This window comes from Aegilops tauschii, chromosome 5 (assembly GCF_002575655.3).
Source record: "Aegilops tauschii subsp. strangulata cultivar AL8/78 chromosome 5, Aet v6.0, whole genome shotgun sequence".
Lineage (NCBI taxonomy): Eukaryota > Viridiplantae > Streptophyta > Magnoliopsida > Poales > Poaceae > Aegilops > Aegilops tauschii.
The window spans coordinates 206667760-206739848 of record NC_053039.3 but is presented as its reverse complement, the minus strand read 5'-3'; the positions used below and the strand labels follow the sequence as shown (position 1 = coordinate 206739848).

Below are 72089 nucleotides of genomic sequence, written 5' to 3'. Positions count from 1 at the left end.
GACACCTGTAGAGCACCTTTATAATCACCCAGTTACGTTGTGACGTTTGGTAGCACACAAAGTGTTCCTCCGGTAAACGGGAGTTGCATAATCTCATAGTCATAGGAACATGTATAAGTCATGAAGAAAGCAATAGCAACATACTAAACGATCGGGTGCTAAGCTAACGGAATGGGTCAAGTCAATCACGTCATTCTCCTAATGAGGTGATCCCGTTAATCAAATGACAACTCATGTCTATGGCTAGGAAACATAACCATCTTTGATTAACGAGCTAGTCAAGTAGAGGCATACTAGTGACACTCTGTTTGTCTATGTATTCACACATGTATTATGTTTCCGGTTAATACAATTCTAGCATGAATAATAAACATTTATCATGATATAAGAAAATATATAATACTCTATTATTGCCTCTAGGGCATATTTCCTTCAGTTACTGTTGCTAATCTACCGTTAGGTCAAACCGTTTCAAAATTCAAAGTCAAAATCAAGCAAACAATAAAAGTTTACAAATATTAAAACTAAAATGTTCTTCATGTGCCAAATAATCCATACCTAATATTGGTAGTGAACCAACATTTTCGCAAATGTCTAAGTGCCCTAAACCACTTTAAAACAGTGGCTAAAACTATAGTTTAAATGCCTTTTTAGTTTATGAAGCTTGCAAACTATTTCAAAAGCCTCACAATCTTTTTGTGGCAGTGCCCAATAATTCTTTGAAATTGTTTTGGCCAGTGGCATAATTTTGCAAAGTCATTATTGGCTAAACAGAAAATGCAAAAGCTGCTGAAAATAAAAAGAAAAACAAAGAAAAGGAAAAAAGGAAAGGCAGAGACAGAGAAAGCCCCTGCCCCACTTGGGCATCGGCCCACCCGAGCCAGCTAGCCCAGCAGGCCGGCCCACTCCCCCCTCACCGGTCGCTCCCTCCCCTTCCTGTTCCTCTGCACCGTGTCGCTACAGGGGCGAGGTCGACCCCGACCTCCTCGCCGGCCTCGCCGGGAGAGGATAAGGGCAAAGCCACGGACTCCCCTCGTCTCCCCACCCCACATGCCCCCTCGCCCTCCCCCGAAACCCTAGCGCGCCCACAATCCCCCTCTTGTCCCATTCCTCGCCTCTGTTCGAGATGCCCGAGCGCCCCCGTCGCCGTCGATCGCCGTAGCCGTGGCCACCGTCGTCCGTTCGTCGCCCCGGCAAGTCCTACAGCTCCGCCGTGGTCCTCTGCTTCCACTACACCGCCGGATCGAGCCCCGGAGCCCCTCGCATCGCCGCACTCTTCTTCTTCTCCGGCTCGGCCACCGCATCGTCCTCGTCCTTGATCTACGCCACCGATCCTCCCCGAGCCCTCTGCCCAGACCCCACGCTCCCCCGGTGAGCTCCTGCGCCGAACGCGCCGTCCCCTGCCCTCTCTAGCCGCCCGTAGCCACTACCCCGACGAAGCCCGAACCACCGCCGCCTCGTTTGGTCGCCAGCGCGTCTCCGATGACCTTTTGGTCACGGGATAGTGCCCAACGTGCTCACCGCGCTGCTTTGAGAACGCCCAGCCCTTCCGTTCAAGCTGCTACACGTCGTAGCGCCATCTCCGTCGAGCACCCGTACGCGCCGCCGCCTCTGCTCGTCGCCGGCGCCGATTCCGGCCAAGTTCGGCTGCGCTACCGCCACCACTCGACGCGCGACACCGTCAGCGTTCGAACGCAAGTAAAACCGCGCAAAATGGTGCCCCGTAGCGAATTTCCGAGCGTCTCCGGCGAACTCGCCGCCGCGGAGAGCTCGCCGGCGCAACTCCGGCGCCGGCCGCCGACGTGGCTGGCCTGGGGCCACCCCAGAGCCACTGCCAGTGGGCCCCGTGGGTCCCCGTTGACTGGGTTGACCCAGTCAACTGCTGACCAGGCAGCCCAGTGCCACTGACACGTGGGCCCCACCGTCTATATTAATTAATTAAAATGTTTTAATAATTAAAACCTAATTAGTTACTAATTAGAGACTGACATGTGGGGCCCAGTAACTATTTAACCTCAAATTAGTTTAATTTAAACTCTGTTAATTAACAGTGGCTGACATGTGGGCGCCACCTGTCTGGTTTGACTGGTCAGCTGACCTGCTGACGTCAGCATTGCACCATGCTGATGTCATAATTCCCTTTTCTGTTAATTTAAATAATTCCAGAAAATGGTTTAATCTTTGAAAATTCATATAAAATAATCCGTAACTCGGAGGAAAATGTTTTCTACATGAAAGTTGCTCAGAACGACGAGACGAATCCGAATACGCAGCCCGTTCGTTCACCACACGTCCCTAGCATAGTGAACCTGCAACATTTCACCTCCGGTCCATCTGTCCGAAAACGTGAAATATCAGGAATACTTTCCCGGATGTTCCCCCCTTCGCCGATAACACCTACTACCGCGTTAGGGCACACCTAGCACCACTCGTTGTCATGTCACGCATCGTCATGCTTATGTTTGCATTGTATTTACTGTTTCTTCCCCCTCTTCTCTCCGGTAGACTAAGAGACCGACGCTGCTGCTGCCCAGTTCGACTACGGAGTTGACGACCCCTCCTACTTGCTAGAGCAACCAGGCAAGCCCCCCCCCTTGATCACCAGATATCGCCTATTCTTCTCTATACTGCTTGCATTAGAGTAGTGTAGCATGTTACTGCTTTCCGTTAACCCTATCCTGATGCATAACCTGTCATTGTTGCTACAGTTGTTACCCTTACCTGCTATCCTACTGCTTAGTATAGGATGCTAGTGTTCCATCAGTGGCCCTACACTCTTGTCCATCTGCCATGCTATACTACTGGGCCGTGATCACTTCGGAAGGTGATCACGGGTATGTACTATATACTTTATATACATGACACATGTGGTGACTAAAGTCGGGTCCGCTCATTGAGTACCCGTAAGTGATTCTGATGAGGGGGCTGAAAGGACAGGTGGCTCCATCCCAGTAGAGGTGGGCCTGGGTTCCTGACGGCCCCCGACTGTTACTTTGTGGCGGAGCGACAGGGCAGGTTGAGACCGCCTAGGTGAGAGGTGGGCCTGGCCCTGGACGGCGTCCGCGGTTACTTCAAAATAACACACTTAACGAGTTCTTGGTATTTGATCTGAGTCTGGCCATTTGGTCTATGCGCACTAACCAACTACGCGGGAACAGTTATGGGCACTCGACGTCGTGGTATCAGCCGAAGCCTTCGTGACGTCAGCGACTGAGTGGCGCGCGCCGGATTGGACTGGAACGCCACTAGGCTAGGTCTGCTTCCGGCCGCGTTCGCAATGTGTAGGTGTGCAATGGGCGATGGGCCCAGACCCCTGCGCCATAGGATTTTGACCGGTGTGTTGACCTCTCTGTTGTGCCTAGGTGGGGCTGCGACGTGTTTATCTTACAAGGCGGGGCATGACCCAGAAAAGTGTGTCCGGCCAAATGGGATCGAGCGTGTTGGGTTATGTGGTGCACCCCTGCAGGGAAGTTTATCTATTCGAATAGCCGTGTCCCTCGGTAAAAGGACGACCCGGAGTTGTACCTTGACCTTATGACAACTAGAACCGGATACTTAATAAAATACACCCTTCCAAGTGCCAGATACAACCCGGCGATCGCTCTCTAACAGGGCGACGAGGAGGGGATCGCCGGGTAGGATTATGCTATGCGATGCTACTTGGAGGACTACAATCTACTCTCTTCTACATGCTGCAAGATGGAGGCTGCCAGAAGCGTAGTCTTCGACAGGATTAGCTATCCCCCTCTTATTCTGGCATTCTGCAGTTCAGTCCACTGATATGGCCCTTTACACATATACCCATGCATATGTAGTGTAGCTCCTTGCTTGCGAGTACTTTGGATGAGTACTCATGATTGCTTCTCTCCCTCTTTTCCCCCTTTCCTTTCTACCTGGTTGTCGCAACCAGATGCTGGAGTCCAGGAGCCAGACGCCACCGTCGACGACGACTCCTACGACACTAGAGGAGCCTACTACTACGTGCAGCCCGCTGACGACGACCAGGAGTAGTTAGGAGGATCCCAGGCAGGAGGCCTGCGCCTCTTTCGATCTGTATCCCAGTTTGTGCTAGCCTTCTTAAGGCAAACTTGTTTAACTTATGTCTGTGCTCAGATATTATTGCTTCCGCTGACTCGTCTATGATCGAGCACTTGTATTCGAGCCCTCGAGGCCCCTGGCTTGTATTATGATGCTTGTATGACTTATTTATGTTTTAGAGTTGTGTTGTGATATCTTCCCGTGAGTCCCTGATCTTGATCGTACACATCTGCGTGCATGATTAGTGTACGGTCAAATCGAAGGCGTCACAGGCTTGACATGGCAATATGGGAGGCATGATATAGCAAGTGGTAGGTAGCGCAGCATGGCAATAGAACGAACAACTAGCAAAGCAAAGATAGAAGTGATTTCGAGGGTATGATCATCTTGCCTGCAAGGTTCTCAGAGTTGTCAAAAGCTTGATCCTCGTAAGCGTTCTGAACAGGTTCCTCGTTCACGAACTCGTCTCCCGGCTCTACCCACAGTAAGAACACAAGCAATGGAACCACAATCAATCACGGTGCAATGCACAAGCAACATGATGCAATACATGCATGATATGCGAGATGTGATATGCGATGCATATGCGTGCTCCGAAAGAAAAAGGATGAACAAGGCATCAACTTGGCAAACCAAGTATTCCACTGGAAAGATGAGATGATTTCGGTCGAAATCGATATAAAGATCACCGGAAACGGATGCACGGTTTGCAAATGGCAAGCAAAACAAGAATGACACAATTCTGCGATTAACAGCATGATAGCACTTAGAATACATCAAGCAACTATGCTACAGCACCCCAACATAGCAACAAAGCATATGGCAGTGATCTACAAGAGATGCTTGACAAAATATGAACACTGAGCTACGGCTAAATCACACAATAACAGGTTCAAAAAAGCATGGCAAAAGTGCAAAAGATATCAGCTTCACAGACTTGGTGAGAATACTTAACATGGCATAAACAGCATCAGGTAGCAATGTTCAGAGCAAGCAATCAACATGCTACATGAACTTATCATAGCAAAGAAAGGCATGGCATGAATCTTCTAAATGCATAGAACAAAAGTCCCTTACTGATCATGAGCTAAAAAGGCAGAGAAGATATGATGGCGCCCATGTGAACATAGCAAGTTTTGTTAACAGGTTTCAGACTTGGCAGAAAACAGAGCATGGCATTAACAGAATTATGAAGGCATCTTTGTGAGATTGATTCACTCATCACAAAGCATTGCATGACAAAACAAGCATACCAACAGCAAGATGGAATGTTCATGAAGCTAACCATGGCAAGATCAATTTCATAGCATGTATGGATCAACTACAACAACCTTCGAAAAATTGGATAGCATGTTAACATTCTGCCAAGAACATTTTATAGCAAAAGTAGAGCAATATTGAGACATGCTAGGGCAGTCCATAATTGCAAACCGGAGCATGGTTGGATAGCGCACAACTATATGTCCAAAACATCCTTATTGAACATACTCAAAAGAAGCATGGATCTCACTGTAGCCACATGGATACATGGCATCAAAATAACAGCAGGAAAAGACAGCAAAATCCCAAGTCCGTGAAAACAAAAACATCACGAAGCCTAGTTTGCATGCTTGTGCTAGTCACCACATAGATCACAAAAATACATGGCATACACCACTGTAAAAAGGCATGGCATAGATCAAAACACATGTAGAGCTCATGCTCATAAGATGCACACATCAAATGCAACAAAAATGACAAAACATCAAGTTCTGTTAACAGACAGCAGTAAACATCATATAGCACTCTTGCAATGATGATTTAGGCATCAAGATGAGCTCAAACAGACATTGCACGATGGAACAAAATGAAGAGCATCTCGTGATGAACATTTCGACATATCATGCACGCAAAACGCAGCAGTATGCAATGAGATATGATGTGATGAACATAGCAACATAATATGATAACTTCGGGACTTGAGGATTTCGGGGTCAACCTCTCCAGATCTAGGGTTTGGCACGCGAACCGAGGTCGCCAGAATTTCGCCGGAGATCGCTGCGGTGGCCGGAGTTGGACGGGAGGAAGGCGCCGGCGCGGGACGGCGCGGGTCCCGCGACCGGGCGCGGCAGCGAGGGAGAGGAGGCGGCGGCGGACGCCGGGGCGGACGGAGGCGGCGACGACCGGCGGGCGGCGGGGCGCGCGCTCGGGCGGTGGGGGAGCCGCGGGAGGGCGCGGGCGGCGGGGGAGCGCCCGGGCTCGGGGGCCGGTCTCGGGCCCGGCGGGCTTCGGCGGCGGGGACGCGGGCGGGGCCACGTGGCGCGTGCCCGTTGGCTCGGGGCGGCGGCGGCGTTTCGTCCGACCGGACCGGACGTGTCCGGCGGCGGAGAGGGAGTGGGCTAGGGTTTCGGGGCCCGGATTTGGAGGAGGGTGCACATATTTATAGGCAGAGGGAGCTAGGAGGCTCCAAATGGAGTGCGGTTTTCGCCCACACGATCGTGATCCGACGACGGAGAGCATGGAGGTGACTTAGATGGGTTATTGGGCTGTTTTGGAGGGGTGTTGGGCTGCAACACACAAAAGGCCTTTGCGGTTACCCGGTTAACCGTTGGAGTATCAAACGGCCTCCAAATGGAACGAAACTTGACAGGTGGTCTACCGGTGGTGTACCAAGGCCACTTGGCAAACCTCGGTCCATTCCGAGAACGTTTAACACCCGCTCACGAAAAGAGACAAGAGGGGTGCGCCGGTGCATGTGGGAGTGTCGGATTGCAAAATGGACAACGGGGAAAATGCTCGGATGCATGAGACAAACACGTATGCAAATGAGATGCGCATGATGACATGATATGAGATGCATGACATGAACAAAATGGAAAACGAAAGACAAAACCCGACCACGAAGGGAATATCATAACACATAGCCGAAAATGGCAAGAGTTGGAGTTACAAATATGGAAAGTTACATCCGGGGTGTTACAACACTCCACCACTACGAGAGGATCTCATCCCGAGATCTAGGACTGAAAGAACTCCGGATATTCGGAACGGAAGTGGTCCTCGCGTTCCCAGGTGGCTTCTCGGTCGGAATGGTGTGACCGCTTCACTTTCAGGAATCTGATTGACTTGTTGCGAGTCTTGCGTTCGGTTTCTTCAAGAATAGCAACGGGGTGCTCATGATAAGACAGATCTTCTTGGAGATCAATCTCTTCGAAGTTGATGGTGCGCTCAGGAGTCTTGAAGCACTTGCGAAGCTGTGACACGTGAAACACATCATGCACATTCGCGAAGTTGGAGGGAAGCTCAAGTTGATAGGCGAGGTCGCCTCTTTTGCCAATGATCTTGAAAGGACCCACGTATCTAGGGGCAAGCTTCCCTTTGATACCGAAGCGACGAGTGCCTTTCATTGGAGAGACGCGGAGGTAGACATGGTCTCCGATCTCGAAAGCCAAGTCACGGTGCTTGCTATCATAGTAACTCTTCTGGCGCGATTGCGCGGCTTTGAGATTTTCACTGATGACTTTACACATTTCTTCAGCCTCTATGATTAAGTCATTGCCAAGAAGTTGGCGTTCACCAGTCTCTGACCAATTGAGAGGAGTACGGCACTTTCTGCCATAGAGAATTTCGAATGGGGCCTTGCCCGAACTCGCTTGAAGCTGTTGTTGTAGGAGAACTCGGCATATGGAAGACACTCTTCCCACTTCATACCGAAAGAGATAACACAAGCCCTGAGCATATCTTCAAGGATTCGATTGACTCGCTCAACTTGGCCACTAGTTTGAGGATGGAAAGTTGTGCTGAAGCGAATGTTGGTGCCCATGGCCTTCTGGAAGGAGTCCCAGAACTTAGAAGTGAAGATGCTTCCACGATCTGAAGAAATCAATTGTGGAATGCCGTGCAAGGAGACAATCCTGGAGGTGTATAGCTCTGCCAACTGAGCTGCTGTGATAGATTCTTTGATAGGAAGAAAATGAGCCACTTTAGTAAGCTTGTCGATGACAACGAAGATAGCATCATTTCCGCGTTTGGACTTGGGAAATCCAGTCACGAAGTCCATTTCGATATGATCAAACTTCCATTCTGGAATAGCAAGAGGTTGGAGGAGACCAGCTGGTTGTTGGTGTTCTGCTTTCACCATTCGACAGACATCACATTTGTTCACGAATTGAGCGATTTCTCGCTTCATTTCAGTCCACCAATACGACTGCTTGAGGTCATGGTACATCTTCGTACTTCTAGGATGAATGGAAAGAAGAGAATTGTGCGCTTCGTTCATTATGACCTTCCTTAGATCACCTTTAGGAACCACAATCCGGTCCTCCAAGAATAAAGTGTCTCTGTCATCAATGCGATAGCACTTGTATTTGGAAAGACCCTTGTCAATACCATGTTTCACCTTCTTCACCATGGTATCCAGGAGTTGTGCCTCACGAATTTGATCTTCCAAAGTAGGAGAGACTAGGAGGTTGGCAAGAAAGCCTTGAGGAACAACTTGGAGATTCAGTTTGCGGAAAGCTTCACAAAGATCCGGTTGAAATGGCTTGATAACTAAGCTGTTGCAATAAGCCTTCCTGCTCAAAGCATCTGCAATGACGTTGGCCTTGCCTGGAGTATATTCAATACTTAGATTGTACTCTTGAATCATTTCGACCCATCAAGTTTGCCTGAGGTTGAGGTTGGGCTGAGTGAAGATGTACTTGAGACTCTTGTGATCGGTGAATATGTCCACTTTTCTTCCCAACAAGAGATGTCTCCATGTTATTAATGCATGGACAACTGCCGCCAACTCAAGATCGTGAGTGGGATAGTTCTTTTCGTTGGGCTTCAACTGACGAGAGGTATAGGCCACAACTTTCTTCTCTTGCATTAACACGGCACCGAGACCTTGAAGAGAAGCATCACAGAAAACTTCGAATGGCTTGGATTCGTCAGGAGGCGTTAAGACAGGAGCTGTGACGAGTTTCTCTTGGAGAGTGTTGAAAGCAACGTCACACTCAGGAGTCCAGACATACTTCACATGCTTCTGGAGGAGGTTGGAAAGAGGCTTTGCAATCTTAGAGAAATTCTCAACGAATCTTCGGCAATAGCTTGCAAGACCAAGGAAACTGCGGAGCTGCTTGACATTCTGAGGCGGTTCCCAATTCACAATTGCGGAGACCTTCTCGGGATTAACAGCGATGCCCTTGGCAGAGATGATATGACCAAGGTAAAGAACTTCATCAAGCCAAAACTCACATTTGGAAAACTTCGCATAGAATTGATACTCTCTGAGCTTGTCGAGCACCAATCGCAAATGTTTGGCATGGTCCTTCTTATTCTTGGAGAAGACCAAGATATCATCGAGATACACCAGGACGAATTCATTGGTATAGGGGTTGAAGATGAAGTTCATCATTCGAGAGAATGTTGGAGGAGCATTGACAAGGCCAAAAGACATTACAGTATATTCATAAGAACCAAAGCTTGTTCTGAATGCTGTCTTGGGAATATCTTCTTCACGAATGCGAATCTGATGATAACCCATACGAAGGTCCAGCTTGGAGAAAACTTTAGCACCTTTGAGTTGCTCGAATAACTCATTTATGTTGGGAAGTGGATACTTGTTCTTTATTGTCTTCTTGTTCAATGGGCGGTAGTCGACACAAAGTCGGTCCGTGCCATCCTTCTTCTGGACAAAAAGAACTCCACAACCCCATGGAGATGAACTCGGTCTGATCAAACCCAGACGCTCTTGTTCATCGAGCTATTTCTTCAATTCTTTCAGCTCCTTGGGTCCAAGCTTGTAAGGACGCTTGCAAACGGGTTCAGTGCCAGGCTCAAGATCGATAACGAACTCGACTGGTCGGTGAGGAGGCATACCCGGAAGCTCTTCTGGAAAGACATCTTGGTACTCACAAATGACTGGAATCTGGGAAATAGCATCCAACTCGCCCTTCTCATTGAGAGAAAACAACCGAATGGTTTCATCACGAGCGGCATAGATGATAACATCCTCAGAACAGTGTGTCAATTGAATTTCCCTGGCAGCACAATCAAGTTGAGCCTTGTGCTTAGAAAGCCAGTCCATCCCGAGAATTAGATCAATATCAGAGTCGCCAAGAACCATTGGAGAAGATAAAAATTTATAGTTGCCCATCTTGATAGAAACATCCGGAGCCATCATTTTGGTATTCATGAACAAGCCCGGAGAGGAAACCGCTATCGGCTTAGGCAGATCGACAGTATGCAAATTGTTCATGGATGCAAAAGGTCTTGATATGAAAGAAATAGATGCACCAGTATCAAATAATACTTTTGCAGGAATATCATTAACTGAGAGATTACCCATTATCACATCAGTAGATTCCTCCGCTTGAGCTGCATTCATCATGTTCACCTTTGCAGACTTGGGATTATGCTTGACCACTGCATTGCTTGCTGAACGAACATGAGGAGGAGGAGGTGGAAGGCGCCTTTGGTTGAAGCACTTGTTCGCATAGTGACCCTTCTGCTGACACTTGTTGCAAGTCACCTCTGAGAGTGGACGATGATAAGGAGCATTCGACCTTGGAGCTTGATTCTGAGACTTGTTCTGATAGCCAGGGTTGGGTGGGTGGGAAGATCCATGGCCACCTTTGTTCTTCTGCTGCAAAGGCTGACGAAACGGAGGAGGAGGAGGCAACCAGAATTTCTGTTGCTTAGCAGCCACTAGTGAGGAAGAAGAAGACTGAACTGCGTCCCTGACTCTCTTCTTAGAAGCCTCACACTTGAGCTGAGCAGCTTCGTGCTTCAGTGCCATGTTGTAGAAATCATCATACTTGGTCGGCTCAAAAAGCACGAGAGGTAATTGCAGATCTTCTCTAAGGCCACCTCTGAATTGATAGATCATACTCTTTTCATCAGGAACGTCTTGCTTAGCGAAACGAGTGAGTTTCTGAAACTGGGTATTGTATTGATACACGGACATGCTGCCTTGCTTGAGATTGTGGAACTCCTCACGCTTGCTCTCAACAACACTTTGTGGAATGTGGTGAGCTTTGAAGTCTCGGCGGAAATCATCCCAAGTAATCACACGACCTCCTCTGGAATCCTTGTATTGTTGATACCACTCGGCAGCTTGATCCTTGAGTTGAAAAGAAGCAAACTTGACAAAGTCCTCAGGCCTGACATTGCTACATTCAAAATGCTTGTTGATGTCCACGACCCAATCATCGGCGTTTGTGGCCTCGGCACAGTAGCTGAAAGACTTCGGCTGATTTGCGAGGAACTGGTTGAGGGTAGCGAAGTGAGGCTGATTCTTGCCTTGGTCTTGATTTCCTTGGTTGCCTTGCCCTTGGGTGCGCTCTTGCAAGAGTTGCAAAATCATCTGAGCATTGGCGTTGGTGGCTGCCATGATAGCTTGCCATGCCTCCGGAGGTGGAGGTGGTGGCGGAGGGTTCGCCTGACCCCCATCATTGCGTTCCGGATTCTGACGCGTTGGCGGAGCCATCCTGAAGAGGGTGACATCCGTTAGCATCTTGATAGACAGATAGACAAGTTGAATCAACGGATAGAAATTGCAACATATAGTCTGCACAATAAACATTCGAACGAGGATGAACGAATGAATTCCATAGTAAATCATCACACTTCCATTAAGGTGAGAAGCCACTTGATAAAGGGTTGATGAATGAAATAACAAGGTACGACTGGAACAAATAAGTGGTAATGATTACCCAATCACAAACCAAATATCTGCGGGAAGAAATGCTAAGAGCTACTTGAATCCCACCTATAAACTCCCGAAACTTTCTGGTTATGCAATCTGGTGTTGGGGATACAGGGGACACAAAATATATCACCCAAACTAGCAATCCCTAGATCCAGTTGTATCCATCCGTCAACACATAACCAAGAAATCTTCGGAAATCGTGTACCTCAACCTTCGAAAAGCATCCGTTATACGAGTTATGGCAATACTCCCGAACTCCCGCCCCAGTACTGGGTGGCATCGAGGTGATCTCACCAACAACTGCATAAAAGAGATTTTCGATGTCAGCGAAACTCAGGTATTCCAGAACTGCAACGATAAAATTGTGACGACAACACCTCGGAGCTCAACTCCCCGGGACACTGCCACAACCCCTAAATGTCAGGAGGCACCAAGAACAATGTTCTCGTCACAAAACCATCGGAACGATTCCAAGATACCCGCGTGATCCTAAAAAAATTAGTGAAATTTGAGGAGAGAAGAGTCAAAACTTCTACGTCGGGAGGCGTCACCAGAGCGACGAAGGGACTGAGGAGTAAAAAGAATCCTACTCTTCGATATATATAATCCTAAGACTCAAAACATTTTTGTTCTAGACTCAACAACGCCAGCGATTCGATCAAGCAGGGGGCTCCTAAGCCGGGATGGCTCTGATTACCAACTTGTAACGCCCACGATGCGGCTATATCTCCCACGTGTCGAGGCACGACTTAGAGGCATAACCGCATTGTAGGTATTGTCGCAAGAAGGGTCATCGTCACACAATCCCATGTAATGAACAAGAATGGGATAACGAGAGTTGGCTTACAATCGCCACTTCACACAAAACATAAATTAATTCATACATCATCCAAAATCCACACATAGACCGACTATGGTCAAATCCAAATGAAAATAAGATAACCCCAAATGCTAGATCCCCGATCGTCCCAACTGGGCTCCACTGCTGATCATCAGGAAACGAAACATAGTAACGACCACGTTCCTCGTCGAACTCCCACTTGAGCTCGGTTGCGTCGCTTGCACTGGTATCGTCGGCACCTGCAACTGTTTTGGTAGAATCTGTCAGTCACGAGGACTCAGCAATCTCACACCCGCGAGATCAAGACTATTTAAGCTTATAGGAAAGGATGGGGTAATGAGGTGGAGCTGCAGCAAGCACTAAGCATATATGGTGGCTAACATACGCAAATGAGAGTGAGAAGAGAAGCAACGCGTTGGTCGAGAAGCTAGAAGTGATCAAGAAGTGATCCTGAAACTACTTACGTTCATACATAACCCGAACCGTCTTCACTTCCCAGACTCCGCCGAAAAGAGACCATCACGGCTACACACACGGTTGATGTATTTTAGTTAAGTCAAGTGTCAAGTTCTCTACAACCGGACATTAAAAAATTCCCATCTGCCTCATAACCGCGGGCATGACTTTCGAAAGATAATACCCTGCAGGGGTGTCCCAACTTAGCCCATTATAAGCTCTCACGGTCAACGAAGGATAAACCTTCTCCCGGGAAGACCCGATCAGTCTCGGAATCCTGGTTTACAAGACATTTCGACAATGGTAAAACAAGACCAGCAAGACCACCCGACTGTGCCGACAAATCCCGATAGGAGCTGCACATATCTCGCTCTCAGGGCACACCGGATAAACAAAGCGTATAGGTACCAACGTAACCCAAGTTGCCAAGGGACGGTCCCGCACGGTGCTCTAGTTTGGACCAACACTCAGAGGAGCACTAGCCCGGGGGGGTTAAAATAAAGATGACCCTCGGGCTCGCGAAAACCCAAGGCAAAAAGGCTTAGGTGGCAAATGGTAAAACCAAGGTTGGGCCTTGCTGGAGGAGTTTTTATTCAAGGCGAACTATCAGGGGGGTCCCATAAATCACCCAACCGTGTAAGGAACGCAAACTCAAGGAACATAATACCGGTATGACGGAAACTAGGGCGGCAAGAGTGGAACAAAACACCAGGCATAAGGCTGAGCCTTCCACCCTTTACCAAATATATGGATGCATTAATTAAATAAGAGATATTGTGATATGCCAAACTAATCCATGTTCCAACATGGAACCAACTTCAACTTCACCTGCAACTAGCAACGCTATAAGAAGGCCTGAGCAAAAGCGGTAACTTAGCCAAACAACGGTTTGCTAGGAAATGATGGTTAGAGGCCTGACATGGCAATATGGGAGGCATGATATAGCAAGTGGTAGGTAGCGCAGCATGGCAATAGAACGAACAACTAGCAAAGCAAAGATAGAAGTGATTTCGAGGGTATGATCATCTTGCCTGCAAGGTTCTCAGAGTTGTCGAAAGCTTGATCCTCGTAAGCGTTCTCAACAGGTTCCTCGTTCACGAACTCGTCTCCCGGCTCTACCCACAGCAAGAACACAAGAAATGGAACCACAATCAATCACGGTGCAATGCACAAGCAACATGATGCAATACATGCATGATATGCGAGATGTGATATGCGTGCTCCGGAAGAAAAAGGATGAACAAGGAATCAACTTGGAAAACCAAGTATGCCACTGGAAATATGAGATGATTTCGGTCGAAATCGATATAAAGATCACCGGAAACGGATGCACGGTTTGCAAATGGCAAGCAAAACAAGAATGACACAATTCTGCGATTAACAGCATGATAGCACCTAGAATACATCAAGAAACTATTCTACAGCACCCCAACATAGCAACAAAGCATATGGCAGTGATCTACAAGAGATGCTTGACAAAAGATGAACACTGAGCTATGGCTAAATCACACAGTAACAGGTTCAAAAAAGCATGGCAAAAGTGCAAAAGATATCAGCTTCACAGACTTGGTGAGAATACTGAACATGGCATAAACAGCATCAGGTAGCAATGTTCAGAGCAAGCAATCAACATGCTACAGGAACTTATCATAGCAAAACAAGGCACTCCCTGAATCTACTAAATGCATAGAACAAAAGTCCCTTACTGCTGATGAGCTAAAAAGGCACAGAAGGTATGATGGCACCCATGTGAACATAGCAAGTTTCGTTAACAGGTTTCAGACTTGGCAGAAAACAAAGCATGGCATTAACAGAATTATGAAGGCATCTTTCTGAGCTCGATTCACTCATCACAAAGCATTGCATGACAAAACAATCATACCAACAGCAAGATGGCATGTTCATGAAGCTAACCATGGCAAGATCAAGTTCATAGCATGTATGGATCAACTACAGCAACCTTGGCAAAATTGAATAGCATGTTAACATTCTGCCAGGAACATTTTATAGCAAAAGTAGAGCAAGATTGAGACATGCTAGGGCACTCCATAATTGCAACAGGGGCATGGTTGGATAGAGCACAACTATATGTCCAAAACATCCTTATTGAACATACTCAAAAGAAGCATGGATCTCACTGTAGCCACATGGATACATGGCATCAAAATAACAGCAGGAAAAGACAGCAAAATCCCAAGTCCGTGAAAACAGAAACATCACGAAGCCTAGTTTGCATGCTTGTGCTAGTCACCACATAGATCACAAAAATACATGGCATACACCACTGTAAAAAGGCATGGCATAGATCAAAACACATGTAGAGCTCATGCTCATAAGATGCACACATCAAATGCAACAAAAATGACAAAACATCAAGTTTTGTTAACAGACAGCAGTAAACATCATATAGCACTCTTGCAATGATGATTTAGGCATCAAGATGAGCTCAAACAGACATTGCACGATGGAACAAAATGAAGAGCATCTCGTGATGAACATTTCGACATATCATGCACGCAAAACGCAGCAGTATGCAATGAGATATGATGTGATGAACATAGCAACATAATATGATAACTTCGGGACTTGAGGATTTCGGGGTCAACCTCTCCAGATCTAGGGTTTGGCACGCGAACCGAGGTCGCCAGAATTTCGCCGGAGATCGCTGCGGTGGCCGGAGTTGGACGGGAGGAAGGCGCCGGCGCGGGACGGCGCGGGTCCCGTGACCGGGCGCGGCGGCGAGGGAGAGGAGGCGGCGGCGGACGCCAGGGCGGACGGAGGCGGCGACGACCGGCGGGCGGCGGGGCGCGCGCTCAGGCGGCGGGGGAGCGCCCGGGCTCGGGGGCCGGCCTCGGGCCCGGCGGGCTTCGGCGGCGGGGACGCGGGCGGGGCCACGTGGCGCGTGCCCGTTGGCTCGGGGCGGCGGCGGCGTTTCATCCGACCGGACCGGACGTGTCCGGCGGCGGAGAGGGAGCGGGCTAGGGTTTTGGGGCCCGGATTTGGAGGAGGGTGCACATATTTATAGGCAGAGGGAGCTAGGAGGCTCCAAATGGAGTGCGGTTTTCGCCCACACGATCGTGATCCGACGACGGAGAGCATGGAGGTGACTTAGATGGGTTATTGGGCTGTTTTGGAGGGGTGTTGGGCTGCAACACACAAAAGGCCTTTGCGGTTACCCGGTTAACCGTTGGAGTATCAAACGGCCTCCAAATGGAACGAAACTTGACAGGTGGTCTATCGGTGGTGTACCAAGGCCACTTGGCAAACCTCGGTCCATTCCGAGAATGTTTACCACCCGCTCACGAAAAGAGACAAGAGGGGTGCGCCGGTGCATGTGGGAGTGTCGGATTGCAAAACGGACAACGGGGAAAATGCTCGGATGCATGAGACGAACACGTATGCAAATGAGATGCGCATGATGACATGATATGAGATGCATGACATGAACAAAATGCAAAACGGAAGACAAAACCCGACCACGAAGGGAATATCATAACACATAGCCGAAAATGGCAAGAGTTGGAGTTACAAATATGGAAAGTTACATCCGGGGTGTTACAAGCATCGCATAGCATAAACCTACCCGGCGATCCCCTCCTCATCACCCTGTTAGGGAGCGATCACCGGGTTATATCTGGCACTTGGAAGGGTGTGTTTTATTAAGTATCCGGTTCTAGTTGTCATAAGGTCAAGGTACAACTCCGGGTCGTCCTTTTACCGAGGGACACGGCTATTCGAATAGATAAACTTCCCTGCAGGGGTGCACCACATAACCCAACACGCTCGATCCCATTTGGCCGGGCACACTTTCCTAGGTCATGCCCGGCCTCGGAAGATCAACACGTCGCAGCCCCACCTAGGCTCAACAGAGAGGTCAGCATGACGGTCTAAATCCTATGCGCGCAGGGGTCTGGGCCCATCGCCCATTGCACACCTGCACATTGCGTACGCGGCCGGAAGCAGACCTAGCCCCCTTAATACAAGCGCGAGCTTACGGTCCAATGCGGCGCGTGCCACTCAGTCGCTGACGTCAAAAAGAGCTTCGGCTGATACCACAACGCCGAGTGCCCATAACTGTTCCAGCGTAGTTGGTTAGTGCGTATAGACCAAATGGCCAGACTTAGATCAAATACTAAGATCTCGTTAAGCGTGTTAAGTATCCGCGAACGCCGACCAGGGCCAGGCCCACCTCTCTCCTAGGTGGTCTCAACCTGCCCTGTCGCTCCGCCACAAAGTAACAGTCGGGGGCCGTCAGGAACCTAGGCCCACCTCTTCCGGGATGGATCAACCTGTCCTTTCAGCCCCCTCATCAGAATCACTTGCGGGTACTCAACGAGCTGACCCGACTTTAGTCACCACATGTGTCATGTATATAAAGTATATAGTATATACCCGTGATCACCTCCCGAAGTGATCACGGCCCGGTAGTATAGCATGGCACACGAACAAGAGTGTAGGGCCACTGATGGAACACTAGCATCCTATACTAAGCAGTAGGATAGCAAGTATGGGTAACAACTGTAGCAATAATGACAGGCTATGCAGCAGAATAGGATTAACCGAAAGCAGTAACATGCTACACTACTCTAATGCAAGCTGTATAGAGAAGAATAGGCGATATCTGGTGATCAAGGGGGGGCTTGCCTGGTTGCTCTGGCAAGAAGGAGGGGTCGTCAACTCTGTAGTCGTATTGGGTAGCAGCAGCGTCGGTCTCGTAGTCTACCGGACAGAAGAGGGGGAAGAAACAATGAATACAATGCAAACAGATGCATAACGATGCATGACAAAGCAAAAAACGGTGTTAGGTGTGCCCTAACGGGGTAGGAGGAGATACCGGCGAAGGGGGAAAACATCCGGGAAAGTATCCCAGGTGTTTCGCGTTTTCGGACAGATGAACCGGAGGTGAAATATTGCAGGTTCTCTATGCTAGGGATGTGTGGCGGATGAACGGGCTACGTATCCGGATTCGTCTCGTCATTCTAAGCAACTTTCATGTACAAAGTATTTCGATCCGAGCTATGGTTTATTTTATTTTAATTTTTAAAGTTTTAAATCATTTTTAGAATTTATTTAAATGATTTAATTCAACATTATCCAGAATAGGGCATCCTGACATCATCATGACGTCAGCATGACGTCAGCAGTCAACAGAGGTGTTGACTTGGTTGCTGACGTGTGGGTCCCGCATGTCATAGGTACAATAATCTAATTAACCTATTAACCAGTTTAATTAGTTAATTAGGTAACTAATGTTTTTAGTTTAATTAAACAAGATTAATTAAGTTAATTAATTTAGTTAATTAATTAATTATTATTTTCATTTTTATTTATTTATTATTTTTTTCGTTCTAAATAGTACAGGGGCGTGGGCCCCTTGGGTCAGTGGCACACGTCGGCCAGCGCCACGGCTGGGCACGCGGGGAAGGGGCACGGGACCCCGGCGAGGCCATGGGTGGGCGCGCGAGCCGCGCTCGCGGGGAGGAAGCAAGGCAGGGGCGGCCAGGGAGGTAGCGGCCACCGGAAACAGGCGGAGGCAGCAGCACCGCGGCAGGCAGCGGGGCAGCCAAGCAGCGCCATGGCGCGGGCGCGGCCAGGCCACCATGGGGGGGGGGGGGTTCGGCACGGTGAGGGTGCAGTGCCGCGGGCGGGGGCTCGCGGGGAGCACGGCGCAGAGGGCGCGCTGGGCACGGTGAGCGCGTGGATGATCTAACGTGCGGTGACCGCGAGTGAGGCGTGAGGCAGAGAAGGGGAGAGGCCCGGGGCCTCACCAGCGCTGATGGGGAGAGGGGGCGCCGAGGCTTGCTGGCGGCCGGCTGGGAAGAGGACGAGGACGCGAGGTCTGGCGACGAGGCGGTCGAGGTGGCGTTCCGGGCGAGGGCGATGTGGTCCAGCGGCGTCGGGGGCGGCGAGGCCTGTTGTAGGCCGTCGCGGGAGGTGACGAGGATGCGGCGAGGTTCGGCGATGCAGTGGTAGGACGAGGCGGCGGCGGTGTGCGGCGGTGGCGTCGGGTGCGCCAGGGGCGTAGCCCAGATCTGGTCGGGGAGGTGGAGGAGACGAGGAAGAAGCAGTCTGGTGGGGGCGGTCGAGGATGGGGAGGTCGACATGGAGGGCGGCGGTGGCTGCTCCGGCGACGTGATCCCAGGCGGCGGCATCGGGGTCAATTCCCCCGATCCAATCAGGGGCAGAGGAGGGGGGAATGTGGATCGTGGTGGGGAGAGAAGTGGGGGAGTGGGTGGTTAGGGTTTGTCAGTGGGGGGGGGGGGTTATGCATAGGGTGAGGTGGGTTGGGCCGGCCATTGTGGCCTGCTGGGTCGGCTGGTCCAGTTGGGCCAGGGGGTGGGGGGTTTATCCTTTTGATTTTTTTGTTTTTCTTTTATCTTTCAATTTCTTTTCTGTTTATTTCATCTTTCAAATTGTTTTAGTTTTGTAAAACATATAGTTAGCTCCTAAATTAGTAATAGTAATTATACCACTGCCACAATTAACTTGGCACCTAAATATAATAGTTTGTAATTGTTTATCATTTTAAAAGCATTTAAATAATTGTTTTTGCTACTGTTTTACTCATTTTAGAGTATTGAGACATTTTATAAAAGTGTGGTTTCTCTGCCATAATCACCTATGCATTATTTGGCACAACCCGAACAATTTAGTTTTAATATTTGAAAAGCTTTATCGTTTGACTTGATTTTGAATTTAAATTTGAATCGGTTTCGAATCAACGCGAGTTTATCAACAGTAACCGAGGTGATGTGGCATCATTAGCAGAGGTTCACTGTAGCTTAATTATCCGGGCGTCACAATTCTCCTCCACTACAAGAAATCTCGTCCCGAGATTTAAGAGGTGGAGTAAGAGGGAAAGGTCTGGTTACAAATTTCTAAGGAATCTTCTCGGTCTTGGTTGCTCTTCTCGAAGAGGTCGTTCCATAGCGTTGATGTCTTCATTCCTATGCATCAATGCATTATGAAGAAGTTGTCGTCCTTCCTTCAGGATCTTCACCGTACTTACGAAAGGATAAGAGGGGAAAACTCTATCAAGACGGATCCTAACAAGATTGGGCATCGGACGGTTAACTCGGGGAAGAAGCATAAATATCCCTCGAGTTGAAACCTAAGAAGATATCGAGAGCAAGGTAAGAAGTTACCATGAGAATTTTCAAACGGATAGGCGATAGTTCGATGTCTGAAACAGTGCGAAAGGGGGTCCAGATCAACGAGGTTAAGAATTGCATCTGTTACCAGAATAACTCACTAGGAAGGTGGCTTGTGAATTACATACGAGATCAAGCTATAGGAATATATATGGCAACAGGGTGTACAGGAGAGTCAGGTTTCGATCCTGTGGAACTGTGGGTTATGGGCCCACCATGTGGTTTAAAGTAGAAAGGGGGCTGACATCTTGCACGGTCATGATAGCAAGGCATGTCAGAGGGTAGCCTGTCAGTTATGTCGGCAACAACATCGATACCAAGGGCGAGGGACGAAGAGAACCATTTTCCTGCTCGTTGAACGAGGCGGACCAATAGGCAAGGTTCTCGTCCATCGGTGGTTACCGGAATGTCATCAACAAAAGCAACAGGGTCTTACTGACAGAATCGTACACTGAGGTGTTAACATAAGCAGGGAATTAATACTGCTTAGATCATAATGATCACTAGAAAGGTTAGACAAAACAATGGAAAGGAAAATGTGTTTAAGCACATATTTCAGGGGTATATCCTTCCCAAGGGCAAGCAAAGCATGATATCCATGAAGGGATATAACGTAGAAAACCCTTTAGGAAAAGGAAGAGAAATTCCATGCCATTATCCATACAACGGTGTTTGGATAATTGAGCAAGAAACATTTAGCATTGGGCTTCAAATGTTCTTGTTGAAAATCGGAGTACCACAGACAAGCTTCGAGATAGCATTGACATGGTCTTCAAGCAAAGGTCGGAATTTCGATACACAAGGGATCCATCAGGAACAACTTGTAAAGTAAGTCTTACGATTTCCTCATGGAAGAATCGCTAAGCTTGCTAAAAGGAAACTATAACAATAGGTCCTCCGGCCAGGTGTGCTAGGCATGACATAACCTTACCGGGTCATATAAAGACCAACATTATAACTCTTGGAAATATGTTCCAACCATCATATCTGACCGAGATTCAGATCTGATTGGTGTCACGATACCTCAAACTTAGGATGCCTGAGAAGAAAAGGTGCGGCACAATTTGACGAGATGACATTGTAAGATTCTCGGGAAATGAACTATGGCAGCGAGTTCTGAAACAAGAGTTCATCAGTAAACCAACGAGAGGATGAGGAGGTGGCTCATGGAATCAGCGACAATTCATTGAGATTAACAAAAGATGGATTTCCAACACTATGTGAACAAGGGGATAACATTTGTCAGATCAAATGGTATAATGATGTATGCTCGAGGAAAACATACACAATTAAACATTGGTTGAAAGGTGCACCCAAAATATGGGCTGGGTTGCACGACCAACGTCCGAATGGTGATTTAATAATCAATAGTCTAAGAATGAACGGCCGACCATTAACTTCAAAGCAATAGGGTTGCTAGAAGGGCTGAATCCAAACAGCACCGCTCACTTGTTGGTACCCCGGTTGGAACCAACACGAGGACCCAAGAAAGAATGGTGATGGTGAAAGGTATCACCATAGCAAGAGTTCTTAAGAGGTGGTGAAATTTCCACAACATTCTTGACATAAAAGGTGGTAATATTTCAAGGTAAAGAAGAACAATGCTGGGTAGCAAGGAACTCAAGGTACAACACAAAATACGAACAAGTTTGTGTTCGAGGGAAGGCAATAAAGTGGCCGATGATAACACAACTCTTCGAGGGCAAGGATGGTATTTCTCTTCATGAATCCGATTGATATCTAGGACGAGCTCATAAGGTTGATGATGACCACGACACATTTGTCGAGAGATTTCAAGAAGATGTAATCAATTAGCGATGACATCAAGTCAAAGGAATGATGAAGCGAAAGGTTATTGGAACCATGGGTACGACACAAACTCGAAATCAAGCTTGTTGTTCAAGGTGAAATGATATGACGAGAAAGATCGACGTAAGCTTAGCTCATCGTCGAAAGTTGTGCTTCGGGAATAAGGACCAGGTAGCACAGTTAAAATCGGCACGACAAGGATATAGACAAGCAGGCTAGGAATAACGTGATTGAGTTCAAACTCGTAAATAATGAAGGTTACCAAGAGTTGCTTAATCGCGATGCGGACTCGAGTTAGTTATCGGTGTCTTTGAGTGTTTAATAACTCAAAGCCCGTGAAAAATTGGAATCAGTGAGAAGGTAATACTTGATGAAGAACTCATAAGAGGTTATGCAGTTCCATGATAATCTCGAGATACCAGGGGGGTAATGCTCGACGATGATCAAAGTAGAGGTTGGACTAGGGTATTGCTCTGCAGAAGACAAGTGCTTAAACTTGCATGAGAAATGGTATTTAAAGGAGAACATGGTCGGAACCACGATTGCAAAAGGCCAGATCCCAGATATAAGATGAACTTATACCAAGGGAATAATTAATTTAAGAAAAGCTTTAATGATAAGATCTACATCGTGTCCATGGGCATGAACGCAAAGTTCAAGGTCGACTCCCACTTCTTCAATGCATAACCTTTCATTCACTTCTCGCGTTTGACGAAGTTGCAGTGTTGAAAATTTTAGCTGGCAAAATACCAGAAGAGTATGACTCATGAAAACTTTCGAGTCCACACATAGTATGAAAGGCATAGGTTCAACCCATCGGGGCATCGTGGAAACATATACCACAAGCTTCAATAGTAAATATCACCAGTTCGAAAGCAGAGCATGGTTGGCCAAATCAAGGAATAGGATTTACCAAAAGCATTATGTATCAGGGAAAGAACTTCCAAAGTGATTGAATATGAAGGACGTTGTCGGATAAAATCCAACAAGGTTCTGATGGTCCATAAAGGATCTGATGTGAGTATCGGCACACAACCAGAGGAAGAATCAATGTAAAGACCCTGGATTATAGAAACAACTAAGTAACTTAGAGCTCAATTGCAAAGGGATTATGATTTTCACAAACAGACGCTCTGATCAAGGATGGATAAGTTTAATAGACATAGGGGCAAAATCGACGACAATTTGATTGGCGAGAACCAGCTCACGTTTCAAATGACGTCTGAGCCGGAAGGATGAATTCTAGGATCTGATTGAGAATTGCGAGCATTCGCAACAAATTGAATCAACGGACTCAAAATGATAATGACAAGAGATGCCAATAAGATTACGAGACTTAAGATTAATCATAATGCAAGTAAGCAAGAATTTCAAGAGCAAAAAGGCTCCTGAGGATTTTCGGAAGATCGAATGGTATTTCGAACACTTTTGTGAAATACTTGAATCAACTGGGGATGAGCAGATACTCGGTAAGTGCGAGAATTATCCGTAGGGGTATTCAGGTGGCAAAGAACTGCAAGGCAGTAGGCACAAAGTATTCTCGAAACAACAGAGAGAATTTTGGGTAATCTTGTAATAACAAGATCAACTGGGAAACATTGTATGAATGGCGAGTATACGTGGTTATCCATAGGAGTTTATCGATGGAAGGGAATTGCAAAAGCGATGAACACAAGTTCTCGGGTTAACAGCGGAGAGTGTCTTCAGGGTCTTCACGTGCAGCAGACGATCATCAATAATAAGGGGCTCTCCGGGTGAAAGTGATAACGAGATCCTAATGTTAGATTTAGCAAAATTCATTTAACCCGAATAGGAGAGAGATCAGAGTCCCAGAGTAAAGGTCGAGGAGTAAAAGATCCTAGTACCACCCAATGGCGACGTGGGCCTGTAAGACACACAGCCATGTTAGTAAAAGTTTTTGCAATGTCTAGACTCGACTTCGGCCAAGGAGTTTGGAAGGGGGATTCCTACAGGCAGTCGGCTCTGATACCAACTTGTGACGCCCCCGATTCAATCGTACACTAATCATGCACGCAAACGTGTACGATCAAGATCAGGGACTCACGGGAAGATATCACAACACAACTCTAAAACATAAATAAGTCATACAAGCATCATAATACAAGCCAGGGGCCTCGAGGGCTCGAATACAAGTGCTCGATCATAGACGAGTCAGCGGAAGCAACAATATCTGAGTACAGACATAAGTTAAACAAGTTTGCCTTAAGAAGGCTAGCACAAATTGGGATACAGATCGAAAGAGGCGCAGGCCTCCTGCCTGGGATCCTCCTAAACTACTCCTGGTCGTCGTCAGCGGGCTGCACGTAGTAGTAGGCACCTCCGGTGTAGTAGGAGTCGTCGTCGACGGTGGCGTCTGGCTCCTGGGCTCCAGCATCTGGTTGCGACAACCAGGTAGAAAGGAAAGGGGGAAAAGAGGGAGAAAAGCAACCGTGAGTACTCATCCAAAGTACTCGCAAGCAAGGAGTTACACTACATATGCATGGGTATATGTGTAAAGGGCCATATCGGTGGACTGAACTGCAGAATGCCAGAATAAGAGGGGGATAGCTAATCCTGTCGAAGACTACGCTTCAGGCCACCTCCATCTTGCAGCATGTAGAAGAGAGTAGATGGTAAGTTCACCAAGTAGCATCGCATAGCATAAACCTACCCGGCGATCCCCTCCTCGTCGCCATGTTAGAGAGCGATCACCGTGTTATATCTGGCACTTGGAAGGGTGTGTTTTATTAAGTATCCGGTTCTAGTTGTCATAAGGTCAAGGTACAACTCCGGGTCGTCCTTTTACCAAGGGACACGGCTATTCGAATAGATAAACTTCCCTGCAGGGGTGCACCACATAACCCAACACGCTCGATCCCATTTGGCCGGGCACACTTTCCTGGGTCATGCCCGGCCTCGGAAGATCAACATGTCGCAGCCCCACCTAGGCTCAACAGAGAGGTCAGCACGCCGGTCTAAATCCTATGCGCGCAGGGGTCTGGGCCCATCGCCCATTGCACACCTGCACGTTGCGTACGCGGCCGAAAGCAGACCTAGCCCCCTTAATACAAGCGCGAGCTTACGGTCCAATGCGGCGCGCGCCACTCAGTCGCTGACCTCAAAAAGATCTTCGGCTGATACTACGACGCCGAGTGCCCATAACTGTTCCCGCGTAGTTGGTTAGTGTATATAGACCAAATGGCCAGACTCGGATCAAATACCAAGATCTCGTTAAGCGTGTTAAGTATTTGCGAACGCCGACCAGGGCTAGGCCCACCTCTCTCCTAGGTGGTCTCAACCTGCCCTGTCACTCCGCCACAAAGTAACAGTCGGGGGCCGTCAGGAACCCAGGCCCACCTCTACTGGGATGGAGCCACCTGTCCTTTCAGCCCCCTCATCAGAATCACTTGCGGGTACTCAACGAGCTGACCCGACTTTAGTCACCACATGTGTCATGTATATAAAGTATATAGTATATACCCGTGATCACCTCCCGAAGTGATCACGGCCCGGTAGTATAGCATGGCAGACGGACAAGAGTGTAGGGCCACTGATGGAACACTAGCATCCTATACTAAGCAGTAGGGTAGCAGGTAAGGGTAACAACTGTAGCAACAATGACAGGCTATGCAGCAGAATAGGATTAACCGAAAGCAGTAACATGCTACACTACTCTAATGCAAGCTGTATAGAGAAGAATAGGCGATATCTGGTGATCAAGGGGGGGCTTGCCTGGTTGCTCTACCAAGAAGGAGGGGTCGTCAACTCTGTAGTCGTACTGGGTAGCAGCAGCGTCGGTCTCGTAGTCTACCGGACAGAAGAGGGGGAAGAAACAATGAATACAATGCAAACAGATGCATAAAGATGCATGAAAAAGCAAACATCGGTGTTAGGTGTGCCCTAACGGGGTAGGAGGAGATACCGGCGAAGGGGGAAAACATCCGGGAAAGTATCCCCGGTGTTTTGCGTTTTCGAACAGATGAACCGGAGGTGAAATGTTGCAGGTTCGCTATGCTAGGGATGTGTGACGGATGAACGGGCTACGTATTCGGATTCGTCTCGTCATTCTGAGCAACTTTCATGTACAAAGTATTTCAATCCGAGCTATGGTTTATTTCATTTTAATTTTTAAAGTTTTAAATCATTTTTAGAATTTATTTAAATGATTTAATTCAACATTATCCAGAATAGGGCATGTTGACATCATCATGACGTCAGCATGACGTCAACAGTCAACAGAGGTGTTGACTTGGTCGCTGACGTGTGGGTCCCGCATGTCATAGGTACAATAATCTAATTAACCTATTAACCAGTTTAATTAGTTCATTAGGTAACTAATGTTTTTAGTTTAATTAAACAAGATTAATTAATTAATTAATTAATTATTATTTTCATTTTTATTTATTTATTATTATTATTTTCGTTCTAAATAGTACAGGGGCGTGGGCCCCTTGGGTCAGTGGCACAGGTCGGCCAGCGCCATGGCTGGGCACGCGGGGAAGGGGCATGGGACCCCGGCGAGGCCATGGGTGGGCGCGTGAGCCGCGCTCGCGGGGAGGAAGCAAGGCAGGGGCGGCCAGGGAGGTAGCGGCCACCGGAAACAGGCGGAGGCAGCAGCACCGCGGCAGGCAGCGGGGCGGCCAAGCAGCGCCATTGCGCGGGCGCGGCCAGGCCACCGTGGGGGGGGGGGTCGGCACGGTGAGGGTGCAGTGCCGCGGGCGGGGGCTCGCGAGGAGCATGGCGCAGAGGGCGCGCTGGGCACGGTGAGCGCGTGCTCACCCCTGCGCGCGCGCGTGGAGGATCTAACGTGCGGTGACCGCGAGTGAGGCATGAGGCAGAGAAGGGGAGAGGCCTGGGGCCTCACCAGCGTTGATGGGGAGAGGGGGCGCCGAGGCTTGCTGGCGGCCGGCGGGGAAGAGGACGAGGACGCGAGGTCCGGCGAGGAGGCGGTCGAGGTGGCGTTCCGGGCGACGGCGACGTGGTCCAGCGGCATCGGGGGCGGCGAGGCCTGTTGTAGGCCGTCGTGGGAGGTGACGAGGATGCGGCGAGGTTCGGCGATGCAGTGGCAGGACGAGGCGGCGGCGGTGTGCGGCGGTGGCGTCGGGTGCGCCAGGGGCGTAGCCCAGATCTGGTCGGGGAGGTGGAGGAGACGAGGAAGAAGCAGTCCGGTGGGGGCGGTCGAGGATGGGGAGGTCGACATGGAGGGCGGCGGTGGCGGCTCCGGCGACGTGGTCCCAGGCGGCGGCATCGGGGTCGATTCCCCCGATCCAATCGGGGGCAGAGGAGGGGAAATGTGGATCGTGGTGGGGAGAGAAGTGGGGGAGTGGGTGGTTATGGTTTGTCAGTGGGGGGTTATGCATAGGGTGAGGTGGGTTGGGCCGGCCATTGTGGTCTGCTGGGTCGGCTGGTCCAGTTGGGCCAGGGGGTGGGGGTTTATCCTTTTGATTTTTTGTTTTTCTTTTATCTTTCAATTCCTTTTCTGTTTATTTCATCTTTCAAATTGTTTTAGTTTTGTAAAACATATAGTTAGCTCCTAAATTAGTAATAGTAATTATACCACTGCCACAATTAACTTGGCACCTAAATATAATAGTTTGTAATTGTTTATCATTTTAAAAGCATTTAAATAATTGTTTTTGCTATTGTTTTACTCATTTTAGAGTATTGAGACATTTTATAAAAGTGTGGTTTCTCTGCCATAATTACCTATGCATTATTTGGCACAACCCGAACAATTTAGTTTTAATATTTGAAAAGCTTTATCGTTTGACTTGATTTTGAATTTAAATTTGAATCGGTTTCGAATCAACGCGAGTTTATCAACAGTAACCGAGGTGACGTGGCATCATTAGCAGAGGTTCACTGTAGCTTAATTATCCGGGCGTTACAGATTTCCCCTCCAATTCGTGAAAGATCTCTATCTAGGGTTCCACCCTACATCACATGTATTCCGTCAATAGTTATACATGCTTATGGAAAAGAACTTACATGACATCTTTTGTCATACCCTCCTGTGGCAGCGGGGTCCATAAGCAAACTAAGGGATATTAGGATCCCTTTTAGTAGAGAACTGGAAAAAACACATAGTGAATACATGAACTCCTCAAACTACGGTAATCACCGAAAAGAATCCCAATTATTGTCACCTTATGGTATGCGGATCATAACACGTAATAGGTGCATATAACTTGCAAGACCGGATCAAGAACACAAATATATTGGTGAAAATATAAACAGTTCAGATCTGAAATCGTGGCACTCGAGCCCTAGTGACAAGCCTTAAGCATAGCAAAGTCATAGCAACATCAATCTCAGAACATAGTGGATGATGACTCCCTAGCAGTGGCGCCAGAAAGTTCCTGTCTGCTAGAACTACGTCGGTGTTTCCCCAAAGAGGAAGGGATGATGCATCACAACAACGGTAGGTATTTCCCTCAGTTATGAAACCAAGGTTATCAAACCAGTAGGAGAACCAAGCAACACAACGTAAACAGCCCCTGCACACAGATAACAAATCCTCGCAACCCGACGTGTTAAAGGGGTTGTCAATCCCTTTCGGTGTACGGCGCCTCAAGATAGGCAAACAGACATGAGATAAATTTGTAGTAGATTAAAAGATAGATCGCAAATAAAATAAATAGAAATAAAATGGAGCAAGGTATTTTTGTATTTTTGGTTTAATAGATCTGAAAATAAATGCAAGAGAAAAGTAGATCGCAAAGGCAAATATATGAGAAGGAAGACTCGGGGCCGTAGGTTTCACTAGTGGCTTCTCTCGAGAAAAATAGCAAACAGTGGGTAAACAAATTACTGTTAGGCAATTGATAGAACTTCGAATAATTATGACGATATCCAGGCAATGGTCATTATATAGGCATCACATCCAAGATTAGTAGACCGACTCCTGCCTGCATCTACTAATATTACTCCACACATCGACCACTATCCAGCATGCATCTAGCGTATTAAGTTCATGGAAAAAACGGAGTAATGCAATAAGAACGATGACATGACGTAGACAAGATCTATCTATGTATAGATAGACCCCATCGGTTTATCCTTAGTAGCAACGATACATACGTGTCGGTTCCCCTTCTGTCATTGGGATCAAGCACCGTAAGATCGAACCCACTACAAAGCACCTCTCCTCATTGCAAGATAAATAGATCAAGTTGGCCAAACAAAACCCAAAGATCGGAGAAGAAATACGAGGCTATAAGCAATCATGCATATAAGAGATCAAAGAAACTCAAATAACTTTCATGGATATGAAAAGATAGATCTGATCATAAACTCAAAGTTCATCGGATCCCAACAAACACACCGCAAAAAGAGTTACATCATATGGATCTCCAAGAGACCATTGTATTGAGAATCCAGTGAGAGAGAGGAAGCCATCTAGCTACTAACTACAGACCCAAAGGTCTACAAAGAACTACTCACGCATCATCGGAGAGGCACCAATGGAGGTGGTGAACCCCATCCGAGATGGTGTCTAGATTGGATCTGGTGGTTCTGGACTCTGCGGCGGCTGGATGAATATTTCGTCGATGCTTCTACGGTTTTTGGAATATTGGGGTATTTATAGAGCAAAGAGGCGGTCCGGGGGGCACCCGAGGTGGGCACAACCCACCAGGGCGCGCCTGGGCCTCCTGGCGCGCCCTAGTGGGTGTGCCTCCCTCGGGGCACCCCCTAGGCGCAGCCAGGGCCCATTGTGTTCCTTCTGGCCCATAAAAATTCTTTGTAAAGTTTCATGGCATTTGGACTCCGTCTGATATTGATTTCCTGCGATGTAAAAAACATGTAGAAAACAACAATTGGCACTTGGCACTATGTCAATAGGTTAGTACCAAAAAATGATATAAAATGATTATAAAACATCCAAGATTGATAATATGACAGCATGGAACAATTAAAAATTATAGATACGTTGGAGACGTATCAGCGTCCCCAAGTTTAGCTCCTACTCGTCCTCGAGTAGGTAAGTGATAAAAACAGAATTTTTGATGTGGAATGTTGCCTAACATGTCATATCATATTCTTTTGTTTATAGCATGGACAATTGGACTTTTATGTGACTCAAAGCAATAGTCTAGTTTTGACATGATAATTTAGATACTCAAGCATATCAACAAGCAACCATGTCTTTCATAATATCAACGCTAAAATAAGTTATCCCTAGCCCATCATGCTCAACCATTGATCCATTCATGAAATGCACCCGAATAATAGCTACACCCAATACTTAAGTACGATCATATTGCCTCCTAGTTGGTGCTTTTATAAGAGAAGATGGAGACTCAAAAATAAAAATTGCATAAATTAAAAGAAAGGCCCTTCGCAGAGGGAAGTAGGGATTTGTAGAGGTGCCAGAGCTCAAAGCGAAAAAAATAGAGATAAAAACATTTTGGGAGGTGTATCCATCCCACCAACGAAAACGACTTAAAGTTCCCAACACTTTCCATGCTCGATATATCATAGGCGGTTCCCAAACAGAAAATAAAGTTTATTCCTTTTTCCACCATACTTTCACTTTCCATGGCTAGCCGTATCCACGGTTGCCCTCCATACCAACACTTTCCAAGGAATTTATTATTTGACAACATTAAGTAAATTCATTTTTGCATTTCGGGACTGGGCATCCCTAAAACCTTTGCCTTACTCTCGTGCAATGACAAGTGAATAAACACTCATCGTGAGGATAACACATCCAGCATGGAAAATATTAGCCACCCCTCACCGCTCCGCGAGCAAAACAAATACACAAAAGAGAAGTTTATTTTGAAAATTAGAGATGGCACATGCAAATTTGCTTAGAATGGCAAAATAATACCGCATATAGGTAGATATAGTGGACTCATGTGGCGAAACTGGTTTTAAGGATTTTGGATGCACAAGTAGAGATCATACTTGGTGCAAAATAAAGGCTAGCAAAAAGATTGAGAAGAGACCAACCAAGAAATGAATAATCTCATAAGCAAGCATTAAGCATAATTAACACCGAATAATGCACCACAAGTAGGATATAATTTCATTGCATGACTATTGACTTTCGTACTTGCATAGGGAATCACAAACCTTAACACCAATATTCTTACTAAAGCATAATTACTCATCAACACAACTCACATATCACATCATCATATCTCAAAACTATTACTAAGAATCAAGTTTATTTTGTCCAATGATCTTCATGAAAGTTTTTATTATATCCTTCTTGGATATCTATCACTTTGGGACTAATTTTCATGTATTGCTTTTCATAAGCTCAAACAAATATAAGTGAAGATCATGAGCATAATTTTTTCTTTCTCTCAAAATAATTTAAGTGAAGCAAGAGAGAATTTCTTGAAAATTTTACTAACTCTCAAATAAATCTAAGTGAAGCAAGAGAGCATTTCTTCAAAAGTACTAAGAACACCGTGCTCAAAAAGATATAAGTGAAGCACTAGAGCAAGTCCATAGCTCATAAAAATTTAAGTGAAGCATAGAGAGCAATTCTAACAATAATTTTGGCTCTCTCAAATAGGTGTGTCCAGCAAGGATTGATGACTTAAAGCACAAAATAAAACAAGCAAAGACTCATATCATACGAGACGCTCCAAGCAAAACACATATCATGTGACGAATAAAAATATAGTTTCGAGTAAAATATCGATAGCCGTTGGAAGAAAGCGGGGATGCCACTCGGGGGCATCCCCAAGCTTAGTTGGTTGCTCATTTTTGGATAATAGCTTGGGATGCTGGGGCATCCCCAAGCTTAGGCTCTTCTATCCTTCCTTCATCCATCATAAGATAACCCAAAACTTGAAAACTTCAATCACACAAAACTCAACAAAACCTTCGTGAGATCCGTTAGTATAAGAAAGCAAACCACTAATAAGTATTGTATCAAACTAATTCATATTTTGTTTTTGTATTATATCTACTATATTCCAACTTTTCTATGGAAAAAACTCATCAAAGAAAACCATAGAGCCATCGAAATAAGCACACAACACAAAGAAAACAGAATCTGTCAAAACAGAACAGTCTGTAGAAATCTGACTTTTTTGAAAACTTCTAGAACTCCAAAAATTCTGAAAAAATAGGACGACCTCGGTAATTTTTATATTAATCTTCTGCAAAAAGAATCAGGGCAAAAGCACTTTCTGGTAAAAAAATGAGAATTGTTTTTGTGAGCGCAAAGTTTCTATCTTTTTCAGCAAGATCAAACAACTATCTCCCAAGAAGATCCTATCGGTTCTACTTGGCACAAACACTAATTAAAACACAAAAACACAATCATGCCTGTAGCATAATTATGCTAACACTCAAGAACAGAAAGCAGAAAGCAAAAATAAAATTTATTCATTGGGTTGCCTCCCAACAAGCGCTATAGTTTTACGCCCTTAGCTAGGCATAAAGGCAAGGATCTAAGTTTTGTCATCTTTGGTTCGAGATCCATAAGATGCCCTTATGATTGATTCATAAGGTGGCTTAATTCTTGTTCTAGGAAAGTGTTCCATACCCTTACTCAAAGGAAATTGGAACTTAATATTGCCTTCTTTCATATCAATCACGACACCGATAGTGCGTAAAAACGGTCTACCAAGAATAATTGGGCAAGATGGATTGCAATCAATATCAAGAACAATAAAATCTATGGGCACATAATTCCTATTTGCAAGAATAAGGACATTATTAATTCTTCCCATAGGCTTTTTATAGTAGAATCCTCCAAGTGCAAATTCAAAGAACATTCTTCAAGATTAGTAAGACCAAGCACATCACATAAAGATTTCGGAATTGTAGAAACACTAGCACCCAAGTCACACAAAGCAAAACACTCATAATTTTTAATATTGACTTTGATAGTAGGTTCCCATTCATCATGCAATTTTGTAGGAATTGAAACTTCTAATTCCATTTTTTCTTCGAAAGCTTTCATCATAGCATCCACAATATGTTTAGTAAAAGCTTTGTTTTGTTCATAGGCATGGGGTGAATTTATCATGGATTGCAACAAGGAAATACAATCAATCAAAGAGCAATTATCATAATTAAAGTCTTTGTAATCCAAAAGAGTGGGCACTTCACTAGTTAAAGTTTTGACCTCTCCAAACCCACTTTCATCAATTTTCTCCACAAGATTTTCACCCTCCGAAATATCGGGACGCCTTCTACCTAAAGTTGACTCTTCTCCAGTCCCTTTTTCATCAATCTTAACTTTCCTAAACAAAGAATCAATAGAAGAAACACCAATCATTTTAAGATCTTCATCACTTTTAATCACTAAAAACGCTTTTTCTAAAAATTCTCTTTTAGCTCTAAGCATAGCGGTTCTTTACTTACTTTCATCCATAGAAACATAAAGAGCTTTAATCGATTCATCTACTTTAGGCACAAAAATTTTCATCTTGAGATTTTCCACATCATGAGCAATTCTATCGACACTTCTAGACAAATCATCAATCTTACTCAACTTTTCTTCTATGGAAGTGTTGAAAACTTTTTGAGTGTTGATAAATTCTTTAATATTATTCTCAAGATCATAGGTGTTCCTATTATTATTATAAGATGATTTCCATAGGAATTACCATAATTATTAGAGGAATTAATAGGAAAAGGCCTAGGATTAAAATTACCTCTATAAGCATTGTTGTTGAAATTATTTCGAGAGATAAAATTCACATCTATGGCATCACTATTTTGCTCAATCAAAGTAGACAAAGGCATATCATTAAAATCAATAGGAGCACTTTTACTAGCAACCAATTTCATAAGAGCATCAACTTTTTCACTCAAAGAAGATTTTTCTTCAACTGAATTAACTTTTTTTACTAGTAGGAGCCCTTTCGGTATGCCATTGTGAATAATTTGCCATGATATTATCAAGCAATTTGGTGGCTTCACCCAAAGTAATTTCCATAAAAGTACCACCCGCAGCGGAATCTAAAAGATTACGAGAAACAAAGTTCAATCCCGCATAAAAAATTTGTATGATCATCCAAAGATTTAACCCATGAGTTGGGCAATTCCTCAACATCGTTTTCATCATTTTCCAAGATTGTGCAACATGCTCATGTTCAAGTTGCTTGAAATTCATGATCTGGGTTCTAAGGGAAATAATTTTTGTGGGAGGAAAATACTTAGTGATAAAAGCATCTTTGCACTTATTCCAAGAATCAATACTATTGCGAGGCAAAGAAGAGAACCAAATTTTTGCAGAATCACGCAAAGAAAACAGAAATAATTTCATCTTCACCACATCATTGTCCACACCTTTTTCTTTTGCATATCGCACAATTCCACGAAGGTATTAAGATGGGACGCGACATCCTCATTAGGAGTACCGGAAAATTGATCATTCATAACAAGATTCAGCAAAGCAGTATTAATATCACAAGACTCCGCACTAGTGGCGGGAGGAGCAATCGGAGTGCCAATAAAATAATTGTTGTTGGTATTTGAGAAATCACATAACTTGGTGTTCTATTGAGTCATGATGACCACACAACAAGATTGCACTCAAAAACAGATCCGACAAGAAAATGGCGAACGGAAAAGAGAGGCGAATAAAACGGCAAATTTTTGTGAAGTGGGGGACAGGAAAATGAGAGGCAAATGGCAAATAATGTAAATTGCGAGGACATGAGATTTGTGATTAGGAACCTGGTATATGTTGAAGATCCTCCCCGGCAACGGCACCAGAAATTCCTCTTGATGACTCCCTAGCAGTGGCGCCAGAAAGTTCCTGTCTGCTAGAACTACGTCGGTGTTTCCCCAAAGAGGAAGGGATGATGCAGCACAACAACAGTAGGAATTTCCCTCAGTTATGAAACCAAGGTTATTGAACCAGTAGGAGAACCAAGCAACACACTTTAAACAGCCCTTGCACACAGATAACAAATCCTCGCAACCCGACGTGTTAAAGGGGTTGTCAATCCCTTCCGGAGTACGGCGCCTCAAGATAGGCAAACGGACGTGAGATAAATTTGTAGTAGATTGAAAGATAGATCACAAATAAAATAAATAGAAATAAAACACAAGAAGGTGTTTTTGTATTTTTGGTTTAATGGATCTGAAAATAAATGCAAGAAAAAAGTAGATCAACGGCAAATATATGAGAAGGAAGACCCGGGGGCCGTAGGTTTTACTAGTGGCTTCTCTCGAGAAAAATAGCAAACGGTGGGTAAACAAATTACTGTTGGGCAATTGATAGAACTTTGAATAATTATGATGATATCCAGGCAATGATCATTATATAGGCATCACGTCCAAGATTAGTAGACTGACTCCTGCCTGCATCTACTACTATTACTCCACACATCGACCGCTATCCAGCATGCATCTAGTGTATTAAGTTCATGGAAAAATGGAGTAATGCAATAAGAACGATGACATGATGTAGACACGATCTATCTATGTAGAGATAGACCCCATCGTTTTATCCTTAGTAGCAACGATACATACGTGTTGGTTCCCCATCTGTCACTGGGATCAAGCACCGTAAGATCGAACCCACTACAAAGCAACTCTCCTCATTGCAAGATAAATAGATCAAGTTGGCCAAACAAAACCCAAATATCGGAGAAGAAATACGAGGCTATAAGCAACCATGCATATAAGAGATCAAAGAAACTCAAATAACTTTTATGGATATAAAAAGATAGATCTGATCATAAACTCAAAGTTCATAGGCTCAACAAACACACCGCAAAAAGAGTTACATCATATGGATCTCCAAGAGACCATTGTATTGAGAATCCAGCGAGAGAGAGGAAGACATCTAGCTACTAACTACGGACCCGAAGGTCTACAAAGAACTACTCACGCATCATCGGAGAGGCACCAATGGAGGTGGTGAACCCCATCCGAGATGGTGTCTAGATTGGGTCTGGTGGTTCTGGACTCTGCGGCGGCTGGATGAATATTTCGTCGATGCTTCTAGGGTTTCTAGAATATTGGGGTATTTATAAAGCAAGGAGGCGGTCCCGGGGGCACCGAGGTGGGCACAACCCACCAGGGCGCGCCTGGGCCTCCTGGCGCGCCCTGGTGGGTTGTGCCTCCCTCGGGGCACCCCCAGGCGCAGCTAGGGCCCATTATGTTCCTTCTAGCCCATAAAAATTCTCCGTACAGTTTCGTGGCATTTGGACTCCGTCTAATATTGATTTCCTGCGATGTAAAAAACATGCAGAAAACAGCAACTAGCACTTGGCACTATGTCAGTAGGCTAGTACCAAAAAATGAGATAAAATGACTATAAAATGATTATAAAACATCGAAGATTGATAATATAACAACATGGAACAATCAAAAATTATAGATACGTTGGAGACGTATCAGTGGATACTAGGGATCAAGGCCTAACAAAACCAACTCGATTACATGATCAATCTCATCCAACCCATCACCGTCCAGCAAGCCTACAAAGGAATTACTCACTCCGGCGGTGAGCATCATGAAATTGGTGATGGAGGATGGCTGATGATGACGACGACAGAGGATCCCCCTCTCCAGAGCTCCGAACGGACTCCAGATCTGGCCTCCCAATAAAGAATAGGAGGTGGCAGCGGCTCCGTATCGTAAAACATGATGAAACTTCCTCTTTGATTTTTTCTTGGGAAATAGGAATTTATAGCATCCAGATTAGGGTCAGCAGAGCCTCATGGGGCCCACTACCCACCAGGGCGCGCCAGAGGGGGCAGGCGCGCCCTGGTGCCTAGTGGGTAGCAAGGGGCCCCATCCAGTGGGTCTTTGCTTCAGTATTTTTCTTTTATTCCAAAATAAATCTCCAAAAAGTTTCGTCCAATTCCGAGAACTTTTATTTCTACACAAAAACAACACCATGGTACTTCTGCTGAAAAGAACGTTGGTTTGGGTTAGTTTCATTCAAATCATGCAAATTAGAGTCCAAAATAAGAGCAAAAGTGTTTGGAAAGTAGATACGATGGAGACGTATCAGCAGTCTCATCTAATTGTGTACACATACGTACAACCACGCTGCAAAAAAGACGGCCACATACGTACATACGGGCGTGGTCTCGAACTCGTACAACGATGACGTCCTGTTCATCGGCAGCCAATCGGTTGGGTCAGAACAGAGAAACAACATCATGCTCATCCGGAGACAACTGACTGGGTCGGAATGCGTCCTGTTCAACGGGAGCCAACTAGTTTGGACGGAATAGCCGAAATGGGGTCTGGCATATCGCAGAATGGAGGAAACGGACTTCTGCTTGAATGCCTATGGTCGAAACAGGATCCTATTCACCGGGAGGGGTGCGGCGTACCGCAAAACAGAGGAAACAGACTTCTCTCCAACCGCCTATGGTCGAAACAGAGTCTTGTTGATCGGGAGGGGTGTGGCGTACCGCAAAACGGAGGAAATAGACTTCTCTTTGAGCGTCTATGGTCGAAATGGGGTCCTGTTCATTGGGAGGGGTGTGGCGTACCGCAAAACAGGACTCCACAGGATACTATTCATCCATAGTCTAGTGCCTCGCTCCAGCCTCCACGGGCTACTGTTCATCCATCGTCGACTGCCTCCAACCTCCACCGGCTACTGTTCATCCATCGTCGACTTCCTCCAGCCTCCACCAGCCTCTGTTCATCCACGGGCTACTGTTCATCCAGTCTCCACCGGCTACTGTTCAACCAGCCTCCACGGGGTCCTGTTCATACAGTGGCAACCGCGTACTAACACGGGGTCTGGTTCATCCAGCGACAACTGCCTACACACGGCTGGGGCCCTGTTCATCCAACCCCCATCGGGAACTGTTCATCCACAGCCAACCAACCGGCTGGACTCACAATGTCTCGACTCATTATACATATCGCGCACGCGGCAGCAAGGGGCATTGTCCATCCAGAGGCAACCCAACCGGCTAGCTATGTCTCGCACGGGAGTTCGATCGGCTTCAGTAAGCAGCAGCAGCGATCGGTCTGCTTCAGTTAGCAACGAAGCAGCCGGACAGCTTCAGTTAGCAGCGAAGGGTTCGATCGATCGGCTTTAGTGTGTAGCAGTGCGTTCACTCGGGTTCAATTATAGCAACACAGCTCGCACCACACGCTCGTATGAGAGAGAAATGCGCAAACCACACTGCATCGCTCGGCCCCGACCACCCATTGTAACCGGGAACTCCGCGAAAATTTCCTCGTCCCTCACTTCTACCATGATTTTTTATGTCATGGACGGCCCAAATAATATCATGCAGGTGCGTCCCCGGCCCACCTAGGACGAAAAGTCCATTTTCTGTCATGATTTTTTGTCATAGAAGCAGGAGCCCACCACATCTATGATGATACATGTTTTTGTCACAATTATCGTCATAGAAGTGTCATAATCATGACAATTTTTTTTTCTGTCCGGGCCATAATGTCAAGGATGCGTCTTTTTTTGTAGTGCTACTACTAGAATGTGCCATTTTGAAATTGTATATGGTTTCCTACCTCGTGCACCCATTGATTTGTTGCCTCTTCCATCTTCGGGGAAGCCTAATTTGATGCTAAACAACATGCTGGATTGATCTTAAAAATGCATGAGTTAACTAAGGAAAACATTGAGCGTGTGAATGCTAAATATAAACTTGTTGAAGATAAGGGTAGGAAACATGTTGTCTTTGAACTTGGCGATCTTGTTTGGTTACATTTACGTAAGGATAGCTTTTCTGATTTGCGCAAATCCATGCTAATGCCACGTGTTGATGGTCCTTTTATGGTGTTGTCTTTTCAGGATGCGAAGATAGAAAGCTCTTCTATGCCTCTGCACCCATTGCACACATTGACCGTCATACACAGACGAACTGGTAATGCTGATAGTGGTAGATCAACATCATAATAGCAGCAAGATCACTCGCAAAAAAAGTAGCAAAATAATCAATGATGCTACGACGGTCATGTACATCTGATAGTGATACTGACTCGTAAATCTCGTCCAGATTGACTCTCGTACCCTACTGATCTGATTTCATTTGCTTCACGACGCGGAATAAGTAGGACATATTACTTTTACTGAACGGTGGTGGCCGGTACGATAGCTTAATCCAACGGAATAGATAAATCCCGAACGTTCGATTTTTAAGCATGTCATGCCGAACTCTTTTCATGGCAACTTTAGTAATAAGGTGATGTTGACAAACATGGCAATTTTCTGATAAAAAATTAAAATGGAACAAAGTTGCCATATGTTAACAACTAAAGTTGCCACCTCGCAATAACTAAAGTTGTCATTAAAAAACGTTCGGGGTGACATGCTTAAATTCTGAACGTTCGGGACTTATTGAGGTCCTAATCCAATATTGGACCAGAACATGTCTATCTACACCGGTGGCGGCAGCATGACATCTTTCCAGGGACCCCAGGTGGGCTGGGCTGAAGCACTGTACATATACCTGGCCATACCTCGGGCCGGGCTTCGGGCCGGGCCTAGCCAAGCCCGACGCAAAAAACCCAGGCCCGAGCCCGGCCCGGCCCGGCCGTCGGGCCCGTTTTCTGGGCCCGAGCCCGGCCCGAACACGTAAAAGCCCGTCGGGCTTCAGGCCGGCCCGGCCCGTCCTTCAGGAAAACGTGAAAACGATGGGCCCGGGCCCGGCCCGGCCCGGCCTTTGGGCTCAAAATCTAGGCCCGAGCTCGGCCCGGGAGCGGCGTCGGGCCGGGCCGGGTTGGGCTTTTTCGGGCCGGGCTGCCCATGGCCAGGACTAACTGTACACTTGTGGCCCAAGTGTGCATGTTTTTTTATTTTTATTTTTTGTTTCATTTTCTTTCACTGTTTTGCGTTTAACTATTATACCAATTGAATTTTGTCGATTACAAAACTTGTCACATAAATACAGGGCAACATTCTGGGTCTGCTCAAAAAGTTTCAGGCCATTAGGAACTGAATATTTTTATAAATTGAAAAGGTCGGTTAAATGGCTGCTGGTCCATTGTTTTAATTCCAGTTTAACAAATCAAATAATGTTGGTTTCTACATGACAAACAATTAGTGATTATTTGAAATATTATGAACTATTTTGTTTGCATTTTTGGAGAAGTAAGTATTTGGCTGCAAATTAAATTTGAATTTGACTTGATTTTTATTAAGTGGCAATTTGCATGTAATTATGATGACATGGCCACCATTAGGGGGAGATTACTGTAGCATGATTCTCGGGGTGTCACACATCTCCTCTACTATTCCATTAGGCTTTGCATGATCGACTTGAATGACACAACCTGCCCACCGGTTGCAACACTCTTGAATTAGACTCCACCGGTGATTGAGTGAACCGATTGTGCATTCAGATGATACCGTCACATTGCGATGATAGTGCTTAGTAATATACTTTCAATATGTGTCCATGTTTTTATTACTCCCTGTAATCAGACCGATGCACCCATTCTCACATGCCATGACCAATGCCTTATCTTCCTTAGACGATAGTTGCTTGACCAAGACCCTTTTTTGTTGTTGCAAGGGCAACATTAACTGCTCCATTATCAACTCCATTGCATGCATCATTTGTTAACGTAATTTCGCCTATGCCGACAGATTCATTTATCAAGTTCATAAAGGAGTGTCAAATACATATAAAAATAATATGATTCAGTCACAAGTTCATGAATGGTGCATCATCATTCATAATTCAAAACATTGCATAATATCAACATATAATAAAAAATCAAACCTTTTTCTGCTTAGGATCGAAGTCATCAACATTGTCAACTCGCTGGCCTAGAAGAAGGTGTCCGTCATGGTCGGCGAAGGGGCTGCAATGCTCATGGGCGGAGTTTTGGTGTTGCCGGTCATCGGAGATCTCACAGTCTTCATCTGCTTCTTCGCCCGTGGCACCAGTCGTGGTCGCACGATGACGTCTACCTCCACTCCTCCCAAGCCGGTGGGGACCCGACGGTGGCGCCATGAGTCCAACATGCCGGTGTGTGGCCGCGTGGAAGATGGAGCAAGGGAGGCGACGATTGTTGTTGTAGATCGCAGACCCGTGGTACGACCATAAGCGACAGGGGTGGATGCCTGCCCAGCCGCTACGGCGGCGCGCAGAGATTGCTAGAGGCATGGAGATAAAGAGGCCACGACGTGGAGTTGAAGGGGTTGTTTCTTTCCTGCCAATGTAAATTGGGCTATTGGGAAAGATCTCCTCTCTGTATAGGGGGAAAATGTGGTGTTGTTTTTATGACCACCTAATTTTCTCGAGATATAGGGAAGCTGCTAGAGTGTGTTTTGTGCCAACTTCTGTTATAACACTTTTTTAAGGGGAAAGAGAAGCTGTTGGAGATGCTTTTAATTACTACATACACTAGTGGTCATAGTATCATATTTTCATTTTATTTATTCATTTGTAGAATCCCAATAAAGTGGTGGATACGATGCTTGTTTTGTTTGGAACTGTAGCAGAACATGACACTAGAATCTTCTCTCACATATTCTCCTTCTAAGTTTATGCGTGGTTTGAGTCTGTCGATTGTATGAGTCTTGCGCATGGGCCAGCACAGCTGGTGGTGGTGTGATTCACACGAGTCTGAGATTATATATGTAGGGCCAACCGATACACGACACTTGTTAATTGTAATGCCACACACATATCTCCTTGTAAGGTATACACCTATCGTACTTGCATTGAGAGAGATCCAAAGTTCGAGTTAATTTTTTTTAGGGATAGTTCGAGTTAAATAAATTGTAGAAATGTATCATGTTAAAAAAAATTGTAAGCCATATTAAGCCTTTTTAAAGGAGTTTGATGGCAATATGACAATTGGGCTTGTTGCTAGTCAGATTGGAGGAAAACCCAAAGCAGGCAGGGCAGGCAGCGACCAGCCCAAGCCTCCAGCATCGTCCTCCTCGGCTAATCCGCCCCGCCTCCGATACTCCCAAGGCGGCAGCAGCAGCGGCAGCAACAACAACAGCAAGGGAGCCAAGGCCAACTATCTCAAAGCCTCACTACTCTCTTTCCCTCCTCCTGCCCCTCCCGTCCCCGCAATGGCCGGTCTCCTCCACCTCCACTCCACGCTGCTGCCCTCGGCCTCCCTGCTCCGCCAACGCGGCGGCGCGCAGGCCGTGCCACGGCGCCGGCGCGCGTGCCGGGTGGAGGCCAAGATCCGGGAGATCTTCATGCCGGCCCTCAGTTCCACCATGACGGAGGGCAAGATCGTCGCCTGGAACGCCGCCGAGGGGGACCGCCTCGCCAAGGGCGACCCTGTTGTTGTTGTGGAGTCCGATAAGGCCGACATGGACGTCGAGACCTTCCACGACGGGTTCCTCGCCGCCGTACTCGTCCCCGCGGGAGAGTCCGCGCCCGTCGGCTCCGCCATCGCGCTCCTCGCCGAGTCCGAGGAGGAGATCCCGCTCGCCCGGTCCCAGGCTGCCAGCTTCTCCTCCGCCGCCGCCTCGCCGCCGGCTCCTCAGGAAACCGTCGCTCAAGAAGCGTCCCCTGCTCCGCCGCCGCCTCCTCCTCCGGCGCCCGTAGCAGTCTCCGTGCCAGCACCGCCCTCACCGGCCACACAGGGCGGGGCGCGCGTGGTTGCCTCGCCTTACGCGAAGAAGCTCGCAAAGGAGCTCAGCGTTGATCTATTCGCAGTCACTGGCTCTGGCCCAGGGGGGAGAGTTGTGGCAAAGGACGTAGAGGCTGCGGCAGCTGCCCCCAAGAAAGCGGCGCCAGTGGCAGCTGCTCGACCAGATGTTCCATTGGGATCCACTGTGCCATTCACCACAATGCAGGGCGCTGTGAGCAAGAACATGGTGGAGAGCCTTGCTGTGCCGGCGTTCAGGGTCGGGTACACCATCACAACCGATGCTCTCGATGCGCTCTACAAGAAAGTAAGCGCTTAGTGCTCTGTTCAGTACTTACCACCCTTATGTTAGCTGTATGCTGTGAGATAGCTGGATAATTGAGTGAATCTTTTGCAGATTAAGGCAAAGGGGGTGACAATGACAGCGCTGCTGGCGAAGGCTACAGCGATGGCGCTGGTGCAGCATCCTGTGGTGAACTCCAGCTGCAGAGATGGGCAGAGCTTTACTTACAACAGTAGCATCAACATTGCTGTCGCAGTGGCCATCGATGGTGGATTGATAACCCCCGTGCTCCAGGATGCTGATAAGGTTGAATGCTTTGTGTATTTGTTGATTGTTCTGAAGGTTGATGTTTAAACTGATGCTTTTGTCGGAGTTAATCGAGAACTGTTGGTTTGTGCAGCTTGATATTTATTCACTGTCAAGGAAATGGAAGGAGCTGGTTGATAAGGCTCGTGCAAAGCAGCTACAGCCCCAGGAGTACAACTCTGGTACTTTGTTTGCTTCACACGAACTTGAATGTCTAATGCATTGTATATGCATCTCTGTACACTGATTCAGATTGGTATAGCCTTATAGGGAATTAACTGTTGTTTGTTACTCCCTCCGTCCCATAATGTAAGACGTTTTTTGACACTCAGTGGGGCCTGAAGACGTGCGCCCAGTAGATATTGCTTTAACCAGTTCCACCATTTTTCTTATGATATTGAAATTCACTTCAGTAATAAATAATGTTTATGGCTAGCAAACCTCCAGATCACAGTGTGTATAAGTTTCCTTGGATGAACATGTAATTAATTTCAGGTTGAGAGCAGACCAGAAAAGAACTGAAGTAATTTATATTTTCTTTGTTCTGTTGAAACGTTTTTATATTTTCTTAACTCATATTTGTGTAATTTAAAATGCTTGAGCTATTGTATGGCTGGTTTACAACTCTCTCACACACACATTGATTGAGAGGTTCATCTGAAAAACATTGCCAGCACTGTTATGTCTCTTATCGGACTGTGGCTGAAAAACAAGAGCTGCCTGAATAGTTGTATTGTTTAATTTGGAAGAAATAGCTATATGAATGTGCTTTACAGAATTTATCGTCTATTAAGAAAGAAATAGGAGGCAAGGTGAGGCACCATGTTATATGTGCCAAACTATACTAATATTATGCTATGATCTATCCACTGAGCTTCTGAGTCTTCTCTCCTTGGTATATGCTTGTATAGAGTTTCTTTTAAAAAATATAATGTGCTTCATGCCAATGATAGTATTTAGTTTGCATGTACAGGGTTCGTTTGGGTGTTGTTTATGTCAAAAAAGATGACATTTGCTACAGAAACCAGAGCTTGCTAACTAATTTGGCATTTGTTCGGTTGTTCTTATGCTTTCAAAACATAAGATTCAGTTCAAATCCAGCTGTAGATTGTGGACTGCATGTTTTTTTTTGCACTGAAGAGATCTGACTGAATTTCTAAAATTCACACGACAAAGCACTGGAATTATTTTTAATCGCATTTTGCTGTGCTACTTGTACTGTGTTAAAATCATATGGTACTTCATGGCTGAAGTATCTTGGCCAAAAATTGAGCAGTCACATATAAACTTACCGAAGCTACAAAGTTGCCTATGACCATCTCCTTTACTTTGGTAGTGCTTTAGATGTTGGGCACAAGAAACTGGTAGGATCCAACTGTACGTGTATGCTCATGTATGCTAATAACCATCAGTGTTCAATCTGCAGGTACCTTTACTCTTTCAAACCTCGGTATGTTTGGAGTTGATAGATTCGATGCGATCTTGCCACCTGGAACTGTAAGATGAACTCTTCATGTTTCCACTTCTGTTTTCATTTAATGCACGACACCCCTTTGGTAATAAGGTTTTGTCTCAAAACAGGGAGCAATCATGGCTGTTGGCTCATCACAACCGACAGTTGTTGGTACAAAAGATGGTAGAATTGGGATCAAGAGCCAAATGCAGGTAAAAATTAATTGTAGTTTTGGCACTTTTGCTTTCGCACCAACCAATTTGAAGTTAATGATTTTGTGCTTATCTGACCTGACCAATAAATCTAGGTCAATGTTACTGCTGATCATCGGGTTATTTATGGATCTGATCTTGCTGCTTTTCTGCAAACTCTGTCCAAGATAATTGAGGATCCCAAGGACCTTACATTCTAGACGCACCAAGTGATTCTTTTTCCCTGATGCGATCACATAGGATGCTTGTCAGTAGATGTGTAGCATGTTGGTGGTGTGAATTAGTTACTTAAGTTGCCAGCTTTGTTGGTATCAGGTAACCTTGTTACCGTCTCCCCATTGGTTTGTTTCTCAATAATCCTTTTACCTTCTGTTCAGATAGGTGTCAGGCATGAGTATTTACCTGAGTGTTTATTAATTGTTGATTACGTTGAGCTCGATGTACAAGTACAACGGATCATGTCACTGCCACCCTTGAATACAAAGAAATGGAATGAACTTTTATCATCAATGTGGTTAAATTTTATTATTGGATCCACACTGATTTCTGAATTATTTGATCTGTATGTTCCCAAATCTGAGCATATCAATCTCAACAAAAGATGTGACACGGGAGACAAGAAATAGCGAGCTTGGTCGGGTTGTTGCACTTGCAAGGGTGCCAAGGCGAAATTGCTTAAGAAGAATCAGAAGATGAGTGAAATGTGACACCATATCTGATATGTTTGAATGGTTGTTTTACAAGTGAAGGCTCATGAGTTCTCCCAACCACTCTCATCACACCATAGTCGGGCTATCTGATATTTTGTCTTGTTGTACGTTCCTGGGGCAGCATATATAGTACATTACTTAATTTGCTGGGAAAGCATTCCAGCCTCAGCTCAGCTGTACTGCCACTCATCTCTACTTAAAGGGTTCTATTAGGTGGCTAGTCTTGTCTCTTGCTTGATGGCCTTGCCATTTTGTAGTGGAAGCAAAGCAAGACAGCTGCTTTGATCGACCGCCTTCATAATCCCCTCAAGGAGCTTATTCTTGCTTCCATTTCCATAGCCTGGTGGGAAGCCATTGCCTGCAAAAGCTGTTGCTTCTATTTCTATAGCCTGGTGGGAAGCCATTGCCTGCAAATCTGCGGCATGGCTGCCGCCTCATCTGGCCGTGCAGAGGTCGACACCTCTCGCGCGTTCCGGTCTGTCAAGGAGGCGGTCGCTGTGTTCGGTGAGCGCATTCTCGCAACGGAAGCACAGTTCAGGCCGGGTGCACATGCCAACCATCGTGTTGTTAGGGAGAGGAGTTCTTGGCGAGACTCTGTCGCCATTGCTTCCTCAAAAGAGAAGCTTGAGGGGAGTTCTGACCTCATCAGGGGAAGCCACTCCACCAGTCCAAACGCCATCGCCGTTGCCATTGCCAAGCACGAGGGAAATAGCAGTGAGCCTGCTAGAATTGTAATGCCAGTGTCTAATGCCCAGCCAATGTGCCTGGTCCCGTTGTCTCCACGGTTCCAGGCATCATCGTCCCCGTCTCTAGCCCGTGGCGACGGCTACGACAAGCAGGACGGGAAGGAAGCCAATCTCATGATCATGAGCTCCATCAAGAAGGTGGAGGAAGAGGCGGCCAAGACAAGGCTGGAGGCGGTGCAGGTCAAGAGGAGGCTGGCCGACCTGGAGCTAGCCATGGCGAACCTCAAAGCGAAGCTCCACCGTGCCCTCTCGAGGCTGGCATACATGGAGGCTGACAAGGCGGCGGCCGCAAGGGCCAACATCCAGCAGAGGGATATCAACACGTCGGCGCTGACGGTCTGGGCCGAGGCCAAGACCGAGCGGCACCCATTGCGACACCTGCTGAGCCTCGACGATGCCGACGAGGAGGTGAAGCATGGCCAGGAAAGGGAGATGACGACGACAACGACGAAGAGGAAGATGCAGAAGCAGAAGCCAATCATGCCCCTTGTTGTTCCGCTCATCAGTGAGGTGCTTTTCTCCAAGAAGAAGAGGATGAACGACAAGGAGAGCTTGTACCTGAAGGAGCTCTACAGCTTGCTAAGGCTGTCTTGATCGGTGGTCTCCATGCTGATTAAACTTGTGCTGATGTGTATGATTGTTTGATCTTGCACACATACCTAACTAATTTGAAAATCTTTTCTCAGGTTCTGTGTTTAACTATGTTATTAATTGTGTGAATGAATGGATTAGGGGGAATGATCAAATGTTTGCAGCTTGTAAATTATAATTATTACGTATAAAGGTGGCTAGCATTCTTTATAATTATAATTATAATTATCTTATGGTCAATCGATGAAGAAGTCAGAGATTTTGTCCTCTTTGTCAGAGTTATTTATCCAAAATCACCACACTTGGGTTAGGGTAACAACTTGATGCCATATTTGTGTCAGGGCACAAAAACCCACGAAATTGCGCCTAATCTATAACGCAAAGCACTGGTACTCAGATTTGGTTGAGAAAACAGCAAAACTGACATGATGGGCCCGCCTGTCAGGCTGATGTGTCGAAGACCAAAAACTTTGACCAACTGATGTGGCAAATGAGTCGTGTGCCCCACCTGTCAATGACTACACTGTCATCTTCTTCGCATCTCTGCTAGGGGGCATTCCATCGAGCAGGTTCTAGGCGGCCGGATTACGTCTGCGGCGTTGTGCCTCTGGTGGAGGCCGCTGTGGAGAGGAGGCGCTCGGAGCTGCCCGGCCGGAGAGCCGCGGAGCCGTCGCGTCGACAACGCAGCCGGCCGCCATGCCTAGCACGAGGAGCCGCGGAGCCGTCGCGTCGACAACCCAGCCGGCCGCCATGACTAGCGCGAGGAGCCGCAGAGCACAAACCACACAGCGAGCCAGCCGCCATGGCCAGCGCGAGGAGCCGCAGAGCTCGTGTCACACAGCGCATCCAGCCGCCATGGCCAGCGCGAGGAGCCACGCCACCAACGCGCCCACTGCAGGCTGGCGGAGGTGTGGCAGCGAGGAGCAGGCACGCGCACGCACACATCAAGCTGTCACGGTCGTCGACATCCCGCCGTGCCGAGCTCGCCTGCCCGTGCGCCTCCAGCCCGGCTCTCGGCGATGGGCGCCGCACCTCCTCCTGCCAAGCAACTATGGCGGTGCATCCCGGGTGCGCGCATACGAGCTCTACGGCGCACACGGCGGCGCTCCAGGGAGTGACGGCATGGTGGAATCCCATGCGGTCCGTGAGCATCGACGGTGGCGGCGGCTGCGACGAGCAGCCGAAGTCTTCGGGCACCGCCCGCAACCTGCTTGTTGAAATGCCAATGGGAGAAAAGAGGAAGAAATAAAAAGAAAAAGGTGAAATGAAAAAAACACTTGAGTCATTGACAAACGGGACACTCTTCCAACTCAGCATATTGTCCATATAGGCACGTCAAATCAGCCTGACAGGCGGGCCCTATTGGTCAGTTTCGCTGTTTTCTCGACCAAATCCGAGCATCAGTGCTCCGCGTTATAGATTAGGCACAATTTCGGTGGTTTTTGTGCCCTGACACAAATCTGGTATCAAGTTGTTACCTTAGCCACAAGTGTGGTGGTTTTGGATAAATAACTCTCTTTTTAAAAAAAAAAAAATGCACAAATAAAGAGAGCACTTTGTACTACTTTTTGGACTATATATCTTTTGTAGGCTCGCACTTCATCCCACAATATACTATATGCTACTAATTTCTCAAACTAAATACATTATGCACGTGAGGTTAATCGATCCCATATATTTCATGCAATTCACCATGCTACTATTATAGGGTACTTTCAGTTACCATGGATTGAACATTTCCATCCGCCTTGCCGACGCGCGCCACAAAAGAACGAACAACGAAGATAGATCAAAACTTTTGCCGGTTTACAATTAACAGCCAAGAATCAATGCAATTGCGAAGATCGATCGCATCATTTTCGGAGTGCAGTGTTCATCACGGTCTTTTGATTAACCAGAGGTCTTGGAGGTCTGGTGCTGAGGGTCGATTGATTGATGGGGCAGCCCGATCAGGCAAGGCCGCCGGGAAGCGCGTGCGTGTGGGTGGTTGCGGTGCTCCTCCTCCTCGCCGTGTTCGCCGGAGGCGGGTGCCTGGTGCTCTACGTGACGCTGCCGCCGGCCGAGGTGCCGCAATGGCTTCCCATTGCCGGACTCGCACTCGTCGCGCTCCCTTGGGCGTTCTGGATCGCCACGTGCGCCTACAGTTGCTGCTGCTCGCGTTCGTCGCCTCCGGCTCAGGCGGCGGGGGCCGTGGAGCGGCAGCCTTTGAGGTCGGCCGCGGTAGTACCGCTGCCGAGCAGCACGAACATCAAGAGCGCGCTTAGCAAGAAGCACAGGCGATCTCCGGCGGCGTCAACCAACAACGCGTGGCGGGTGCACTTCGGGGAGTCCATCGTTCTCGGAGACGAGGAGAAGGACGATACCTCGTCGGTGAATTCGCACGAGAGCGAGGCGCCGCTGGCCTACTCCGAGCATCCTTCCTGATTTAGATATGTACTACATGATGTACAGGTAATAGATTACTCCTTCCATTCCAAAATACAGGTAATACAAATTGGACCGCGAATAGTTTTTTTAGATTCACATGACATTTTCTTCAAAACAACATGACAGTTTCTTTTCAGAGGAAGACCTTTTTCCTATATAAGTATGATTCATTGTACGACAATATGAGTGAGCAGGGAGAGAGACATGCTTCTCACCATTGACCTCTCCCTTGCAATTGCTCAGCAACCTTTTCTTTCTCTTGCACATTTTTTCGAGCGACGACGCATTGTGGTCTGGGTTCGGATAAGAGGTTTGTCATTGTGGTTTCCAATGCTTAGAGTATCTACAATTGGAGCCCTCATACTCTCCCCAAACATCCGAACGAAGAACCCAACCACTGTCCGGACAGGAGAGAAGGAAAAAAAGTCGCCCAACCGGACCATCCACTTTGTATGGGCGTGTTCGGGCAGTACACAAATTACTATACCCAACCCATGTATGAAGAAGATACAGAGATGTCTGGGCAGTGCGTCACATAGGATGTGGCCCACCGCGGACCACCTTTTCTTGTTCTTTATTCTTTCTTTTCTCCCCCCCTCTCTTCATCCCCACCAATCACATGCATGTGACGCACAAATTGGGATGGGTGGTTGTTTTGCAAGGAATGTAGAGGGTCAAAGCGGACATCCTATCGGATGCGTTCACAACAATTTGAGGGGCCAGATTTGTGCATCATGGTTGTAGATGCTCTTACCGAGCTTAGAGAGGAGGCCGATCTGAGAACAGGGGTGAGAGAGAGAATGCACTAAATGAATATCCAAGGGCCCAGGCAGTCGCTGCGATTCGAGACGACAATCTGTTAAAACGGTTGAGATGGTAGAGAACAAGTATATTAACGAACTAGAGAAAAATGCAGGGTATTCTCTCTCTCCTCTTTGGTAGTCAAATCCAGCAGATCTCGGGTAGGGGTCCGGAACAGGTAGCCTTGGTACCATAGTAACATAGGCATGTATTTTACCTAAGTTCGGGCTCTCTCAAAGAGATAATACCCTATGTCCTGCTTTGATTGTATTAATTTCGAGGCAGTACAAGTTACATGTTGATCACCACGAGATCGTGTGTGTATGAGGTGTCATCTACAAGCCTCACCCCTCAGTTTATATAGATGTCGAGGGTGTCTAGGGTTTGCATATATATATATATATATATATATATATATATATATATATATATATATATATATATATATATATATATATATATATATATATATATATATATATATATATATATCGGTTGCATCTAGGGTAATCGTGGTGTAGACGACCTCTAAGTCTTGGAGTATGTGCCAAGTCTTCGGAAGTTTCCATCTTGGCGCTCCTAGGCTCGATGAGTTTGGCCCACGGGTAAACTCATAGGCATTGGGTGAATTTAACATGGATAAATAAATACATTCAATCAAATAGCAACTATCATAATTAAAGTATTTGTAATCCAAAATAGTGGGCACATCAGTAGTTAAAGTTTTTACCTCTCCAAATCCACTTCTATAAAAAAATTCAATAAGATTTTCACCCTCTGAATTATGAGGACGCTTTCTAGCTAAAGTTGACTCTTCTCCAGTCCTCTTATCATCAATTTTAACATTACTAAACAAAGAATCAATAGAATAAACACCAATCTTTTTAACATCTTCATCATTACTATGAAAGAAACCGGGCGAAAATGCTCTTTCTCAAAATTCTCTTTTAGCACTAAGCATAGTGGCTCTTTCCTTCCTTTCATATATGGAAACATATAAAGCTTTAATTGATTCATTAATATCAACCTTGGCTGGAAAAAAAATTATCTTGAGATTTTTCCACATCATGTGTAATTTTATCGATGCTCCGGTTTACTCAATTTTTCTTCTATCGTAGTGTTGAAAACTTTTTGAGCATTGATAAATTCTTTAATATTACTTTAAGATAAGATGGCATCCTATTATTATTAATAGAAGAATTACCATAGGAATTGCCATAATTATTAGAGGAATTTCCAGGAAAAGGCCAAGGATTAAAATTACCTCTTATTAAAATTGACCTTTATTATTAATATAAGCATTGTTATTAAAATTGTTTCGTGAGAGAAAATTCAGGTCTACGGGATCACTATTTTTCTCAATCAAAGTAGACAAAGGCACATCATTAATATCAATAGGAGCATTTTTACTAGCAACCAATTTAATAAGAGCATCAACTTTCTCACTCAAAGTACTAATTTCTTCAATACAATTGACCTTTTTATTAGTAGGAGGTCTTTCAGTATGCCATTGTGAATAATTAGCCATAATATTATCAAGCAAATACTGGCTTCACCCAAAGTAATTTCCATAAAGGTACCACCCACAGCGGAATCTAAAAGATTTCTAGAAATAAAATTCAATCATGCATAAAAAATTTGTATGATCATCCACAAATTTAAACCATGAGTAGGACAATTTCTTAACATCAACTTCATCCTTTCCCAAGATTGGGCAACATGTTCATGCTCCAGTTGCTTAAAATTCATGGTTCGATTTCTAAGGGAAATAATTTTCGCGGGAGGAAAATACTTAGTGATAAAATCATCTTTGCACTTGTCCCAAGAATCAATACTATTTTGTGGAAAGATGAAAACCAAATTTTTGTACGACCTCGCAAAGAAAAGGGAAACAATTTAATTTCACAATATCATTGTCTACATCTTTTTTCTTTTGCATATCACACAATTCTACGAAAGTGTTTAGATGGGACACGGCATCCTCATTAGGATTACCGGAAAATTGCTCTTTCATAACAAGATTCAACAAAGCGACATTAATATCATAAGACCCCGCACTAGCGGCGGGAGGAGCAATCGGAGAAGTAATAAAATCATTATTATTAGTATTGGAAAGTCACACGATTTGGTATTTTCTTAAGACATCGTGACTATGCAAACAAGGACACAAGCAAACAAAAGATCAAACAAGAAAAGGCAAACAAAAAATAATTTTGTATTTTTGCAAAAACTTTTTAGAAGTGGGGGAGATGAAAACGAGAGGCAAACGGCAAACAAAGTAAATTGCAAGGATATGAGAGTTTATGCATAGGTACTTGATAGATGTTGACAATGTCTCCCCGGCAATGGCACCAGAAATTCTTCCCGATTGCTTGTATCTGCGCTGGTAATTCCCCGAAGAGGAGGGGATGATGCAACATAGTGTTGGGGATCGTAGCAGAAATTAAAATTTTCTACGCATCACCAAGATCAATCTATGGAGTTTACTAGCAACGAGAGGGGAGGAGTGCATCTACATACCCTTGTAGATTGCGAGCGGAAGCGTTCAAGAGAACGGGGTTGATGGAGTCGTACTCGTCGTGATCCAAATCACCGATGATCCAAGCGCCGAACGGACGGCACCTCCGCGTTCAACACACGTACGGAGCGGTGACGTCTCCCACGCCTTGATCCAGCAAGGAGGAGGGAGAGGTTGAGGAAGAAGGCTCCAACAGCAGCACGACGGCGTGGTGGTGGTGGAGTGACAGTTCTTCGGCAGGGCTTCGCCAAGCACACGCGGAGGAGGAGAGGTGTTGGGGAGGGGAGGGGCTGCGCCTTGGGAAAGGTATGGCTGCCCTCCCACCCCTCCACTATATATAGGGGCAAGGGAGAGGGGGGCCGGCCCCCTCAGATCCCATCTGGTGGGAGGGGCGGCGGCCAGGGGGAGGTGGCTTGCCCCCCAAGCAAGGGGGGGCGCCCCCGTTTAGGGTTTCCCCCAAACCCTAGGCGCATGGGCCCTAGGGGGGTTGGCGCCCAGCCCACTAAGGGCTGGTTCCCTTCCACCTACAGACCATAAGGCCCTCCGGGGCAGGTGGACCCTCCCGATGGACCCCCGGAACCCCTCCAGTGGTCCCGGTACAATACCGGTATACCCCCGAATATTTTCGGTGACCGTATGGTGACTTCCCATATATAAATCTTTACCTCCGGACCATTCCAGAACTCGTCGTGATGTCCGGGATCTCATCCGGGACTCCGAACAACATTCGGTAATCACATACAAACCTTCCTTATAACCCTAGCGTCATCGAACCTTAAGTGTGTAGACCCTACGGGTTTGGGAATCATGCAGACATGACCGAGACACCTCTCTAGCCAATAACCAACAGCGGGATCTGGATACCCATGTTGTCTCCCACATGTTCGACGATGATCTCATCGGATGAACCACGATGTCGAGGATTCAAGCAATCCCGTATACAATTCCCTTTGTCAATCGGTACATTACTTGCCCGAGATTCGATCATCGGTATCCCAATACCTCGTTCAATCTCGTTACCGGCAAGTCACTTTACTCGTTCTGTAATGCATGATCCCGTGACTAACTACTTAGTCACATTGAGCTCATTATGATGATGCAATACCGAGTGGGCCCAGAGATACCTCTCCGTCATACGGAGTGACAAATCCCAGTCTCGATCCGAGCCAACCCAACAGACACTTTCGGAGATACCTATAGTGCACCTTTATAGCCACCCAGTTACGTTGTGACGTTTGGTACACCCAAAGCATTCCTACGGTATCCGGGAGTTGCACGATCTCATGGTCTAAGTAAATGATACTTGACATTAGAAAAGCTTTAGCAAACGAAGTACACGATCTAGTGCTATGCTTAGGATTAGGTCTTGTCCATCACATCATTCTCCTAATGATGTGATCCCGTTATCAATGACATCCAATGTCCATGGTCAGGAAACCGTAACCATCTATTGATCAACGAGCTAGTCAACTAGAGGCTCACTAGGGACATGTTATGGTCTATGTATTCACATATGTATTACGATTTCCGGATAACACAATTAAAGCATGAACAATAGACAATTATCATGAACAAGGAAATATAATAATAACCATTTTATTATTGCCTCTAGGGCATATTTCCAACAGTCTCCCACTTGCACTAGAGTCAATAATCTAGTTACATTGTGATGAATCGTACACCCATAGAGTTCCGGTGTTGATCATGTTTTGCTCGTGGAAGAGGTTTAGTCAACGGATCTGCGACATTCAAATCCGTATGCACTTTACAAATATTTATGTCTCCATTTTGAACATTTCCACGAATGGAGTTGAAGCGACGCTTGATGTGCCTGGTCTTCTTGTGAAACCTGGCCTCCTTGGCAAGGGCAATAGCTCCAGTGTTGTCACAGAAGAGAGTCATCGGCCCCGATGCATTGGGAATAACTCCTAGGTCGGCAATGAACTCCTTCATCCAGATTGATTCATGTGCTGCCTCCGAGGCTGCCATGCACTCCGCTTCACATGTAGATCCCGCCACGACGCTTTGCTTGCAACTGCACCAGCTGACTGCCCCACCATTCAAAATATACACGTATCCGGTTTGTGACTTAGAGTCATCCAGATCTGTGTCGAAGCTAGCATCGACTTAACCCTTTACGACGAGCTCTTCGTCACCTCCATAAACGAGAAACATATCCTTAGTCCTTTTTAGGTACTTCAGGATGTTCTTGACCGCAATCCAGTGTTCCATGCCGGGATTACTTTGGTACCTTCCTACCAAACTTACGGCAAGGTTTACATCAGGTCTGGTACACAACATGGCATACATAATAGACCCTATGGCCGAGGCATAGGGGACGACACTCATCTTTTCTCTATCTTCTGCCGTGGTCGGGCATTGAGCCGTGCTCAATCTCACACCTTGCAATACAGGCAAGAACCCCTTCTTGGACTGATCCATATTGAACTTCTTCAATATCTTGTCAAGGTATGTGCTTTGTGAAAGACCTATGAGGTGTCTCGATCTATCTCTATAGATCTTGATGCCTAATATGTAAGCAGCTTCTCCAAGGTCCTTCATTGAAAAACACTTATTCAAGTAGGCCTTTATACTTTCCAAGAATTCTATATCATTTCCCATCAATAGTATGTCATCCACATATAATAAGAGAAATGCTACAGAGCTCCCACTCACTTTCTTGTAAACACAGGCTTCTCCATAAGTCCGCGTAAACCCAAACGCTTTGATCATCTCATCAAAGCGAATGTTCCAACTCCGAGATGCCTGCACCAGCCCATAGATTGAGTGCTGGAGCTTGCATACTTTGTCAGCATTCTTAGGATCGACAAAACCTTCCGGCTGCATCATATACAATTCTTCCTTAAGGAAGCCGTTAAGGAATGCCGTTTTGACGTCCATTTGCCATATTTCATAATCGTAGAATGCGGCAATTGCTAACATGATTCGGACGGACTTCAGCTTCGCTACAGGTGAGAAGGTCTCATCGTAGTCAACTCCTTGAACTTGTCGATAACCCTTAGCGACAAGTCGAGCTTTATAGATGGTAACATTTCCATCCGCGTCCGTCTTCTTCTTAAAGATCCATTTATTTTCTATCGCTTGCCGATCATCGGGCAAGTCTGTCAAAGTCCATACTTTGTTTTCATACATGGATCCTATCTCGGATTGCATGGCTTCAAGCCATTTGTTGGAATCTGGACCCGCCATTGCTTCTTCATAGTTCGAAGGTTCACCGTTGTCCAACAACATGATTTCCAGGACAGGGTTGCCATACCACTCTGGTGCAGAACGTTTCCTTGTGGACCTACGAAGTTCAGTGGTAACTTGATCATGATCGTCATCATTAACTTCCTCTCTAGTCGGTGCAGGCACCACAGAAACATTTTCTTGTGCTGCACTACTTTCTGGTTCGAGAGGGGTCATCTCATCAAGTTCCACTTTCCTCCCACTTACTTCTTTCGAGAGAAACTCTTTCTCCAGAAAGGACCCGTTCTTGGCAACGAAGATCTTGCCTTCGGATCTGAGGTAGAAGGTATACCCAATGGTTTCCTTAGGGTACCCTATGAAGACGCATTTTTCCGACTTGGGTTCGAGCTTTTCAGGTTGAAGTTTCTTGACATAAGCATCGCATCCCCAAACTTTAAGAAACGACAGCTTAGGTTTCTTTCCAAACCATAATTCATACGGTGTCGTCTCAACGGATTTCGACGGAGCCCTATTTAAAGTGAATGCGACAGTCTCTAAAGCATAACCCCAGAATGATAGCGGTAGATCGGTAAGAGACATCATAGATCGCACCATATCCAATAGAGTGCGATTACGACGTTCGGACACACCATTACGCTGAGGTGTTCCAGGCGGCGTGAGTTGTGAAACAATTCCACATTTCCTTAAGTGTGTGCCAAATTCGTGACTCAAATATTCCCCTCCACGATCTGATCGTAAGAACTTTATTTTCCTGTCACGTTGATTCTCAACCTCACTCTGAAATTCCTTGAACTTTTCAAAGGTCTCAGACTTGTGTTTCATTAAGTAGACATACCCATATCTACTCAAGTCATCAGTGAGGGTGAGAACATAACGATAGCCACCGCGAGCCTCAACGCTCATTGGACCGCACACATCAGTATGTATGATTTCCAATAAGTTGGTTGCTCGCTACACTGTTCCGGAGAACGGAGTCTTGGTCATTTTGCCCATGAGGTATGGTTCACACGTGTCAAATGATTCATAATCAAGAGACTCCAAAAGTCCATCTGCATGGAGTTTCTTCATGCGTTTGACACCAATGTGACCAAGGCGGCAGTGCCACAAGTATGTGGGACTATCATTATCAACCTTACATTTCTTGGCATTCACACTATGAATATGTGTAACATCACGTTCGAGATTCATTAAGAATAAACCATTGACCAGCGGGGCCTGACCATAAAACATATCTCTCATATAAATAGAACAACCATTATTCTCGGATTTAAATGAGTAGCCATCTCGCATTAAACGAGATCCAGATACAATGTACATGCTCAAAGCTGGCACTAAATAACAATTATTGAGGTTTAAAACTAGTCCCGTAGGTAAATGTAGAGTAGCGTGCCGACGGCGATCACATCGACCTTGGAACCATTCCCGACGCGCATCGTCACCTCGTCCTTCGCCAGTCTCCGCTTATTCCGCAGCTCCTGCTTTGAGTTACAAATATGAGCAACCGCACCGGTATCAAATACCCAGGAGCTAGTACGAGCGCTGGTTAGGTACACATCTATAACATGTATATCACATATACCTTTGGTATTGCCGGCCTTCTTATCCGCTAAGTACTTGGGGCAGTTCCGCTTCCAGTGACCGTTTCCCTTGCAATAAAAGCACTCAGTCTCAGGCTTGGGTCCATTCTTTGTCTTCTTCCCGGCAGCTTGCTTACCGGGCGCGGCAACTACCTTGCCGTCTTTCTTGAAGTTCTTCTTACCCTTGCCTTTCTTGAACTTAGTGGTTTTATTCACCATCAACACTTGATGTTCCTTTTTGATCTCCACCTCCGTTGATTTCAGCATTGAATATACCTCAGGTATGGTCTTTTCCATCCCCTGCATATTGAAGTTCATCACAAAGCTCTTGTAGCTAGGTGGGAGCGACTGAAGGATTCTGTCAACGACCGCGTCATCCGGAAGATTAACTCCCAGCTGAGACAAGCGGTTGTGCAACCCAGACATTTTGAGTATGTGTTCGCTGACGGAACTATTCTCCTCCATCTTACAACTGTAGAACTTGTCGGAGACTTCATATCTCTCGACCCGGGCATGAGCTTGGAAAACCATTTTCAGCTCTTGGAACATCTCATATGGTCCGTGCTGCTCAAAACGCTTTTGGAGCCCCGGTTCTAAGCTGTAAAGCATGCCGCACTGAACCAGGGAGTAATCATCACTACGTGACTGCCAGGCGTTCAGAACGTCTTGAGTTGCTGGGAAAACAGGTGCATCACCTAGCGGTGCTTCAAAAACATATGCTTTCTTGGTAGCTATGAGGATAATCCTCAGGTTACGGACCCAGTCCGTGTAGTTGCTACCATCGTCTTTCAGCTTGGTTTTCTCTAGGAACGCGTTGAAGTTGAGGGCAACATTAGCGTGGGCCATTTGATCTACAAGACATATTGTAAAGGTTTTTAGACTAAGTTCATGATAATGAAGTTCATCTAATCAAATTATCAACGAACTCCCACTCAGACAGACATCCCTCTAGTCATCTAAGTGATACATGATCCGAGTCAACTAGGCCGTGTCCGATCATCACGTGAGACGGACTAGTCATCATCGGTGAACATCTTCATGTTGATCGTATCTGCTATACGACTCATGTTCGACCTTTCGGTCTCTTGTGTTCCGAGGCCATGTCTGTACATGCTAGGCTCGTCAAGTCAACCTAAGTGTATTGCGTGTGTAAATCTGGCTTACACCCGTTGTATGCGAACGTTAGAACCTATCACACCCGATCATCACGTGGTGCTTCGGAACAACGAACCTTCACAACGGTGCACAGTTAGGGGGAACACTTTCTTGAAATTTTAGCGAGGGATCATCTTATTTATGCTACTGTCGTTCTAAGCAAATAAGATGTAAAACATGATAAACATCACATGCAATCAAATAGTGACATGATATGGCCAATATCATTTTGCTCCTTTTGATCTCCATCTTCAGGGCGCCATGTTCATCATCGTCACCGGCATGACACCATGATCTCCATCATCGTGCCTTCATGAAGTTGTCTCGCCAATTATTACTTCTACTGCTATGGCTAACGGTTAGCAATAAAGTAAAGTAATTACATGACGTTCCAGTTGACACGCAGGTCATAAATAAATTAAGACAACTCCTATGGCTCCTGCCGGTTGTCATACTCATCGACATGCAAGTCGTGATTCCTATTACAAGAACATGACCAATCTCATACATCACATATATCATTCATCACATCCTTCTGGCCATATCACATCACATGACACTTGCTGCAAAAACAAGTTAGACGTCCTCTAATTGTTGTTGTAAACTTTTACGTGGCTGCTATAGGTTTCTAGCAAGAACGATTCTTACCTACGCCAAAACCACAACGTGATATGTCAATTTCTATTTACCCTTCATAAGGACCCTTTTCATCGAATCCGATCCGACTAAAGTGGGAGAGACAGACACCCGCTAGCCACCTTATGCAACTAGTGCATGTCAGTCGGTGGAACCTGTCTCACATAAGAGTACGTGTAAGGTCCGTCCGGGCCGCTTCATCCCACGATGCCGCTGAATCAAAATAAGACTAGTAACGGCAAGTAAATTGACAAAATCGACGCCCACAACAACTTGTGTTCTACTCGTGCATAGAAACTACGCATAAACCTGGCTCATGATGCCACTGTTGGGGATCGTAGCAGAAATTAAAATTTTCTACGCATCATGAAGATCAATCTATGGAGTTTACTAGCAACGAGAGGGGAGGAGTGCATCTACATACCCTTGTAGATCGCGAGCGGAAGCGTTCAAGAGAACGGGGTTGATGGAGTCGTACTCGTTGTGATCCAAATCACCGATGATCCAAGCGCCGAACGGACGGCACCTCCGCGTTCAACACACGTAGGGAGCGGTGACGTCTCCCACGCCTTGATCCAGCAAGGAGGAGGGAGAGGTTGAGGAAGAAGGCTCCAACAGCAGCACGACGGCGTGGTGGTGGTGGAGTGACAGTTCTCCGGCAGGGCTTCGCCAAGCACACGCGGAGGAGGAGAGGTGTTGGGGAGGGGAGGGGCTGCGCCTTGGGAAAGGTATGGCTGCCCTCCCACCCCTCCACTATATATAGGGGCAAGGGAGAGGGGGGCCGGCCCCCTCAGATCCCATCTGGTGGGAGGGGCGGCGGCCAGGGGGAGGTGGCTTGCCCCCCAAGCAAGGGGGGCGCCCCCGTTTAGGGTTTCCCCCAAACCCTAGGCGCATGGGCCCTAGGGGGTTGGCGCCCAGCCCACTAAGGGCTGGTTCCCTTCCACCTACAGCCCATAAGGCCCTCCGGGGCAGCTGGACCCTCCCGGTGGACCCCCGGAACCCCTCTGGTGGTCCCGGTACAATACCGGTATACCCCCGAATATTTCCGGTGACCGTATGGTGACTTCCCATATATAAATCTTTACCTCCGGACCATTCCAGAACTCGTCGTGACATCCGGGATCTCATCCGGGACTCCGAACAACATTCGGTAATCACATACAAACCTTCCTTATAACCCTAGCGTCATCGAACCTTAAGTGTGTAGACCCTACGGGTTCGGGAATCATGCAGACATGACCGAGACACCTCTCTAGCCAATAACCAACAGCAGGATCTGGATACCCATGTTGTCTCCCACATGTTCCACGATGATCTCATCGGATGAACCACGATGTCGAGGATTCAAGCAATCCCGTATACAATTCCCTTTGTCAATCGGTACGTTACTTGCCCGAGATTCGATCGTCGGTATCCCAATACCTCGTTCAATCTCGTTACCGGCAAGTCACTTTACTCCTTCCGTAATGCATGATCCCGTGACTAACTACTTAGTCACATTGAGCTCATTATAATGATGCAATACTGAGTGGGCCCAGAGATACCTCCCCGTCATACGGAGTGACAAATCCCAGTCTCGATCCGAGCCAACCCAACAGATACTTTCGGAGATACCTGTAGTGCACCTTTATAGCCACCCAGTTACGTTGTGACGTTTGGTACACCCAAAGCATTCCTACGGTATCCGGGAGTTGCACGATCTCATGGTCTAAGGAAATGATACTTGACATTAGAAAAGCTTTAGCAAACGAAGTACAAGATCTAGTGCTATGCTTAGGATTAGGTCTTGTCCATCACATCATTCTCCTAATGATGTGATCCCGGTATCAATGACATCCAATGTCCATGGTCAGGAAACCGTAACCATCTATTGATCAACGAGCTAGTCAACTAGAGGCTCACTAGGGACATGTTATTGTCTATGTATTCACATATGTATTACGATTTCCGGATAACACAATTAAAGCATGAACAATAGACAATTATCATGAACAAGGAATAAAATAATAACCATTTTATTATTGCCTCTAGGGCATATTTCCAACACATAGCAATGGTAAGTACTTCCCTCAGTTATGAAACCAAGGTTGTCAATCCAGTCGGAGAACCAAGCAACACTATGTAAGCAACACCTGCACACAAACAACAAATACTTGCAACCCAACGCGTGAAGGGGTTGTCAATCCCTCAAGGATATTGAGATAGATTAAATTGTATGAGATTTGATAAATAGATATAACTGAAACACAAAATAAAATAAATAAAGAAAAGTGCAGCAAGGTATTTTTTTAGATTTAATATGATAGGAAATAGACCCAGGGGCTCTAGATTTTACTAGAGGCTTCTCTTAAGAAAATAGCATACGGTGGGTAAACAAATTACTGTTGGGCAATTGAGAGAAAAAACAAATAATTATGACGATATCCAAGGCAATGATCATGTATATAGGCATCACGTCAAAGATTAGTAGACCCACTCCTGCCTGCATCTACTACTATTACTCCACACATCGACCGCTATCTAGCATGCATCTAGTGTATTAAGTTCATGGAAAAACGAAGTAATGCAATAAGAACGATGACATGATGTAGACAAGATTTATTCATGTAGGAATAAACCCCATATTTTTACCCTTAATAGCAATGATACATGCGTGTCATGTCTCTTTCTGTCATTGAGATTGAGCACCGCAAGATCGAACCCATCACAAAGCACCTCTTCCCATGGCAAGAAAAATCAATCTAGTTGGCCAAACCAAACCAAAGTTTCGGAAAAGAAATACGAAGCTATAACAATGAAAGAGTTCAGCAAAAACTCAAATAATATTCATGGATAGATCTGATCATAAACTCATAATTCATCGGATCCCAACAAACACACCGAAAGTCATTACATCAAATAGATCTCCAAGAATATCGAGGAGAACATTGTATTGAAGATCAAAAAGATAGAAGAAGTCATCTAGCTACTGCCTACGGACCCGTAGGTCCATGGTGAACTATTCACGCATCATCGGAGGGGCAACAAGGATGGTGAAGAACCTCTCCGTGATCATTGCCCCCTCCGGCAGAGTGCCGGAAAAAAGCCTCTAGATAGGATCTCGTGGTTTTGGAACTTGTGGCAGCTGGAAAAGTGTTTCGTCGACTCCCCTAGGGTTTTTGGGATTTTATAGTATTTATAGAGGTGGAGGTGACTCCAGAAGGTTCTCGTGGTCTCCACTACCCACCAGGGTGCGTCTTGGGCCTCTGGCGTGCCCTGGTGCTTAGTGGGCACCACATGCCTCCTCTCTTGTGCTCCTTTGGCTCCCTGGGTGTCTTCTGTCCAGAAAAATATCTCCAAAGAGTTTCGTGGCATTTGGACTTCGTTTGGTATTGATATTCTGTGAAGTAAAAAACAAGCAAAATACAACAACTAGCAGTGGGTGAGAACCCACAAGTATAGGGGATCGTTTGTAGCCTTTTTCAATAAATAAGAGTGTTGAACCCAACGAGGAGCTAAAGGTAGAACAAATATCCCCTCAAGTTCTATCGACCACCGATACAACTCTACGCACACTTTAACGTTTGCTTCACCTAGTACAAGTATGAAACTAGAAGTACTTTGCGACAATACACTAAGAATAAATTGCAAGATAATAAAGTTAGTTGTTTAGTAGAGAGCTTTTTGTCACAGAAGAAAGTTATTTGTCCCTAGGCGATCGATAACTAGACCGGTAATCATCATTGCAATTTTATATGAGGGAGAGGCATGAGCTAACATACTTTCCGTACTTGGATCATATGCACTTATGATTGGAACTCTAGCAAGCATCCGCAACTACCAAAGATCATTAAGGTAAAACCCAATCACAACATTAAGTATCAAGTCCTCTTTACTCCCATACGCAACAACCCCCTTACTCAGGCGTAAGCTTCTGTCACTCTAGCCACCCACCATAAGCGAATCATGAACGTACTGCAACACCCTACAGCGGGGATCCCTCATGTTTGCACGACACAGAGGGAACCATAGGACAGCACCAAAATAAAATATACAACTCAAAGCAATCATGATCATCAATCAACACATAGGACAAAACAGATCTACTCAAACATCATAGGATAACCACATATCATTGGATAATAATATATAGTGTTGAGCACCATGTTTAAGTAGAGAATTACAGTGGGAATAGAGAGGTTGCACCACTACATAGAGGGGGAGAAAGTTGGTGTTAACGGTAGCAAGGTTGTTGATGTAGATCGCCATCATGATCCTTGCCCCAGCGGCACTCCGGCGCCACCGGGAGAGAGGGGGAGAGAGCCCCCTCCTTCTTCCTCTTCTTCCTTGGCCTCCCCCCCTAGACAGGAGGAGAGTTCCCCCTCTGGTCCATGGTCTCCATGGGACGGAGGGGCAGGAGCCCCTCCTAGATTGGATCTCTCTCTCTGTTCTTTTCTGTTTCGTGTTCCCCATTTTGTGGCCGAAAACTGTTTCTTAAATATCCGAAGATCCGTAAGTCCGATTGCGATGAAATTTTTACACTATTTTTCTCCGGATATAAGCTTCCTTGCGGCCAAAGAAGAGCCCCAACTGACTTATGGGGTGCCCACTAGGCACCATCGCGCGCCAGGGGGGGGGGGGCAGGCGTGCCCTGGTGCTTAGTGGAGGCCCCGAGCCTCCATTTGCGTTGATTGCACCTCCCAAAAATCACATATATTCCAAAATAATTCTTCGTAAATTTTTATCACGTTTGGACTTCGTTTGAGATGGATATTCCGCGAAACAAAAAAACATGCAACAAACAGGAACTGTCACTAGGCACTGGATCAATAAGTTAGTCCCAAAAATAATATAAAATGTTGCCAAAAGTATATGAAAGTTGTGTAATATTGGCATGGAACAGTAAAAAATTATAGACACGCGACATATCAACATCCCCAAGCTTAATTCCTGCTCGTCGTCGAGTAGGTAAATGATAAAAAAAAGATAATTTTTGATGTGGAATGCTACCTATCATAATCTTGCTCATATAATCTAATCATGGCATGAATACTAAGACATGAGTGATTCAAAGCAATAGTCTATAATTTGACATAAAGACATTAATACTCAGGCATCCCAACAAACAATCGTGTCTTTCAAAATATCAAGGCTAAAGAACGCTATCCCTACAAAATCATATAGTCTTGTCATGCTCCAACTTCTTAACACGAAGTATTTATCATGTACTACATCGGTTCCAGCCAAGCAATTGGTTAATACTTTTTAAAACGCTTTAGCTTTTTCAACTCCCACGCAATACATGAGTGCAAGCCATGGATATAGCACTATGGGTGGAATAGAATACGGTGGTAGAGATAAATATGGAGAAGAAAAAAAAGGAACAAAGTCTTACATCGACGTGGCTAATCAATGAGCTATGGAGATGCCCATCAATTGATATTAATGCGAGGAGTAGGGATTGCCATGCAACGGATGCACTAAGAGCTATAAGTGTATGAAAGCTCAAATTGAAAACTAAGTGGGTGTGCATCTAACTCTATAATGAAATATTCCCACTAGTATATGAAAGTGACAACATAGGAGACTCTCTATATGAAAAACATGGGCTACTTTGAAGCACAAGTGTGGAATTAGCATCCCCTTCTCTCTTTTTCTCTCATTTTCTTTTTTTGTTTTTTTGTTTTTTTTTCTTGGGCTCTTTTTGGCCTCACTTTTTTAATATATTTTTGTCCGGAGTCTCATCCCGACTTGTGGGGGAATCATAGTCTCCATCATCCTTTCCTCACTGGGACATGCTCTAATGATGATCATCACACTTCTATTTACTTAAAACTCAATATTAAAACTCGATACCTAGAACAATATATGACTCTGTATGAATGCCTCTGGCAGTGTACCAGGATGTGCAATGATCTAGTGTAGCAAAGAAATCAAAAAACGGACAAGCCATGAAAATATCATGCTAGCTATCTTACGATCATGCAAAGCAATATGACAATGAATTCTCAAGTTATGTATATATGATGATGATGGAAGTTGCATGGCGATATATCTCGGAATGGCTATGGAAATGCCATAATAGGTAGGTATGGTGGCTGTTTTGAGGAAGATATAATGAGGCTTTGCTACCTCTTGAGCACTGCGTTGGTTTTCCCTTGAAGAGGAAAGGGTGATGCAGCAAAGTAGCGTAAGTATTTCCCTCAGTTTTTGAGAACCAAGGTATCAATCCAGTAGGAGGCTACACGCAAGTCCCTCGTACCTACACAAAACAAATAAATCCTCGCAACCAACGCGATAAGGGGTTGTCAATCCCTACACGGTCACTTACGAGAGTGAGATCTGATAGATATGATAGGATAATATTTTTGGTATTTTTATGATAAAGATGCAAAGTAAAATAAAAGCAAAGTAAAAAGCAACGGAAATAGCTAAGTGTTGGAAGATTAATATGATGAAGATAGACTCGGGGGCCATAGGTTTCACTAGTGACTTCTCTCAAGAGCATAAGTATTTTACGGTGGGTGAACAAATTACTGTTGAGCAATTGACAGAATTGAGCATAGTTATGAGAATATCTAGGTATGATCATGTATATAGGCAGCACGTCCGAGACAAGTAGACCGACTCCTGCCTGCATCTACTACTATTACTCCACACATCGACCGCTATCCAGCATGCATCTAGAGCATTAAGTTCATAAGAACAGAGTAACGCCCTTAAGCAAGATGACATGATGTAGAGGGATAAATTCATGCAATATGATAAAAAAAACCATCTTGTTATCCTCAATGGCAACAATACAATACGTGCCTTGCTGCCCCTACTGTCACTGGGAAAGGACACCGCAAGATTGAACCCAAAGCTAAGCACTTCTCCCATTGCAAGAAAGATCAATCTAGTAGGCCAAACCAAACTGATAATTCGAAGAGACTTGCAAATATAAACAATCATACATAAAAGAATTCAGAAGATTCAAATATTGTTCATAGATAAACTTGATCATAAACCCACAATTCATCGGTCTCAACAAACACACCGCAAAAGAAGATTACATCGAATAGATCTCCATGAGAGAGGGGGAGAACATGGTATTGAGATCCAAAAAGAGATAAGAATCATCTAGCTAATAACTATGGACCCGAAGGTCTGAGGTAAACTACTCACACTTCATCGGAGAGGCTATGGTGTTGATGTAGAAGCCCTCCGTGATCGATGCCCTCTTCGGCGGAGCTCCGGAACAGGCCCCAAGATGGGATCTCGTGGGTACAGAAGGTTGCGGCGGTGGAATTAGGTTTTTGGCTTCGTATCTGATCGTTTGGGGGTACGTAGGTATATATAGGAGGAAGGAGTACGTCGGTGGAGCAACATGGGGCCCACGAGGGTGGAGGGCGTGCCCAGGGGGGTAGGCGCGCCCCCTACCTCGTGGCTTCCTGGAAGCTTCCTTGACCTAGGGTCCATGTCTCCTGGATCATGTTCATTCCAAAAATCACGTTCCCGAAGGTTTCATTCCGTTTGGACACCGTTTGATATTCTTTTTTTGCGAAACTCTGAAATAGGCAAAAAACAGCAATTCTGGGCTGGGCCTCCGGTTAGTAGGTTAGTCCCAAAAAATAATATAAAAGTGGATAATAAAGCCCAATAATGTCCAAAACAGAAGATAATATAGCATGAGCAATCAAAAATTATAGATACGTTGGAGACGTATCAAGCATCCCCAAGCTTAATTCCTGCTCGTCCTCGAGTAGGTAAATGATAAAAACAAATTTTTTGATGCGGAATGCTACTTGGCATAATTTCAATGTAATTCTTATTAATTGTGGTATGAATATTCAGATCCAAAAGATTCAAGATAAAAGTTCATATTGACATAAAAATAATAATACTTCAAGCATACTAACTAAGCAATTATGTCCTCTCAAAATAACATGGCCAAAAAAAGTTCATCCCTACAGAATCATATAGTTTAGTCATGCTCCATTTTCGTCACACAAGAATGCTCTCATCATGCACAACCCCGATGACAAGCCAAGCAATTGTTTCATACTTTAGTAATCTCAAAAAAATTCAACCTTCACGCAATACATGAGCATGAGCCATGGACATAGCACTATGGGTGGAATAGAATATGATGATGGGGGTTATGTGGAGAAGACAAAAAAGGAGAAAGTCTCACATCAACGAGGCTAATCAATGAGCTATGGAGATGCCCATCGATTGATGTTAATGCAAGGAGTAGGGATTGCCATGCAACGGATGCACTAGAGCTATAAATATATGAAAGCTCAACAAAAGAAACTAAGTGGGTGTGCATCCAACTTGCTTGCTCACGAAGACCTAGGGCACTTGAGGAGGCCCATTGTTGGAATATACAAGCCAAGTTCTATAATGAAAAATTCCCACTAGTATATGAAAGTGACAAAACAAGAGACTCTCTATCATGAAGATTATGGTGCTACTTTGAAGCACAAGTGTGGTAAAAGGATAGTAACATTGTCCCTTCTCTCTTTTTCTCTCATTTTTTGGGCCTTCTCTTTTTTATGGCCTTTCTCTTTTTTTTTATTCCTCACTTGGGACAATGCTCTAGAGAATGATGATCATCACACTTCTATTTATTTACAACTCAATGATTACAACTCGATACTAGAACAAAGTATGACTCTATATGAATGCCTCCGGCGGTGTACCGGGATATGCAATGAACCAAGAGTGACATGTATGAAAGAATTATGAACGGTGGCTTTGCCACAAATACTATGTCAACTACATGATCATGCAAAGCAATATGACAATGATGAACGTGTCATGATAAACGGAATGGTAGAAAGTTGCATGGCAATATATCTCGGAATGGCTATGGAAATGCCATAATAGGTAGGTATGGTGGCTGTTTTGAGGAAGATATAAGGAGGTTTGTGTGTGAAAGAGCGTATCATATCACGGGGTTTGGATGCACCGGCGAAGTTTGCACCAACTCTCAATGTGAGAAAGGGCAATGCACGGTACCAAAGAGGCTAGCAATGGTGGAAAGGTGAGAGTGCGTATAATCCATGGACTCAACATTAGTCATAAAGAACTCACATACTTATTGCAAAAATCTATAAGTCATCAAAAACCAAGCACTACGCGCATGCTCCTAGGGGGATAGATTGGTAGGAAAAGACCATCGCTCGTCCCCGACCGCCACTCATAAGGAGGACAATCAAAGAACACCTCATGTTTGAAATTTGTTACATAACATTTACCATATGTGCATGCTACATGACTTGCAAACTTCAACACAAGTATTTCTCAAATTCACAACTACTCAACTAGCACGACTTTAATATCACTACCTCCATGTCTCAAAACAATCATCAAGCAGCAAACTTCTCTTAGTATTCAAAACACTCATAAGAAAGTTTTTACTAATCTTGAATACCTAGCATATTAGGTTTATTTAAGAAAATTACCATGCTATTTAAGACTCTCAAAATAATCTAAGTGAAGCATGAGAGATCAATAGTTTCTATAAAACAAATCCACCACCGTGCTCTAAAAGATATAAGTGAAGTACTAGAGCAAAAACTATATAACTCAAAAGATATAAGTGAAGCACATAGAGTATTCTAATAATTTCCGAATCATGTGTGTCTCTCTCAAAAGGTGTGTACAGCAAGGATGATTGTGGTAAAGTAAAAAGCAAAGACTCAAATCATACAAGACGCTCCAAGCAAAACACATATCATGTGGTGAATAAAAATATAGCTCCAAGTAAAGTTACCGATGGAAGTAGACGAAAGAGGGGATGCCTTCCGGGGCATCCCCAAGCTTTGGATTTTTGGTGTCCTTAGATTATCTTGGGGGTGCCATGGGCATCCCCAAGCTTAGGCTCTTGCCACTCCTTGTTCCATAATCCATCAAATCTTTCACCCAAAACTTGAAAACTTCACAACACAAAACTTGGCAGAAAATCTCGTGAGCTCCGTTAGCGAAAGAAAACAAAAGACCACTTCAAGATACTGTAATGAACTCATTCTTTATTTATATTGGTGTTAAACCTACTGTATTACAACTTCTCTATGGTTTATAAACTATTTTACTAGCCATAGAATCATCAAAATAAGCAAACAACACACGAAAAACAGAATCTGTCAAAAACAGAACAGTCTGTAGTAATCTGTAACTAACGCAAACTTCTGGAACTCCAAAAACTCAGCCAAAATAGGACGACCTAGAAAATTTGTTTATTGATCAGAAGCAATTGGAATCAATATTTTATCACGTTCTGGTGATTTTTAACAATTGTTTTCGTGAACAGAAAGTTTCGGGAATTTTCTGCAACATCAAATAACTATCATCCAAGAAGATCCTATAGGTTTAACTTGGCACAAACACTAATTAAAACATAAAAACACATCTAACCAGAGGCTAGATCAAATATTTATTCCTAAACAGAATCAAAAATCAAAAAACTAAAAACAAAATTGGGTTGCCTCCCAACAAGCGCTATCGTTTAACGCCCCTAGCTAGGCATAAAAGCAAGGATAGATCTAGGTATTGCCATCTTTGGTGGGCAATCCATAAGTGGCTCCCATGATAGATTCATATGGTAATTTCATTTTCTTCCTAGGGAAGTGTTCCATGCCTTTCTTTAATGGAAATTGGAATCTAATATTCCCTTCCTTCATATCAATAATTGCACCAATCGTTCTAAGGAAAGGTCTACCAAGAATAATAGGACATGAAGGATTGCAATCTATATCAAGAACGATAAAATCTACTGGCACATAGTTCCTATTTGCAACAACAAGAACATCATTAATTCAACCCATAGGTTTTTTAATAGTGGAATCCGCAAGGTGCAAGTTTAGAGAGCAATCATCAAAATCACGGAAACCTAGCAAATCGCACAAAGATTTTGGAATCGTGGAAACACTAGCACCCAAATCACACAAAGCATAGGATTCATGATCTTTAATTTTAATAGTAGGTTCCCACTCATCATAAAGTTTTCTAGGGATAGAGACTTCCAACTCAAGTTTTTCTTCATAAGATTGCATCAAAGCATCAACGATATGTTTGGTAAAAGCTTTATTTTGACTATAAGCATGAGGAGAATTTAGCACGGATTGCAACAAGGAAGTACAATCTATCAAAGAGAAATTATCATAATTAAATTCCTTGAAATCCAAAATAGTGGGTTTATTAACATCTAATGTTTTGATCTCTTCAATCCCACTTTTATCAATTTTAGCATCAAGATCTAAAAACTCTGAATTTTTGGAACGCCTTCTAGGTAAAGGTGGATCATTTTCAGTCCCATCATTATCAAGATTCATATTGCAAAACAAAGATTTAATAGGGGACACATCAATAACTTTTAGATCTCCATCTTTATTTTCATAGAAATTAGAAGAACACGCTTTCATAAAGCAATCTTTCTTAGCACGCATCCTAGCGGTTCTTTCTTTGCACTCATCAATGGAAATTCTCATGGCTTTGAGAGACTCATTGATATCATGCTTAGGAGGAATAGATCTCAGTTTTAAAGAATCAACATCAAGAGAAATTCTATCAACGTTCCTAGCCAATTCATCAACTTTAAGCAATTTTTCTTCAAGCAAGGCATTGAAATTATTTTGTGAATTCATAAACTCCTTAACACTAGTCTCAAATTCAGAGGGCATCTTATTAAAATTTTCATAGGAATTGTTGTAGGAATTACCATAATTATTATAGGAATTTCTAGGATAAGGCCTAGGATTAAAGTTTCCTCTATACGCGTTGTTACCAAAATTATTCCTACCAACAAAATTCACATCCATAGATTCATTATTATTCTCAATCAAAGTAGACAAAGGCATATCATTGGGATCAGAAGAAACACTCTTAGTAGCAAATAATTTCGTAAGTTCATCCATCTTTCCACTCAAAAATATTAATTTCTTCTATCGCATGCACTTTTTTATTAGTAGATCTTTCAGTGTGCCATTGAGAATAATTAACCATAATATTATCTAGAGGTTTAGTAGCTTCTCCTAAAGTGATTTCCATAAAAGTGCCTCCCGCGGCCGAATCTAAAAGATTTCTAGAAGGCAAATTCAATCCGGCATAAAAATGTTGTATAATCATCCACAAATTCAAACCATGAGTAGGGCAATTACGTATCATTAATTTCATCCTCTCCCAAGCTTGTGCAACATGTTCATGATCAAGTTGCTTAAAATTCATGATATCGTTTCTAAGAGAGATGATCTTAGCGGGAGGAAAATACTTAGAGATAAAAGCATCTTTGCTCTTATTCCAAGAATCAATACTATTTTTAGGCAAAGACGAAAACCAAGCTTTAGCACGATCTCTAAGCGAAAAAGGAAATAGCTTCAGTTTAACAATATCATTATCAACATCTTTCTTCTTTTGCATATCACACAAATCAACGAAGCTATTTAGATGAGTAGCGGCATCTTCACTAGGAAGGCCGGCGAATTGATCTTTCATGACAAGGTTCAACAAAGCAGCATTGATTTCACAAGATTCAGTATCGATAAGAGGAGCAATTGGAGTGCTAAGGAAATCATTATTATTGGTATTGGTAAAGTCACACAATTTGGTATTATCTTGAGCCATTGTGACAAGGAAGCAATCCAACACACGAGCAAACAAGAAACGGGCAAAAAGAGGCAAACGGAAAAAAGAGGGCGAATAAAACGGCAAGGTTGAAGTGGGGGAGAGGAAAATGAGAGGCAAATGACAAATAATGTAATGCGGGAGATAAGGGTTTGTGATGGGTACTTGGTATGTTGACTTTTGCATAGACCTCCCCGGCAACGGCGCCAGAAATCCTTCTTGCTACCTCTTGAGCACTGCGTTGGTTTTCCCTTGAAGAGGAAAGGGTGATGCAGCAAAGTAGCGCAAGTATTTCCCTTAGTTTTTGAGAACCAAGGTATCAATCCAGTAGGAGGCTACACGCAAGTCCCTCGTACCTACACAAAACAAATAAATCCTCGCAACCAACGCGATAAGGGGTTGTCAATCCCTACACGGTCACT

The 72089-nt window shown here is 45.2% G+C and overlaps 3 protein-coding genes across 3 annotated transcripts; all 3 read left to right on the top strand.

The window, feature by feature from the left end:
• The first annotated feature begins 41678 nt into the window (after positions 1 to 41678).
• Positions 41679 to 45218, top strand: LOC109750610 (dihydrolipoyllysine-residue acetyltransferase component 5 of pyruvate dehydrogenase complex, chloroplastic). Its single transcript, XM_020309570.3, has 6 exons — positions 41679 to 42761; positions 42852 to 43043; positions 43138 to 43225; positions 44470 to 44540; positions 44625 to 44708; positions 44804 to 45218. The coding sequence occupies exons 1-6, from the start codon at positions 41694 to 41696 to the stop codon at positions 44906 to 44908; spliced, it is 1608 nt and encodes a 535-aa protein (XP_020165159.2). The 5' UTR covers positions 41679 to 41693; the 3' UTR covers positions 44909 to 45218.
• A 379-nt stretch (positions 45219 to 45597) lies between these two features.
• LOC109750611 (uncharacterized) lies at positions 45598 to 46983 on the top strand. Its single transcript, XM_020309571.4, has one exon. The coding sequence runs from the start codon at positions 45841 to 45843 to the stop codon at positions 46756 to 46758; it is 918 nt and encodes a 305-aa protein (XP_020165160.1). The 5' UTR covers positions 45598 to 45840; the 3' UTR covers positions 46759 to 46983.
• A 1707-nt stretch (positions 46984 to 48690) lies between these two features.
• Positions 48691 to 49179, top strand: LOC109750625 (uncharacterized). Its single transcript, XM_020309588.1, has one exon. The coding sequence runs from the start codon at positions 48691 to 48693 to the stop codon at positions 49177 to 49179; it is 489 nt and encodes a 162-aa protein (XP_020165177.1).
• The last annotated feature ends 22910 nt before the right edge of the window (positions 49180 to 72089 follow it).

Excerpts from the sequence above, each read along its gene's own strand:
- LOC109750610 (XM_020309570.3), top strand. The coding sequence starts at position 41,694 with ATGACAATTGGGCTTGTTGCTAGTCAGATTGGAGGAAAACCCAAAGCA. Across the intron at positions 43,226-44,469 it reads GCCCCAGGAGTACAACTCTG|GTACCTTTACTCTTTCAAAC; the intron begins GTACTTTGTTTG and ends TTCAATCTGCAG. Across the intron at positions 44,709-44,803 it reads GGATCAAGAGCCAAATGCAG|GTCAATGTTACTGCTGATCA; the intron begins GTAAAAATTAAT and ends CAATAAATCTAG.
- LOC109750611 (XM_020309571.4), top strand. The coding sequence starts at position 45,841 with ATGGCTGCCGCCTCATCTGGCCGTGCAGAGGTCGACACCTCTCGCGCG.
- LOC109750625 (XM_020309588.1), top strand. The coding sequence starts at position 48,691 with ATGGGGCAGCCCGATCAGGCAAGGCCGCCGGGAAGCGCGTGCGTGTGG.